Source organism: Camellia sinensis, chromosome 1 (genome assembly GCF_055761805.1).
Source record: "Camellia sinensis isolate YWXY chromosome 1, ASM5576180v1, whole genome shotgun sequence".
Lineage (NCBI taxonomy): Eukaryota > Viridiplantae > Streptophyta > Magnoliopsida > Ericales > Theaceae > Camellia > Camellia sinensis.
Genome location: NC_138961.1, coordinates 242,152,509 through 242,224,597, shown reverse-complemented (window position 1 = coordinate 242,224,597; position 72,089 = coordinate 242,152,509). Strand labels below are relative to the sequence as shown.

At 37.5% G+C, this 72,089-nt stretch overlaps 5 protein-coding genes and 1 long non-coding RNA gene across 6 annotated transcripts; 5 read left to right on the top strand and 1 right to left on the bottom strand.

Moving 5' to 3' along the window:
- Positions 1–3,773: 3,773 nt before the first annotated feature.
- On the top strand, positions 3,774–4,993 carry LOC114283098 (putative protein NAP1). The gene is made up of 3 exons (XM_028225931.2): positions 3,774–3,957; positions 4,444–4,569; positions 4,767–4,993. Exons 1-3 carry the CDS (start codon positions 3,835–3,837, stop codon positions 4,956–4,958), a joined length of 441 nt encoding a protein of 146 aa, XP_028081732.2. The 5' UTR covers positions 3,774–3,834; the 3' UTR covers positions 4,959–4,993.
- A 1,726-nt stretch (positions 4,994–6,719) lies between these two features.
- LOC114321531 (uncharacterized) lies at positions 6,720–9,588 on the top strand. The gene is made up of 3 exons (XR_014329837.1): positions 6,720–7,099; positions 7,190–7,634; positions 9,286–9,588. It is a non-coding gene; the product is annotated as an uncharacterized LOC114321531 (long non-coding RNA).
- Positions 9,589–22,930: 13,342 nt separating this feature from the next.
- LOC145822988 (uncharacterized) lies at positions 22,931–40,407 on the top strand. Its single transcript, XM_082921631.1, has 3 exons — positions 22,931–23,610; positions 23,698–23,796; positions 40,339–40,407. The coding sequence occupies exons 1-3, from the start codon at positions 23,233–23,235 to the stop codon at positions 40,405–40,407; spliced, it is 546 nt and encodes a 181-aa protein (XP_082777757.1). The 5' UTR covers positions 22,931–23,232.
- Positions 40,408–43,612: 3,205 nt separating this feature from the next.
- Positions 43,613–45,866, top strand: LOC114321517 (AAA-ATPase ASD, mitochondrial). Its single transcript, XM_028268688.2, has one exon. The coding sequence runs from the start codon at positions 43,883–43,885 to the stop codon at positions 45,449–45,451; it is 1,569 nt and encodes a 522-aa protein (XP_028124489.2). The 5' UTR covers positions 43,613–43,882; the 3' UTR covers positions 45,452–45,866.
- Positions 45,867–50,222: 4,356 nt separating this feature from the next.
- Positions 50,223–51,184, top strand: LOC114321519 (uncharacterized). Its single transcript, XM_028268690.2, has 2 exons — positions 50,223–50,580; positions 50,844–51,184. Exons 1-2 carry the CDS (start codon positions 50,223–50,225, stop codon positions 51,182–51,184), a joined length of 699 nt encoding a protein of 232 aa, XP_028124491.2.
- Positions 51,185–65,287: 14,103 nt separating this feature from the next.
- LOC114321516 (AAA-ATPase ASD, mitochondrial) lies at positions 65,288–67,251 on the bottom strand. The gene has a single exon (XM_028268687.2). It carries the CDS (start codon positions 67,031–67,033, stop codon positions 65,459–65,461), a length of 1,575 nt encoding a protein of 524 aa, XP_028124488.2. The 5' UTR covers positions 67,034–67,251; the 3' UTR covers positions 65,288–65,458.
- Positions 67,252–72,089: the final 4,838 nt, after the last annotated feature.

Here is a 72,089-nt window from a genome sequence, read left to right as displayed (position 1 = left end):
ATCATCCATACATTAACTCAAACCGATTCACAATCAAAGCTTATGAAAAATCCTATTACATGGCTAGGGTTTCATCAAAATCTTAGAAAAGAAAACTAGCCACTCATGGAGGAGTGGGAAGAGGAAGAAGATGATGAAGAAGCCCCCATGGAAGTTGTCCTTTAAGCTTGAGAAAACATCACCTTTTCAAAACCCTAGCCTCCTTTTCCTTAGAATAAATTTCAGAACCCTAATCTAGCCTCTTTTTTGCTTTTTTATACCTCTGCTGTCTTTTAACTAGATTTAAAACATTGGGCCCATTTTTCGAGAAAAGTCAACGCACATGCGAAAAAGTCAACGCATTTGCGGAAAAAGTCAACACACATACATGAAGCTCTTTTTTCTCAAAATTCTGTATCTTTGCCCATTTTATGCTCTGACTATGTGCAACCTGATTGACATTAAACAAACATAACATAAAATATATAATTTGACAAACAAATAAAGTTAAGAGATCATAATTAACAGCCTCAATGTTGTACAATTCGGCCTTAATCAGAACTTATAAAAATTGACCTAAATAGACTCTTAATCCAATTTCCATGAACTTAAATATTTAGATGCTAAATAGTGATGCCATATTAATATACACAAAATTTTAAATTTTATTGACGTGTCAAAATACTTTATTGTTGTATAGTTAGGGAGATTGATGCATTAGTTTTTAATCAATAGATCTTATCTTACTTGAGAATGCTATCTTATTTGTCAAATAAATTAATTTTTTTTTTTAAAGAAAACAAACTATTTTCATTAATAAAATTGACATTTAAATTACAATCAAATGAAATATAATTTTATAATCTATTTTATTTTAGAATTAGTTAAAAAGGTAGTTTTTGTTTTTTCACTACAACAAAAAGCATTTTTTGCGACGTTTTTTAGCAACAAAATTGAATTTGGTTGCCAATTGTATTTTTTTGGCGACAATATACGTGTTGGTCGCCAAAAAATACACCATTAGCAACAAATATCTCAATTCGTCGCGAAAAATGGTTGGCGCCAATTTAATTTTTCGCGCGGGAGCGCTAAAAAAGTTTTGGCGACGAAATTAATATATGGCGACGAAACTGTTTGTCGCCAATTTGCGACTTTTTGGCGACAGAATTAAACTAGTCGCTGAAAGGTGAGTGATATTTATGGCAACAAAATGATTTTCGTCGCCAATAAATTTCTTGTCAAAACGACGTCGTTTTGAATCTGTCTTTTTTTTTTCTTTTTTTTAAATGACTTTTAAGTGAATAAACAAAAGTGACCTAAAAGGAGACTTCTTCATCTTCTCATTTCAGAACCTGAAGCGGCACAAACAGGTATGTTTTCTCTCCCTCTTCTTCGTCTCTCTTTCCCTCTCCCTCTCATTCTCCCTCTCCCTCTCACTCTCACTCACTCACACTGTGAGAGTTTCTGACTGATATTGTGAGTTTCGGACTGATATTGTGATTTTCGGATTGATATATTCTAATTTTTGGACTGATTTTGAAACTAATTTTCGGGACTGGTATGTTCGGAATTTTTGGACTGATTTTTGTAAGAAACAAAATCTAGAGCTTTTTCAAGAGATGCAAGGATGGTTTATATAAGACTTTATAGAGAATTTATGGTGTCTGTCTCTGTTCTTGTGATTGATTTTGGAGCTGTGATAATCTCTGTTCTTGTGATTGATTTTGGAGCTGTGAGAATTTTGGTGTCTGTCTCTGTCTCTGTTCTTTTTTATTTTTTTATTTTTTTTTATTTCTTGGTGATGTATTATATAGCATTAGAAGGCAAAAAGGTTAATGGATGTTACCAAGAAAACAGAGATCAAACTTAAGCTCGTTTGTTTAAGTGAAAGTTATTTTTTATTTTCTGTATTTTCTATAGTTTTTTATGAAGGAAAACAAAAGTTAACAAAAAAATATATTTTTTATAGTCAATGAAAAATAATTTGTTTGGGTGAAAAATATTTTTCATTGTTAAAAAGTGAAAAAATATTGTTTGGATTAATATTTACCACCGCTGTCAGTGTGTCGATGAGGCCCATCGATTGTGAGCACACAGCATGACATGGCATTAAGAAGCATATGTTAATGGGATATTCAAGAGCATTGGCTGAGATCATCTTTGCCATTGGTTTAGATGGAGTATGCAAAATATGACTCTTGTTTTGTTTTGTTGGGTATGTGAATGAACCAGGGAACTTGCATTTGTTTTGTATTTTTATTCAAGTGGTGTGTCATGAGGGTGGACCACAGTTTTGTGTTGAATATTCTTACAAGTTACAACTATTCATTGCCCAAAAAATTATAGATATTTTGTGTATCGGTGACCCTTTTAATAATTTCATCATATAACATTCATTTCATGTCCACTCTCCGTTAATTTCATGTACAGTGCGATTTTAATTTAAACTTTGATTTACAATTCAAATGTTATAGGTTATTGGCTAATGCGAAGAGATAAAAAAGCTGCAATCATTCGTTGGGGGCAATTACTACATCAAGTAAGCTTTGACTATATTTTAGGGCATTTTAAATTTATTTATCAAGTTAGTCATTTTAGTTTCTACACCTATGATCTTGAAACTATAGATTTTGATTCTTTTGAAATCTGGTTTGAGTTTGGTAGTTTGATCATTTGTTGAACCAATGTTTTGTGCTAGGCATTAAGCTTTGATTTTTGTGAATATTTTGAAATTTTGATGATTTCAGAGACATCAGAGTAATTATAGGTGATCTTGGGTAATTGTTTTTTGGTGTGCATTTTGTAAATGGTTTTTTCACACCCACCACGTGTTTGTGTGTTGGTTTGAAAGAGACAAAAAGTTGCAGTGGACTAGAATTTGTATGAGCAATTTCTTTGACTATGTGACTAATTAGAGTCATTTTCATTGTTTTCTGTTTTTATATTTTCTGGGTTGTGGATGTGAACTAGAATTTGAATTTTTGTACTGGATTCTCGGTTTTTTTTTTTGGTTCTTTTGTTGTATTTAATGGTAAAATGCACTATATGTTTTCGGATGAGATATGAAGAATACTTATTTTATTTATCCACTTGAGCTGATGCATGAAAAAGTTGTGAATCCACTTCTTTTGCTATTAACATTAGAAATTCTGAGTGTGTTTGTGAGTTCCCTTAATAAACATGATAAATTAGAAGTCGATTGGGCAGGTTATACTTGAATATCATTCTCTAATTAAGCAGGACATATAGATCTCCTTTTCCCATGTTGAGATAGCAGTTAGGGGATTATATTCTGATTCACATTAATTTAGAAGTGTTACGCAGCCTGCTTGTATATGAAACTTTATGTTTTGTGATTATTCAGTGGTTGAAGTGTCACTGGAAATTATTTGAGACAAATTTGATGCTAATGTTACCAAATAATTACATTCTAGTTGTGTCATTATAAGGGGGAAAAATATAATGCTAGGCTGGACCGGTTGTCTTTCCTTGTATTTAGTTGATGGTGTTATAGTCTAATACCAACATGACAGATGCCTACTGGTTTGCGCTCATATAATCATGCTCTTAAATTTTGCAATGAATTTAGTACTTTAAGAAAGGGAGATATTTCAAGGAATGAACAGAAGTCCAGGGTGTTGAGGTATTATTGAAATACTTAAATGCTTTTGCAAACTTGATACATATGATACATGTTTTGCATCACAAGTCAGTCATCTTATTTATATATTATTTTTTGAAAAGTACTAATCAATCAGGTTAAATTTATAATAAAGTTACACTGTGGACCCAAATAAGTTCAGATAACATGGATATTATGATTTTCCCCTGATATGCTATGAACGACATTGTTACATGTTGCAGCTGATATATTTCATTTTATTGAATTACAGGCTGGTTCAATTCATTGACTCTTATGATCCGCCATTGAAAGGATTACATGAAGACTTGAATTTTGTCAGCCCTCGTATTGGAGAGGTTATATGTCTTTCCTCTTTCTGAAATAATCTCATAAAAAATTCAATTTTCTTCTAATGAAAAAATTGGCTTGGTCTTTTGCTCAACTGTTGGATTCATAATATACAGATTTTCTTTCAGGATCTTTTCACTATGAGTTTTATTAGTAGTTTGGGGTTTTCTGTACTCTGTTGTTTAGTTTCTTTCCGGTCATGGTATCTATTATTGTTTGCAGGTTACTGTTTGACTCTGTCTTAGTTAGAATGATGTGAATAAATTTGAACATATATACAGTTGCTGTGATAAAGGTGGAAGATCCCATGTCCTGGAATCATGTATGTGCCTGCAAGAAACAATGAAATGGACTTATTTACATATGTGACTATTATAGTTACTTCTTGCTTGCCATTGTTATCTTTTAGTTTTTAGTTTTTTCTTCCAAAAGCGTTAATTTCAACAGTTCTTCACAATTATCATTTTGATTAAACAGCCAATATGCTTTTCCAGGTTTTAGAGGCTGTGGGTCCTATAATATTTCTATCTACAGATACCAGGAAGCTGAGAAATGAAGGTTTTCTGAGTCCATTTCATCCTCGATATCCTGACATTCTTACAAATTCAGCACACCCAATGGTAAATATGTCATTTGCTTGATGCTGAAAAATGTTGGATGTCCTTAACTTATTGAAATCTCCTTGATATCTCTAGTACTGTTAACTAGGACTGTTCTGTCAAAGAAAAGGATTTTCGTTTATAGCCATACTGCAGTCTCATCACTCATCTCATCTTTACTTTTTTATTTTTCAAAACTTTTATTTTATTTTATGCAGAGAGCTCAAGACTTAGCAAATGTTACTTCTTATCAGGAATGGGTATTACTTGGATATCTTGTTTGTCCTGACGAGCTTCTTAGAGTCACCAGCATCGACATTGCTTTAGTAAACTTGAAGCAGTTTTTTTTGTTTCTCTTGTTATTACTCGAAAGAGTTTATTTAAAAGGGAAATTACAATATAGATCCTAGGGTTTGACCCTTGTCACAAGTTAAACCCTAAGTTTTTAATTTTTTTAATAGCAAACCTTGAATTTTTAAAGAATTTGCAATCTTAATCCGTCTATCGCCATTAATTATTCATAACAGAAAACTTTTCTGCTATGAATAATTATTCATAGCAAATGTTCCTTATTTTGTTTATGCTGTAGTTTTTTCCCTTTTGTTTTCGTTACACTTTTTTTGGGGTTGGTTTCAGGTTGTACTGAAGGAAAATTTAGTTCTTACATTGTTTAGAGATGAGGTGAATTCTACAAGTCACTTATTATAAACGTGGTATTTACTGAGTATTCACCCAAAAAAAAGAGAAGATATTTACTGACCTAGTTTATCATTGCTACATATTAAATGTGCTTACCGAGCAAGTTAAATCATTGTTATATACTAAATGTGCAGTATGTACTATTGCATGAGGATTATCAATTATATGTGTTGCCACGGATGTTGGAGTCAAAGAAGATGGCAAAATCTGGACGTACAAAGCAAAAAGAAGCAGATCTGGAGTATATTGTTGCAAAGCAAGTTAAGAAAATGATAAGGTATAACTCAAACAATAGATGTTATATTTGAAAAGCATTGCACTTGGCATAAGATTTACAGGACAATAAAGAAAATTACAATCTATGAAGGGATTTAACTAATTTGGGAGATGTTTTCTTTCTCTTTTTTCCCAAATTGTTGTTTAAGTGCATTTTATATCATACATGCACCAAAGCTCCAGTATTTCCCTTATGTTCTAGGAATGCAGAGATCGTTGCTAACTATCATTTTGAACTAGTACAAAAAGTGTTACTATCAATGATTCCATTTTTATGGATCATATCATTTGTATTTTCACCATAAAAAAATTTCTATAATTCTTGTTACAAAATTATATCAGATTAACTTCATTACATATTACCAATCTGCTTTGTTCCTTCTGATGCTTGTGGAACCATAGCTGTCAAATATTACATTGTTTAGTTTCTTTTGATAATTTCAGCGAAGTGCATGAACAAACATTATTCTCTTGTGATGCCATACACCGAGAAAGGAGAATATTATTAAAGCAAGAGATTGGAAGAATGGTGCTTTTTTTTTACTGATCAGCCAAGTTTGTTGGCTCCTAACATTCAGGTATATTTTATTTTAAAATCTTCAACTATGCGATGCAATTTAATCATTTAAAAGATGTTTCTTCATTATAACTTTCTAGGGTTATTTTTTTGGAAGCTAAATTTTGGCTAAATTTTATTCCATGAGCTCTCTTCTCTTGTTTAGTCAAAGATAAAATTTCCTCAATTTAAAAAAAGAAGAAAAATAATTTTTGAGTCTAAAAAGTTGGGAAGAGAGAAGTGCAAATATTTTGGCAAAGGAAGTGGTAGATGTTTATGAGATTATGGTTAGTGTGTCCTTTCCCCTTTTTAATCACCAAGCTTTGTGTTGCTTCCTGACTGCTGTCTCTAATGTGTGATGTCATTCACTTTTTTACATCAATGACTATTTTTCATGCTGGATGAGGAAAGATGAAAAATCCTGTTGCAGTGAGTCACAATGTTGGAATGACTATTAAATTGCCATCAAATGAGCTAAAAATATATTTCAGGAAGTTTGTCCTAGTTATTTAATGTTCTGAATCAATTAAGATACTAGTTTGATGTTATTTGGTGAATATGATTACTCTTTAAATTATGTATGATGTTTAAGAACCCTATGAATTATTTCTGTACTGACGTGGACACTTCTAGAACAATAATCCTTTCTGTTTTCAGTGATTTATTTCACAAAATTTATATTAACAAATACCTGCTACATCTTGATTGAATTTATCATAATTGATGCTCTGCATTGCATATCTTCATCTAGAATACCAGGACTCTGAGTGGTCTACAGAATGACAGTTGCTTTAATGAGTACAGGTTACTAAAATTGGTCGAGATGCAGTCCTGTATGTCGAGTCTCTTTTCTTGTATAAAAAGCTCAATGCCAATGTATAAGCTAGACAAGATGCAAGGGGAACAACAAAGTAAGGGTTGCAGGTCACTGGAATTGGCGTTTTGCATTCTTTGGGGAGGCAATTGTGATGGTTCCATTTGCTATTCTAGGTTTTGTTATAAAACCTTTACAGTTGAAAGGTATATGTTGTGTTAGTTTTAATTTTTTTTTTTTTTTTTTATGTAATCTATTACCATTTCCTAGCTATTCTTAACAACTTGTGGATACAGGTTTTTACCCTGCTGGATCAAAAAAAGCATTGACTGGTACAGAGATAGCTGTCATAGAACTTAAAGGTGTGACACGTTATGATTACTGTGCATGGGATCTTTTCAGTATAATTGCACTTTTTTCTTCTCTCTTTTCAGTTTACTACATCACTATTATGTAAGAACCAATGTGCAAAAGCCAAGATAATGGGTGCTATTGAGAACATCTACAGTAATCCAATATACATCAAGCACCTGTCACTGAATAGCTTTGACAATCTTGTTCCCACAAAATAATGCCTCAATTTGCCCAGTTTAAATATTTTTATTGATTTCATTTGAATCCATAATAATCAACTTGATTTGAAGAGATTGAGAAGTTTATGAGGAAGACCAAGGATCAAGCAGGCATGCAGGTTGATGAAAATGATTATTCATCAGAGGAATCTTATTGACAAACACTTTTGTAAGTATATTTTTCATAATTTACTTTTCAAATCACTACAAGCATTTCATTTAATATGTTTGGTTGTGTTGAACAAACGGGACCTCGATTGGATCTCCGGTTAGAAAATTAGAAGGAAAATTGTAAAACACAAGACTTAAAAGGCCCGTTAAGGGGGCAAAATTGCGAAATGACCACCGAAACCACGGAAACTTGGCACGGACAGCTTGTTCAAGCCTAAATAGACTTGTAGGAAAAAATGGGACCTCTATTGGATCTCCGGTTAGAAAATTAGAAGGAAAATTGTAAAACACAATACTTAAAAGGCCCGTTCGGAGGTCGAAATTGTGAAATGACCACCGAAACCACTGAAACTTGGCACGGACAGTTTGTTCAAGCCTAAATAGACTTGTAGGAACAAACGGGATCTCGATTGGATCTCCGGTTAGAAAATTAAATGGAAAATTGTAAAATACAAGACTTAAAAGGCCCGTTCGGGGGCCGAAATTGCGAAATGACCACTGAAACCACCGAAACTTGGCACGGACAGCTTGTTCAAGCCTAAATAGACTTGTAGGAACAAACGGGACCTCGATTGGATCTCCGGTTAAAAAATTAGAAGGAAAATTGTAAAACACAAGACTTAAAAGGCCCGTTCGGGGGCCAAAATTGCGACATGACCACCGGAACCACCAAAACTTGGCATGGACGGATTTTTCAAGCCTAAATAGACTTGTAGGAAAAAACGGGACCTCGATTGGATTTCCGGTTAAAAAATTAGAAGGAAAAATGTAAAACACAAGACTTAAAACGCCCGTTCGAGGGCCGAAATTTCGAAATGACTACCGAAACCACCGAAACTTGGCACGGACAGCTTGTTCAAGCCTAAGTAGACTTGTAGGAACAAACGGGACCTCAATTGGATCTCCGGTTAGAAAGTTAGAAGGAAAATTGTAAAACACAAGACTTAAAAGGCCCGTTCGGGGGCTGAAATTGCGAAATGACCACTGAAACCACCGAAACTTGGCACGGACAGCTTGTTCAAGCCTAAATAGACTTGTTGGAACAAACGGGACATCGATTGGATTTCCGGTTAAAAAATTAGAAGGAAAAATGTAAAACACAAGACTTAAAAGGCCCGTTCGGGGGCCGAAATTTCAAAATGACCACCGAAACCACCAAAACTTGGCACGGATAGCCTTTTCAAGCCTAAATAGACTTGTAGGAACAAACGGGACCTCTATTGGATCTTCGGTTAGAAAATTAGAAGGAAAATTGTAATACACAAAACTTAAAAGGCTCGTTCAGGAGCCGAAATTGCAAAATGACCACCGAAACCACCAAAACTTGGCACGGACAGCTTGCTCAAACCTAAATAGACTTGTAGGAACAAACGGGACCTCGATTGGATTTCTGGTTAGAAAATTAGAAGGAAAAATGTAAAACACAAGACTTAAAAGGCCCGTTCGGATGCCAAAATTGCAAAATGACCACTGAAACCACCGAAACTTGGCACGGGTAGCTTGTTCAAGCCTAAATAGAGTTGTATGAGCAAATAGCACCCGATTAGACTTCCTGTTACAAAATTAAAATCAAAATTGTGAAGTTCATATCGAGTTTTTTTTTTTTTTTTTGTCAATCTAGTATTGTTTTTTCTTTTTTCATGTGACAGATTAGCAATGGTGGAAAATAGTTTGGGCTGCATCAGAAGATTTGATTTTGTGTTTTTGGAAATATTTTGACATAGGATTTTGGTAAATGATTTATGGATTAAATGTTTAGGATCAAAATATTTGGTGTTGTGTTTTTGCAAATATTTTGATATAGGATTTTAGTAAATGACTTGTTGGTTAGATGTTTAACATCAAAATATTTGGTTGTAATTTTGAAAATATTTTGACATAGGATTTGGTAATGTATTTATGGGTTTGATATTAGTAGTTTGTAAGTACTTTGGTATGCATGTTTTAGATTGTCAGAGAATTATAATTATGTTTATTGGGATTTTTCATAGTTATTAATTTTGAATTAGTATGAATGTCTTGTACAGGTGTATTATTATTTACATTACATTTGTGTATATATTGTGCATAGGAAAATAGGTGTTTTGGATTATTTTGAACAGAAAAATTATTAAAATTAAAAATTTGTGTAGTGAATTTTTAGTAGCAGGTGGTGTTTTTGTCGCTGTTAATATATTTGGCGACAACATATTGTTTTTGTCGCTAAAAGTTGGTGGTTATTCCAGGAACTTTTAGCAACCAAAACTTACTCGTCACTAAAAACGTGATTTTTAGCGACCAAATTAATTTTGTCGTTAAATAGTACTTTTGGCGACGCATTTATTTGTCGCTAAAAGTACATAGCCTATCCAAATTTTAACCTTTTAGCAACAAATTGTAATTTTATAGCGACAAAATATATGATTTTTGGCGACCAATTTTGCTTGTCGCTAAATGTCTACATACGGTGACAATTTCTGATTTCGTCGCCAATACTTTTAGTGACAGGGCTTTGGTGACAAGTTGTGTATTGTAACGCCCTCAAAATAATAACATTAAACCCATCAATATAAACATACATTTATATACAAAAGATCCACATTTCCTCAATTCATCAGAGTACTTCATTACAAAAGTATTACACGTTAACAACAAAAGTAAATGCCCTACGGGCTTACAGCTTTCCAAGTTAACACTTGGTTACAAAAGAGAGTATTGACTCGGTTACACATTAAGCCCTTGGCTTGAATTTTACATGTAATACATCAAAAGGAAAATAAGGCAACAAAAGTATGTTTGCCCCTAGCCTCCCAAGCTATGTCCTCAGAGGTGGCATGCTACCTGTACCTGAAATGATGTTCCCATATAGGGTGAGCCACAGCCCAGCAGAGATATACTAAACCAATTATAAACAATGCCTAAAAGATTAGCAACTGAAAGATGGTCGATACTTACACCTCCATTTACATCTTATTTCAATTCCATGACAACCAAGCCTACGTTACAATTCACTTTTCATTTCTTATTCAACTTTGAGTTTGAAAAAAAAACAGGGCTCAGTACTCTGGCCAAAACATTTTGATGAGATTATAGTTCATCACTAGAACACTTTCAAAATTCACGGTGGATGCACATTTTGGTGTTGTATTAATAACACATAAACTACTTCCATACTTCACAAACGATGATGATATACATTTTAGCGCTATATCAAATCAAACAAACTTTTCAATAGATAAGCATATGAGCTACATCACTACTACAACAGATAAGCATATAAGCTACATCAATACTACAATCCGATAAGCATATGAGCTACATCACTACTACAACAGATAAGCATATAAGCTACATCAATACTACAATCCGATAAGCATATTACACATCAACAGATGGGCATATTAGCTATATCCACACTTCACTAGACAAGCATATGAGCTGTATCTACACTTCACTAGACAAGCATATGAGCTGTATCTACACTTCACAAAGATAAGCATATGAGCTGTATCTTCACTTCTCTAGACAAGCATATGAGCTGTGTCTACGGAGTTCATCCCCCATCTCCTCCCAATCCTATCCGGTTTAGAGGTACATCCCCCATCTTCCCCTAAACCGCGGAGTACATCCCCCATCTCCTCCTCTATACACAATGCATATAAACACAAAGGTTCTATACACAATCAATCAATACATAAGATTAATGTATTCTACCAACCGTCTACACATAATGCATATAAACACATTGGTCATATACACAATCACTCAATACATAAAGTTAATGTATTCTATCAACCGTCATACTCTATGACACATCCGATTGATTAGTTTTAGTTTGCCTAATCATCATGCATTGTCTACAACAATCAACACTACCCTCCACCGGTAGCCCAAAGCAATTATTTCTAAACAGGAAATAAATGCACAAATGGATAATATATCAACATTCTAATTAGGTGAGCAACAAATGATTTGTCAACACTCTTTAATCCCATACATTCCCAATTTCAACATTCTCAATTCAATTCCTCGCTTTCTTCAATTAATTATATGCATTAATTAATTAAACCAATTAGGGCAAATTACCATAATTTACAAAACAACCCTAAGGTTCCATTTCCATCAATGTCCCAACATTAATCTCATTTCTCTATGCCTAACATGCATATAGGTTTATATATTTAAAATCCCAACTTTTGTGAAATTATACAAAGGCCTAAACTTTCTCAAAAATTACTCAACAACCACCAACATAACAAAATGCTAAAATTTAAAGACAAAGCTCATAAGATGGAGTAGGTTATCCCTACCTCGAATGATGGGGCTCAACGAAGGAGATGAAGAAACTGAAATGCTCCAAATCCCGAAATTTTCAGATTAAAAGATAGCCCTCTACGATCAACACAACTTTTGTAAAGGCCCAAGGTGAGAAAACAACTCCTACTAGATCAATCCTAAGAGAGAAGTTAGGGTTTTAGAGTGAGGTGCTCTCCAATGGAGGTTTTGAAAAAGTAAGAGAGAGAAAGGAAATCAAAAAGTGATCAAAAAAGTGATTTCACGGATTGATATAAAAACAGGTCCGCTCGAGCGTAAAACACCCCGCTCGAGCGTCAGACACAGGTTCACGCTCGAGCGTCCCAAGATCCGCTCGAGCGCCGGATGCACTCTCCCAGAATTTTCTGCAGATGTCCAAAATGCTGAGAGAAGGAAATTCACGCTCGAGCGTCCAAACTGCCGCTCGAGCGGAAAGACAGCAACAAAATCCCGCTCGAGCGTCAAATCGCCGCTCGAGCGGAGAGACCAAAACCTGGGCAAAATTTCTAAGTTTTAGAACACGACCAACTTATTCCCAACTTGCCCAACACAACCCAAAACTCTAATTAAAAGAGAAGGGGATAGAAATGAGGATAAGACAACAACGAATCTACGGAACCGAGTCCGGATTACAGTTAAACAACAACAGGAAAACCGGGATCGCTATATGTATTTTGTCGTCGATTCTTTTGGCGACGAAATTTGTACTTTTGGCGACGAAATTTGTGGGTCGCCAAATGTGTTTTTTGTTGTAGTGTTTAGGATAAAAATTAACTAATAAAAACACTAATGTTAAAAAAAAAAGTTGGTTTTTTTCTTCTTTTTTTCTTTGGGATATATTTAACTTTTTGGCCTTTTTAAAGACATTTTCAAGTGATTAAAAACATTAATAAATGTATAAAACAATGACCTAAATAGATTCTTGATCCAGTTTACATGAGCTTAAATATTTAGATGTTAAATAATGATGGCATACTAATAAATACAAAATTTGAAATTTTATTGACCCGGCAAAGTGCTTTATTGTTGTATATTTATACGTATAAGTCTTAATAAATGAATTTATTGTCTAATAAGTTTTGTGATAATTGATGGCATTTTTTATCAAATAATATTAAAAATGTCATTAATTGTTAATTTTAAGTGATAGTTTGAAAATTTGTCACAAAAATGTGATTAATTCTAAGTTTTACCGACAATTAAAAATAAATCACAAAAAAGGTTATTAATTTTTAACTTTCAATGATAGTTTAAAAAATTTGTCACAAAAAATGTTACAAATTGTAAATTTTAGCAACAATTTATAAAAATTGTGACAAAAAAAAATACTGATTGTCAAGTTTTAGCAACACATGTAAAAAAATCGTCACAGGAAAACATCACTAATTATAAGTTTTATTGACAATTTATAGAAAATCGTGACAAAAAAATTACTAATTGTCAAATTTTGGTGACATATACAAAAAATAGTCACAAAAAATTATTTTTAGTGACGATTTTATGAGAATTTTTATTTTTAATAAAACTTGATGAGAATTAAATCGAATATTAAGATATATATTGGTAGTTCAAACCTAGTTTTTAATCAATAGATCTTATCCTTCCTAAGAATGCATTGATAAGATAATTATGTGATAATCAACTGGCCCATTACTTGTTATTATCATAATTGGTAAGAGAGTTTGCTTATCTTCTTATTGATTAGGGTTAGAATCCCTTATTACTTAAGTGAAAATTTGACGGTTTAGAGGGAAATTCTATTTCCACACACTTAATTAGCTCGAGACACATCTTTTCTCAATGCACATACTTATTAATTTGATTATCAATTAATTTTCTCAATCCACATACTTATAATTACAATTACACTCTTCATTTATAACCATTGTATACACACCACTTATCCTCTTTCCACACACTTTTGATTGACTCTCCTTCCATATCGACCCATCTACGCCCTTGAAAAAGACTTTGGTCTAAAGTGAAATTTCTTTCATTGAAGACTTGCATGGAAGACCTCCATTAAAGATTATTGTAAATCTTCTAAAATAGTGTTGAAGGTAAGACTGTATATGTTAATTTATTCTTGAGTGTGTTGGTGTAGACGCGCCCGCGGAGGGGGGGGGGCTGGGGGGCTCATGCTTCTACAGTTCGGACTCGCGATTTTGTTGTCGCGGTTCTTAATCTGAACCAAAGAGTCCAAATCTGGCAAATCGTTTTGAGAAACAAATTTTTTTTAAAAAAAGTAGTGCCAAACATGGACTGCTTTGCCAGATACAGAGTCGCCACCTAAATATTTTTAAAATGGGGAAATTTAGGAAACCCTGACCCGGTGCCGAAGGCCACATGTCCGTCATCATCGGAGTTGTCTCGGCTCGGGAGCTTGGGTACGATCGGGGAAGGTCAGCTATGAGCACCCCCTTTCGCCCGGTCCGAAGACCGGCCTCTACTAACCATGATATCCGATTTTGAAAACATTACATGTTTTTATTCCATTTATTAGCCTAGAATTACTATGTTATGCGCGCAGCAAACAAGTATAAACTAGATTGCCTAACTTGGAAATAAGCATTGCATATCCGTTTGTTTTGGAAAATGTTTTGGATTTGCTACTCGCAAGTAGGCTAAAATGCAGATTTCAACGAGTCTTTCCAACTCAAACAATCCAACCTTCACCCACAGGCATTCAAACAATTTAACACATAAGCACTTAGCCGCATGGAAGGCATACTGTCATGGCAACACTCACACGCATGCGGGATGCTAAAGCATAAATACTTACATCGTACTCCGTGCCAAAACAGTAAACTAGTTAGCAAACATGCATGTCCTAGTTCATGTTAAAAATGGCTAATGCATCACATGCAAAAATGCAATCTAGGCAGGCTCGGCTAACCCTAAACATGGCATGTGAAATGCGATCAACTACCACATATTCAATTTGGGAATTGAAGTACAGATGCAGTTAGCGTGATGTACCGAGCCTAATGTATATAATACAAATGTATGAATGCACACATGCATAGCATAAGGTATGCTAAATTAAACGTGCCCTAATACTAACCATCAAAGCAGGTAAGTAAAAGGGAAGAAAGAAGTGGGGATTGGAAGACATACACACCACTCACACACACTTATTACAGATTTGCCCTCACTCGGAGGGACCGAATAAATATTACAAATTAATTAACTACGCAAGCTAATTAAATATTACAAATTGCTTAATCAACTAAGTAAATTTAATTAAACTAAGAAAACAGTAAATCGCCTCAGGAAATGCGCTGCCATGCATGAACTGCCTCTGTTTTCCTTCCTTCACCCCTCTGGAGGTTGCCAAAACCTCAGGACTGCTTCCTTGGATGCTGGGAGACATCACCGGCTGCATGGAATTGCCACCGGCAGTGGGATGTGGCCACCGGCACAAAGTTAAGCTATCGGCAGAGAAATTATTGCCGGTCGGCACTTTACACTGCCGGTCGGCAGAGTGTTCCTGCAGAATCTGCAAATGACAGCAACATAGGGCAAGGCAAAGCATGGCAGCACAATTCAAGGCATATATGCACCAACCATGTCCCTTATCATGGTAATGACTCAAAGGGGCATGTGTCTCGATTCTCGGACCACCAATCACACATTCTCATGCATGATGGCCCAAGTGATCAAGTATGCAACTTTGATTTCAAATGCATGCAAACCAAATCAAACCAAAGTCCTAATCCCTTTCACCAAATCAAGGGGCAAGGAATGCATGTTGATGCAATGCAACCTAAGCATGTTATCATGCATGCAACATGAACAATGCAATGTACTTATGCAAAGCATACAAGCAAACATGCAAGGCAAGCATGCAAACCAAATAGAGGATGGACTAAAGCATGAATTAGGCAGCCCTAAATGGTCCTAAAACAGTGGCCAAAATGCCCAAAAATGGAGGCTAAACACACATGCACACATACACATGTTATGGTCCAAACCTCAAGCATTAAGCAAGCAACATTCAAGCGCACTTGACAAGGGATTTCATGGACAATTAGCATGCAACATGAGCCCTAAAATCATGCTAAAACATGATGCCAAACCAAACAATAAATCAAGCCAAGCATGCAACAAATGGCCTAAGTGCTCAAAACAAACCAATGGAGTATTGAACTACACTTAGTAAGACCAAACATGGCATGAACTTATTGACCAAAAACAGAGTTTTGGGACATTAATACAAGGCCTAAAAATCACTTAGATGGCATCCAAATGACTCAAAAACAAAGGCATGCATAATCACCAAAACATGGAGCATTGCTACACAAGCATATGAGGCATTAAAGATGCATCCAAGGTAAACATATAGGCATGCAAATAGGACTGAAATGACATGGTGGATGATTCCAAAACACCAAATCAATGCAAAAATGTCATGCTATACATGCACATACTTAAGGCCAACAAGCCAAAATGCAAAGAGGCTATATGATGCATGCCAAAATCAACCCAAACACCTATGGACAGACCTAAAACATGTCAAGATAAGCACAAAATCTTCACAAATGTAAGCCTAAAACATGCTAGAAACAAAGGCACACGACCTAAGACATGTTAAGGAATCACAAGGCATTACATGGCAACTATGCTAAGCATGCATGGAGTACCAAAACCAATTTAAAATCATGTTATATTATGGAAAAATAAGCATGAAAAACAGCCTATACATGCTCAACACACACTCAAACATAGGCTCCCTTTAGAGGCCAAAACATGACCTTTTCAAGGACAACAAGGAGAGGGGGTGGCCCTCTCCTTTTAGAGACTTCAAGGCACCATCTCCACCACTGAAATCCCTCAAGATTTCAGTGGTGAAGAGGCCCAAACACCAAAGTCCCGAAACTAGCACAAAATAGCACAAAATAAGGCCTTTCAAGGCCTAAGAAGGGGTCAAACACCCTCAAATCACAAAACACCCTTAATAAACAATCAAGAGGGTCTAAAAACAGAACTTTTTTGTATTATACACCAAGCTCAAAAACGAATTTAAGACAGGTAGAAATTAGGTGCAAAAATGGGGAATAAAGGGGTGAGATTCTTACCCTTGAAGCCTTCTTCAACAATGATGCTCCAATGACCCTCCTTGGCTTGAATCCAACACCAAAACTTCAAAATCAGTCCTTTAGAACCTCAGTTCCAAGAGGAAGGTGAAACACTAGGTGCTTGTGTGCAATAGTATGGACTAAAACACACACAAGAGCACAAAAGAGAGGGAAAGAGAGATAGGATGTGTATCTAACCCTAACCCTAGAACTCAAACCCTAACAATGGCTGTCTAAACTCTCAAAATATCTCAAGTCTCTAACCTCTCCAGCCAAGAGACCAACCCCTCCCTTTATGGAACTTCTTGTCTTGTAAAGCTTACAAGACAAGCTTCATAAGAGGGAGATCCCTCCATACACGTGTATGGAGGGGAGCAAAAAGCAAGACAGCTGTCTTAAAATATCTGCAAAAGCAGATGCACAGTAGTCGGCCGGCCAAAAATGCCATCTTGGCAAAAAAGAGTGCCGGCCGGCACTAAATAGTGCTGACCGGCAACAAATAATGCCGGTCGGCAATATACATTGCCGGTGGCAGCAAAAACCAGCCGGTGGCCTCTAGCCACTGCCGGTGGTGGGTTGGGATGGTCTACAAGCCCTACCCTGCCTCTCAAAGGCAAGATGTCAGTGTTTGGTGCAAAACCAGACACTAAACGGTCAGGTTCGGAGATCCTGAGGCAAGGCGCGTGAGCCGAGGCCTCCGGGAACTCCAAACGAACACAAACATGCATAATCACCGAGTGTTCAAATGGTGACGTCCAAGTCTTGAGGACGGTCAAAAATGGGGTGTCTACAGTTGCCCCTCTTTGACAGAACTCGTAAGTCATAACAATGACGGGAGTGAATGTCAAAACCCAGAGACGACCCATTTTTGACAAGGCCGAAGACTTAGACAAACATGCAAGACAATCAAGATATGCGCCCGAAGGCAGGGGCAAAATGCAAGACAATGCACGAAGCCGAGCATAACTTATGATCATGCAAAGAAAGCTGTAACGAAGCATACATGCGACAGTTTTAAGCTAGCATACATCAAACTACACTACAATGCAGAAAGGATGTAAGAGAATTATGCAATTCTCAATACGTCTCACTCGGAGGATACAATACCTGTGCGGCTCGTCTGGTCGCACCAACCTCAAATGAACCGTACATACAATATCGTGCCTGAAAAGAAAACAAACTTAACAGGTACAATATCGTTAGCAACATGCATAGTAGTATACTCGAAATGCGTGACAGCGCAAAGCAAGTGGGGAGCATAACAATGCTGTGGAAATACAAACATGTAAGTGGAGCATGCGGTCTACGGCGGTAACGAAATTGATCATAAGCATGCGGTCTATGCAGGTAATGAAATCAACAAATTATGCGGTCTACGCAAGCAAAACGTGCGGTCTACGCAAGCAATGAAATTAATATGGGGTCTACCCAAACAAAACATGCGGTCTACGCAAGTAATGATATTAAACAATCATGCGGTCTACGCAAGCAAAACATGCGGTCTACGCAAGTAATGAAATTGAACAATGATGCGGTCTACGCAATCAAAGCATGCGGTCTACGCAGGTAAAGAAATAATGTGGTCTACGCAATCAAAACATGCGGTCTACGCAGGTAATGAAAATAATAATGCGGTGTACGCAAGCAATACATGCGGTCTACGCAAGTAAAGAAATTGAACAATGATGCGGTCTACGCAATCAAAGCATGCGGTCTACGCAGGTAAAGAAATAATGCGGTCTACGCAATCAAAACATGCGGTCTACGCAGGTAATGAAAATAATAATGCGGTCTACGCAAGCAATACATGCGGTCTACGCAAGTAAAGAAATTGATCAATTATGCGGTCTACGCAAGCAATACATGCGGTCTACGCAGGTAATAAAAATAGTAATGCGGTCTACGCAATCAAAACATGCGGTCTACGCAGGTAATGAAATTGAACAATTATGCGGTCTACACAAGCAATACATGCGGTCTACGCAGGTAAAGAAATTAATATGCGGTCTACGCAATCAAAACATGCGGTCTACGCAAGGAAAGAAATTGAGCAATTATGCGGTCTACGCAAGCAATACATGCGGTCTACGCAGGTAAAGAAATTGAACAATAAATATGCGGTCTACGCAAGGAAAGAAATTGAACAATTATGCGGTCTACGCAAGCAATACATGCGGTCTACGTAGGTAAAGAAATTGAACAATAAATATGCGGTCTACGCAAGGAAAGAAATTGAACAATTATGCGGTCTACGCAAGTAATACATGCGGTCTACGCAGGTAAAGAAATTGAACAATAAATATGCGGTCTACGCAAGGAAAGAAATGATTACAAACATGCGGTCTACGCAGGTAATGTAATGAACATGCGGTCTACGCAAGTAAAGAAATGATTACAAACATGCGGTCTACGCAGGTAATGTAATTAACATGCGGTCTACGCAAGTAATAGAAGTGATTACAAACATGCGGTCTACGCAGGTAATGTAATTAACATGCGGTCTACGCAAGTAAAGAATGATTACAAACATGCGGTCTACGCAGGCAATGTAATTAACATGCGGTCTACGCAAGTAATAAAATGATTACAAACATGCGGTCTACGCAGGTAATGTAATTAACATGCGGTCTACGCAAGTAATAAAATGATTACAAACATGCGGTCTACGCAGGTAATGTAATTAACATGCGGTCTACGCAAGTAAAGAATGATTACAAACATGCGGTCTACGCAGGTAATGTAATGAACATGCGGTCTACGCAAGTAAAGAAATGATTACAAACATGCGGTCTACGCAGGTAATGTAATGAACATGCGGTCTACGCAAGTAAAGAAATGATTACAAACATGCGGTCTACACAGGTAATGTAATTAACATGCGGTCTACGCAAGTAAAGAAATGATTACAAACATGCGGTCTACGCAGGTAATGTAATTAACATGCGGTCTACGCAAGTAAAGAAATGATTACAAACATGCGGTCTACGCAGGTAATGTAATTAACATGCGGTCTACGCAAGTAAAGAATGATTACAAATATGTGGTCTACGCAGGTAATGTAATTAACATGCGGTCTACGCAAGTAAAGAAATGATTACAAACATGCGGTCTACGCAGGTAATGTAATTAACATGCGGTCTACGCAAGTAATAAAATGATTACAAACATGCGGTCTACGTAGGTAATGTAATGAGATGCGCAAAACCGCGCAACGGAATGCAATGCATAAAACAGCGTGACGGTTTGAAATGCACAAAACAGTGCGACGGTTTGAAATGCACAAAACAGTGCGACGATTTGAAATGCACAAAACAGTGCGACGGTTTGAAATGCACAAAACAGTGCAACGATTTGAAATGCACAAAACAGTGCGATTGATATGCGATATACATGGGGCAACTCTTGGATCTTGTAAAAGTCAAAAGGATACGAAAAGGATACACCTTGTATGAATTGGAGTGCCACGCACGGAAGCCGCAATCCGAGGTCAAAACGGAGGCCGGTTGAGCATCGGAGATGCACTTTCTTGCACTTTCTTGAGCTATGAAGGCCAAAAACTTCTCACATGGCCTAAACAAGGCTGTGGGAACACCACCGGCCGGAAGGGGAGGCCACCGGCTGTCCACCGGCTGCAAAATAACTCCATCGGCACAAAATACTGCCGGCTGGCACAAAATATTGCCGACCGGCAGTTGCTGATTCGGGGCAGTTTCGACTTTTCACTTCGGGTGTTTTAAAATAGGGCTTCAAACCCTATTTCCTCACTTCCCCACCGCCGAAAACTCTAACCCTCTCTCTCTAGAGTGTTTTTCTCTCATTTTTCGCCCGTTTCTTCGCGTTCTACGCCCGTTTCGTCGTCGGATTCGCGATTTTCTTCGCGTTTCGGACATTTTCAACCGATCACATTTTTGTTTCGGTGCCTCGTTTGGCGTTCTCGCCTTTTCGGGGTTTGTTCCCCTCGTTTTCCTCTTCATTCCCGTGCCTTTTCACATTCCGGCCTTCCCGGCCATTTTTTACCTTCTCGGGAGTTGACTTTTCGGTTGACTCTTCGTATTCCGGCCCGGTTTTCCTTCCTTCGGCCATTTTCTCATCATTTTCGATATGGCGGACGACATTCCACGTGGTAGGACTCCCCCGGACCACGAGATGGATCCCAGGGTCGAGCTCTTACCGTTGAGCGAGCGCCCGTTCGACCCGGCGACCTACCGACCGGCGATCCATGTTCTGCCCCCCGAAGGCCTGCGTTAGTTCCGGAGCTTCGAGAGGCACGTGGCACCTGAGCTACTACTGCGCGAGTCTACCTCCCACCTTTCCTTCAGCGTTTCCGAGGTAACTTTCTTTCTTCTGCTTTACTTTCCGCAATGTAGGATACAAAACTGTCATAGTTAGCTGTACTCTTTAACTGCTTGAATCTGATATACCGTAGACTGTAGTTGACTGTAAACATACATACAACTGACATCTACTCGAGACTGACACGTGCACACACACTGCACTAGCCCTGAATCACTCAAACACACTGCACTCACTGTATTTCACTGCATACACACTGGCACCCAGTATTTGTCTGAATTTGTTAAATTTGCACGCATACTATATCTGTTCTGAAACACCCAAGCACGCTGACACATCACACGTTGTAGTTCACTGTAAACACACCGGCGCCCGGTATTTGTCTGAATCTGACAAACTTGCACACATGCTTTATCTGCTCGGAACCACCCAAACACGCTAACACATCACACGTTGTAGTTCACTGTAAACACAACGGCACCCGGTATTTGTCTGAATCTAACAAACTTGCACACATGCTTTATCTTCTTTTTCAAAACTGCATTTTGAATGTTGTCTTGCAATTGTTATTTTCTGTTTACAGGAGGGTTCCCATACCATTCGTGGGTATGGGAATACTGGCGCTCGAGAGTGGTACGATGAGCTCCCTGACGCGGTTCGACGCATCGTGGATCGAGCGGGTTTCGGCGCCTTCTGCCGAGGACTCTCCAGGCTCTCCACATGCAGACCTCTCCTTGCTGCTCTGGCGAAGAGGTGGTGGGACACTACGGATTCTTTTCACTTTTCCGCTGCAGGGGACATGACGATGACCCCTTACGATTTCTCGATGCTCACTGGCATCGGGGTAGGGGGTGATCCGATCCCATTCGATATCGACATAGATGAGTGGACCGCTGCTCAGGTCCATCTACTGGGGGAGGCCCCACCTCTTGCTCGTCCAGGCTTCATGCGGTACTCCTAGTTCGAGGTACAGTTTCGGGTTCAGCCCGTGTTGGAGGAGGAGGCGCAGATGACCTAGGAGGACGTGGAGAGGTATGCTCGCGGCTTCCTCATGTTCCTGTTCGGGACTACCATCTTCGCCGATCGGGCGAACACCGTGCCTCTCTGTCTTCTCAGCGCACTGGTGGACGTCCGGGACATCCTGCATTATGATTGGGGTGGCGCTGCTCTAGCCACCCTTTATGGATATATGAGCTCGGCTTCGCGCGGCAGCGGCCAGTTGCTCGGAGGCTATTGGAGGGCTTGGGAGGTACACTTCTTCTCCGCTTTTCACTTCTGTCCGATATTTTCTGTACTCTGTACACTGCACACACGGTAGTCTGCTCTATACTTGCTGTATACTGTACACATGGCACACACATACATTTTGCTTCACACTGACTGCTCACACTGTACACTGCACACAATACACTGCACAACACACGGCTCTGCCATTTCTGCTTTATTTTGTATATTCTGCTTTTTCTGGTAGTCATACTGACATCTGTTTTGCAGTTGTGGGTTTACGCCTACTTTCCTAGGCTTGCCCCCGTACCGGTCACAGAGACTCCCCTGGTCATCCCCTTCTCACGGCGCTTTGACGGGAGATGCACCCGGCGGCCGCGAGAGACTTTCGGCTTTTTCCGCCGATACTTCGACACCATTACCCCGACCGAGGTATGTTTTACTTGCAGTTCATTTAAGCTTCGCTTTCCCACTGCATATTTCAATAACAGTAGATAACAAACTGTCTGTCACTTTCAGATCACTTGGCGGCCGTGGGCTCCGTTGCCAGCTGTGACTCGAGATCGGTTTGCCGGTGCCGATGAGACCTCACGTTTCCGGATCTTGGTAGAGGGCCCGGTCTGCCGGGCTTGGTACCTGGGTGAGCGTTTCCTACGCCAGACCCTGGGGTTACCTGAGCAGATAGTCCCGGTTCACCCTCCTGCAGATATGAGGGAGACCGAGAGGCTCACCAGCGAGCAGATGGACGACTACACCATTGGCTGGGAGGAGGCCGGCTTCAGAGGTATCGGAGACTATCGGGAGTACGTGCAGACGTACCTGATGCGACCTCTGAGCGGCGGCCGTCGAGCAGAGGGGGCCAGGCCTGTGGCATCGGCGGCTGGGGCCGGAGCGGGAGTTGGAGTAGGGGCTGCGAGGAGGGCCCGAGTCCGTGGCAGGGGCGGAGCTCAGGGAGGACGGGGGACTGGCTGGCCTGCCCTGCCTGCTGTACTGACTTTCCAGGGGCAGGGTGGGGCGACCTATCAGATCCCCTTCGCCCCTCCGCCAGCTGATCACGAGTTCGTCGGTGTCCCCGACTTACCTCCGGTATGTATTACTGTATTTCTGTACAGCCATTTCATTTTAGTTTATTTGATATTCCACAGAATACTGATGCATCTAATACTTTTGCAGGCTTCTTCTGAGTACACCCGTCAGTCGTTGGCGATGAATGCCTCGATGATGGGGATGCTTCAGCGGACATTTGACCTCCTAGCCCTCTACAGCATACTGGTATGTTCTTCTGACACTGGCCTCAACCATTCATACACTGTTTCACATAATCTGATGCACGGCACAACACCTGATACACTGATCTCACAGTATCTGATACACTGCATACACTGCATTCTGCATCGTACTCTGCGATAATAAACTGCTCACGGCATTCTCATACTGTACTCATACACTACATTCTGCACTGATAGACTGCTCATGGCATTCATACACTGTACTCTGCATTGCATTCTGCACTGATAAACTGCTCACGGCATTCATACACTGTACTCTGCATTGCATTGCATTCTGCATTGATAAACTGCTCACGGCATTCATACACTGTACTCTGCATTGCATTCTGCACTGATAAATTGTCTACAGTATACTGATGCACTTCCCTTTTATGTACTTTTTCAGCCTCCTTTCCAAATTCCCATGGCAGGAGGTGCTCCAGCTGGACCTTCCGTCCCTGCCCGGGGGAGAGATGAGGAGGGCCGAGTATTCCCCCGCTCCAAGGCGGGGCGCGTTCATGTCGGGAGCAGCTCGCGAGCTCCAGTCCCGGATGATGATGATGACGAGGAGTCAGAGGCAGAGGCAGAGGCGGAGTCCGAGTCATCGGAGGAGGAGACCGGAGGCGGTTCTAGCTCGGGCTCTGACGACGATGCTGATGATGCTCCTGGACCCTCGTCCAGGAAGAGGACCAGGACAGACTGACGGCCCTTGGAGTGCTCGACATAGATGCGGACTTTTGTTATTTTTCTTCTTTCTTGTACTTTTCCTTTTTTCTTTGGTAGTTAGATTACCTTGTACTGCCGCAGGCAGATTTTGTTTTCTTCGAAACTTTGTACTCGAGAAAAATTATGAAATGAACAGATTTTTGCTTAAAAAGTGTTACATTTACATATCTCATGCATCGCATCGCATTCCATCATGTTACATCTCAATGTAAATGAAATTGATTGGTTGTCTGAAAATTGAACACTTGCACTGTAATAACCAGATAATTAAATAGCCAACAGCAAAATAACCCAAGCAGCCCATTGCCTGATTCCGGATACACAGCCCTTACTCTGTTGGGGATTAATCTGCATACAGCCCATAACGCAGCATTCGGTTCATCCTGCATACAGCAAATTCTGAACAAACGGCCCAATCTGACAAGACGGACCGCAGCGGTGAAACCAGCCGGAGTCGAAATACAATCGGATATAGAGAATGGCACAACATTCTGAGCATAAACGATTAACTTTCGGAAAAGGGGTTTTCTTAACCGGGGTATCGAGCCTACAACTGAACACAGCGGGGAGGACTCAAACAAAGAGGTACACGACCTAAACACAACGAGACACGCTCGGGAAAGACTAAAAACAAAAGACGAGACCGTCAAATGAAAGAGACACGACACACAGACGCGTTAGCGAAGATGGGGGACCTCGGACCACGAGGAGCCAGTTCAATCTGGGTGTTGTTTCCCACCTCCTTCTGATTTGTGATTCTCACATCACTCGACTCTCGAGCTCGGATTTTCTCTCAAAACCCTTTTCCTCACTTTTCTCTCAACTTACACCTCTCTATTCTTCATTCTCTCATTTTTCATCCCTCCCCGGGGTGATTGATGGATAAATAGAAAGATGTGGGTTCATGCTCAATACCGTTAGCTCACAGCTATTTCTTCTGACGGGTAGAGAGCTCTTCTGGCAAGTATGTTGATAACGGGGGAAAGACAGAACGCCTGGCTCAACTGTGCCCCTAGTTCATCATTTTAACCATTTTTTGTTTTTGCTTTCTACTAAAACAGTTTTGATCAAAATGGGAGTCGGATTAACGTACTTGTTCGATTTTTGATTTGAAAACCATGCGAGTCAGGCTGTAAGCACTGAAAATTTTCCTTTTTGGGTCCAAGACAATGGTCCAGTTTTGGAAAATGAAATAGTTTTCGAGAAAATAGTCAACCTCAGTAAAAAAATTTCAAAAACTAATCTTCAAACAGTCAATGCTTAACGAGCATGGAACTTACTCTTTGAGATGCGCAACCTTGGATCGGAGGCAATGGAAAATTGCCCCTGGTTTGAATGGCGTCTCATGGCAACGGAAAGTTGCCCCTTGTTTGGATGGTGCCGCAGCAGTCTGTAAACAGTCTTCATTGGCGGTGGTCGAGCTCTTGGACACAGCGATAACGAAGACGGTCACAACAAATATATGGACACAGTCGCCTTGGAAGCGTTGGCGACTAGACTTTGGGATGAAATCGAAACCATTGCATGGACTGAGACGCTATGAAAGCGTTGGGGGCTGGACTTCATGATGAAGTTGCCTACGTATCCCAAACATGGGAATCAAGCCTCACGTAGTTCCGGTTAAGGTACACTCGGGTATTTTAACCTTCACTTTTTTAGGCTCTCACTTTTGCCAAGGTGCCCGATGCGGGTTTTCGACCTTGCGAGCTTCTTTTCATTTTCTATTTCTTTTTCATTTCTTTTTCTTTTCTTTTTTTCTCTTCTTTTTTCATCTTTTCTTTTTTTCATTTCATTTCTTTTCTTCTTTTTTTTTGTATTTTTGCTTCTTTTTTTTTCTTTTTCTTGTATTTTTCTCTTGCTCTAACTTTTGCCTGGGTCGCCTTCTTGAGTTTTCGGCCCAGCGAGCCTCTCAAAGGGTAAAAGTGTAACAAGTCCATGCCGAATGATTTTTGAAGTTGAAGCTTCTCTGTGTCTAGGAGAACGGCTGTTGCAATGATTTATAGGAGAATCCATCATGGCTGCCCCACGAGCTTCTTCCGGCGAGATCTACTCCTTCTGATTCGGCTTTGGTGCCTCTTGCTCGAGGGCTGTTTCGAAACTGGCCATACAGACCTTTCATGGCGTTTGTCCGTTGAACTTTCTGAACGGATTCAAGGTTTGAAACGGATGGGTCGAATTTTGAGGCTGAGAGCGATCCTAGGCTGCGCAATCTCAATAGCGGTTCCACACAGGTCTTCACAGGGTCGTGTAAAATATTTGTTTTTGAAAGTTTTTAAGAAAGCGACGAATCGCTCGTGTCGAAGATAGTTTGGAACCAATCTGGATCAAGCCAGGATCCTCCTCAGTACTCACGCCGACAAGCATGATTTCATTCATTAAAAGGCTTAGCACGCCTCTCTTTCTCTCAAAATGATCAAAATTTTGCAAAACCCGAGGAATTTCTTCCTCTTCGTTTTTATCACCGCAGTGTTCAAAAGGGTTTGTTTTTTTTGAAAAACTTAGGTTAATACAATGAGTTTGGCGCGCAGGAGGACAGGCGAGATGTACTGTCAACCCAATCAAATTCTCTGGCACTTATGCTGAAAGCAAGCATGAAGTTGAGATAGCAACAGCTGTTTCATTCGGATTTGTTGGTGCAACTGGCCCCTCGGCAGAAACAGACTCAAAACAAAAACAGATAATTACAAGACAAAACGGTGTTCGGGACAACAACCCCAGAATCACCTGGTATTATATACAAAGGGGACTGACTCGATACAACAAGACAAACCCTTAAGCAAAAAGACTGACTCAAGACAAAGAGACAGACTCAAAACAAAAGACTGACTCGACACCCAAGCCAGGATTTACAAAACTCGGTTTCACCGATGCTCAAAAATGCGTGCCAGACGCTACATCCAAAATATACCAAATGTCGCCCACAGGCGGTTCACTTTACATACTCGCAGTATCTGAGCCCTCGAAATCCAACAACTGAGTGGTAACGGACTTGGCTGAGGTGGGTGGGAGGATAACCTTGTTGTCGATCAAATCTTGCACTTCATGACGAAGGCGGAAACAACCATCGGTACTGTGGCTGGACTGTTGGTGGTACGCGCAGTACAAGGTAGCATCATGCGTGGCGGGGAGATTCTTCGGGAGTGGCCGAGGCTCCAAAGGTTTAAGATGCCCATTCTTCGCCAATATTAGTAATGCCCTAGACAAAGGCATGTAGAGGTCGTGAAAGACCCTGCGCCCTCGGGGCAGGTACTTTGAAGTTTGAGGATTCTTGCCAGATGCGCTAGCAAAAGGGTCGGCTGACACTGCTTTGGCTTTTTGACCCTTTCCCGGTGCAGGGTTGGGAACGACAGGAATTGTCTGGGCATGACGAGGCCCATCCCGATTTTCTGCCTGGCTTGAACTGCCTTTGATTGGAGTGGGGAAAGCATCATCCACAGCCTTGGTCACGATCGCAGATGTTTGTTGCTTGTTCATCCCTCTGACTTTCAGAGCCTCGACTGCCCACAGCAGTTGTTCGATAGGATCGGCATCTGCCTTCATTTTGTCTTTTCCTCCGGCCTCAGCCTGGTCAAGGGTTTGGGTTGCTACTTCAGAGCGAAGCCCAGTTGTTGCTGACATGTCGCGGTTGTAGCTGGAAGCCACCTCTGGCTGGCTGAGCTCTATCACAATCCACCCCAGTAGCGGGGGTTCCTGTGGTGTGAAATTCCCGGCATATGGCGCCGCTGGCGGTGAAGCCGACATTCCATAGGCCAGATCGGCCACGGACCTCTAGAGGTCACCTATCATCCCCATCAATTCAAAGGTAGTGGGCTCACGAGCCTGGTATAACTGGGGAGCCCAGACCGGGTGCACAACGGGCGACCTGGGTGGATGCGACATATCGATGCTGGCCTCACTCTGCGGAGCGGTCCCCTGCTCCAATGCAGCCGTCATAACCACAATTTCTTCTGAATTTTGTGCCGCCATAAATCCTGCCTCGGCAAGGGGAGACACTGGCTATTCTGTATCAACTCTGCGACTCTCTGAACTGAAAGGAAAAACAGCAACATTTCAGCCCAAACTGATCAAACACGGGTGTAGCCAAACAACTGTACCCTACTGCTAATCACTGTTCCCAGAAATCACTGTTCCCGAAAACTGAACCCTGATACCCGCAGATAACTGATTCTCATAACTGATACTGATACTGGTGTCCTCAGGTCTGATACTCAAACTTGCAAACTGACATGTACTTTCCCTGTAGAAATACATTCTAGAAGCACATAGCAAGTAAAGAGAACAAAAACACCCCTATGTTGGGGTAGGGTTTCCCTGTCCTATTTTTTCAGGAGCTAGGGTTTCACTACGCACACAGCGGTTCTCAAACAACCTAACATCGGGTAAGCAACCTGTCCTAACTTGGAATGGTCACTATGGATCCGAATATGCACTAGGTCGAATGGTCGAAAAGGGTGCCTCGGTAAAAATCGGGGTTTGTGTTCCCATACTGTCAGAGCCCATAACCGGTCAGCCTTACGGACATACCTTGACAAGACAAGCCTCCGGCAAACCATTCAGGAATGGCAGATGGCAAACATTGTGTTCCTAGGCGCACCAATGCACATGCAATGCAAAGAAACACATAAATGAAATCAAAACAGGATATCATGAGTTCGAGTCAAGCTCTCTAAAGTCCCCAGCGGAGTCGCCAGAAACTGTAGACGCGCCCGCGGAGGCGGGGGCTGGGGGGCTCATGCTTCTACAGTTCGGACTCGCGATTTTGTTGTCGCGGTTCTTAATCTGAACCAAAGAGTCCAAATCTGGCAAATCGTTTTGAGAAACAGATTTTTTTAAAAAAAGTAGTGCCAAACATGGACTGCTTTGCCAGATACAGAGTCGCCACCTAAATATTTTTAAAATGGGGAAATTTAGGAAACCCTGACTCGGTGTCGAAGGCCACATGTCCGTCATCACCGGAGTTGTCTCGGCTCGGGAGCTTGGGTACGATCGGGGAAGGTCAGCTATGAGCACCCCCTTTCGCCCGGTCCGAAGACCGGCCTCTACTAACCATGATATCCGATTTTGAAAACATTACATGTTCTTATTCCATTTATTAGCCTAGAATTACTATGTTATGCGCGCAGCAAACAAGTATAGACTAGATTGCCTAACTTGGAAATAAGCATTGCATATCCGTTTGTTTTGGAAAATGTTTTGGATTTGCTACTCGCAAGTAGGCTAAAATGCGGATTTCAACGAGTCTTTCCAACTCAAACAATCCAACCTTCACCCACAGGCATTCAAACAATTTAACACATAAGCACTTAGCCGCATGGCAGGCATACTGTCATGGCAACACTCACACGCATGCGGGATGCTAAAGCATAAATACTTACATCGTACTCCGTGCCAAAACAGTAAACTAGTTAGCAAACATGCATGTCCTAGTTCATGTTAAAAATGGCTAATGCATCACATGCAAAAATGCAATCTAGGCAGGCTCGGCTAACCCTAAACATGGCATGTGAAATGCGATCAACTACCACATATTCAATTTGGGAATTGAAGTACAGATGCAGTTAGCGTGATGTACCGAGACTAATGTATATAATACAAATGTATGAATGCACACATGCATAGCATAAGGTATGCTAAATTAAACGTGCCCTAATACTAACCATCAAAGCAGGTAAGTAAAAGGGAAGAAAGAAGTGGGGATTGGAAGACATACACACCACTCACACACACTTATTACAGATTTGCCCTCACTCGGAGGGACCGAATAAATATTACAAATTAATTAACTACGCAAGCTAATTAAATATTACAAATTGTTTAATCAACTAAGTAAATTTAATTAAACTAAGAAAACAGTAAATCGCCTCGGGAAATGCGCCGCCATGCATGAACTGCCTCTGTTTTCCTTCCTTCACCCCTCTGGAGGTTGCCAAAACCTCAGGACTGCTTCCTTGGATGCTGGGAGACATCACCGGCTGCATGGAATTGCCACCGGCAGTGGAATGTGGCCACCGGCACAAAGTTAAGCTATCGGCAGAGAAATTATTGTCGGTCGGCACTTTACACTGCCGGTCGGCAGAGTGTTCCTGCAGAATCTGCAAATGACAGCAACAGAGGGCAAGGCAAAGCATGGCAGCACAATTCAAGGCATATATGCACCAACCATGTCCCTTATCATGGTAATGACTCAAAGGGGCATGTGTCTCGATTCTCGGACCACCAATCACACATTCTCATGCATGATGGCCCAAGTGATCAAGTATGCAACTTTGATTTCAAATGCATGCAAACCAAATCAAACCAAAGTCCTAATCCCTTTCACCAAATCAAGGGGCAAGGAATGCATGTTGATGCAATGCAACCTAAGCATGTTATCATGCATGCAACATGAACAATGCAATGTACTTATGCAAAGCATACAAGGAAACATGCAAGGCAAGCATGCAAACCAAATAGAGGATGGACTAAAGCATGAATTAGGCAGCCCTAAATGGTCCTAAAACAGTGGCCAAAATGCCCAAAAATGGAGGCTAAACACAACATGCACACATACACATGTTATGGTCCAAACCTCAAGCATTAAGCAAGCAACATTCAAGCGCACTTGACAAGGGATTTCATGGACAATTAGCATGCAACATGAGCCCTAAAATCATGCTAAAACATGATGCCAAACCAAACAATAAATCAAGCCAAGCATGCAACAAATGGCCTAAGTGCTCAAAACAAACCAATGGAGTATTGAACTACACTTAGTAAGACCAAACATGGCATGAACTTATTGACCAAAAACAGAGTTTTGGGACATTAATACAAGGCCTAAGAATCACTTAGATGGCATCCAAATGACTCAAAAACAAAGGCATACATAATCACCAAAACATGGAGCATTGCTACACAAGCATATGAGGCATTAAAGATGCATCCAAGGTAAACATATAGGCATGCAAATAGGACTGAAATGACATGGTGGATGATTCCAAAACACCAAATCAATGCAAAAATGTCATGCTATACATGCACATACTTAAGGCCAACAAGCCAAAATGCAAAGAGGCTATATGATGCATGCCAAAATCAACCCAAACACCTATGGACAGACCTAAAACATGTCAAGATAAGCACAAAATCTTCACAAATGTAAGCCTAAAACATGCTAGAAACAAAGGCACACGACCTAAGACATGTTAAGGAATCACAAGGCATTACATGGCAACTATGCTAAGCATGCATGGAGTACCAAAACCAATTTAAAATCATGTTATATTATGGAAAAATAAGCATGAAAAATAGCCTATACATGCTCAACACAAACTCAAACATAGGCTCCCTTTAGAGGCCAAAACATGACCTTTTCAAGGACAACAAGGAGAGGGGGTGGCCCTCTCCTTTTAGAGACTTCAAGGCACCATCTCCACCACTGAAATCCCTCAAGATTTCAGTGGTGAAGAGGCCGAAACACCAAAGTCCCGAAACTAGCACAAAATAGCACAAAATAAGGCCTTTCAAGGCCTAAGAAGGGGTCAAACACCCTCAAATCACAAAACACCCTTAATAAACAATCAAGAGGGTCTAAAAACAGAACTTTTTTGTATTATACACCAAGCTCAAAAACGAATTTAAGACAGGTAGAAATTAGGTGCAAAAATGGGGAATAAAGGGGTGAGATTCTTACCCTTGAAGCCTTCTTCAACAATGATGCTCCAATGACCCTCCTTGGCTTGAATCCAACACCAAAACTTCAAAATCAGTCCTTTAGAACCTCAGTTCCAAGAGGAAGGTGAAACACTAGGTGCTTGTGTGCAATAGTATGGACTAAAACACACACAAGAGCACAAAAGAGAGGGAAAGAGAGATAGGATGTGTATCTAACCCTAACCCTAGAACTCAAACCCTAACAATGGCTGTCTAAACTCTCAAAATATCTCAAGTCTCTAACCTCTCCAACCAAGAGACCAACCCCTCCCTTTATGGAACTTCTTGTCTTGTAAAGCTTACAAGACAAGCTTCATAAGAGGGAGATCCCTCCATACACGTGTATGGAGGGGAGCAAAAAGCAAGACAGCTGTCTTAAAATATCTGCAAGAGCAGATGCACAGTAGTCGGCCGGCCAAAAATGCCATCTTGGCAAAAAAGAGTGCCGGCCGGCACTAAATAGTGCTGACCGGCAACAAATAGTGCCAGTCGGCAATATACATTGCCGGTGGCAGCAAAAACCAGCCGGTGGCCTCCAGCCACTGCCGGTGGTGGGTGGGGATGGTCTACAAGCCCTACCCTGCCTCTCAAAGGCAAGATGTCAGTGTTTGGTGCAAAACCAGACACTAAACGGTCGGGTTCGGAGATCTTGAGGCAAGGTGCGTGAGCCGAGGCCTCCGGGAACTCCAAACGAACACAAACATGGATAATCACCGAGTGTTCAAATGGTGACGTCCAAGTCTTGAGGACGGTCAAAAATGGGGTGTCTACAGTTGGCAAGGTTTTGGTACGTAACCAATCAGTTTCCACTGCTCTACGTGATGACACAGATGGTTATTCCCCGCATTGCTATCTGGTTAGAGAAGTACAACAAAACGATCGGGGAATTGTCTTCCAAGATTATACTGGCTTCAGCTACTTTTCTCAAGCTCCTGTAGATGAGATAGCCAAGGCATATAAGCAAGTTGAAGCAAAGAAAAGTCTAGCTTGTGCACCATGTGCTGGCATAAAAGAAACAGATATGGAATAGAGAGCAAGTGAACTATATTTGGTTTGGTTGGCTTTGAATGGTAGTAGCTTGGTATGAGAGTTTCCTAGTAATGTGATGTGTGGAAAAAGTTTGCCCGGTGGTAATTATGTGATATCGACTATTGTTGGACCTTGAAGAGGACAAATGGAGCATGATTTTCAACTAGATTGCTTGTTCATGTAAAGTGATAACAATAAAAAAATTAAAATTTAATTTTTTTAAAAATCAACAGGTGTATATTAAAAAAAATTTATTCTTAAAAGATCTGTATATATAGAGAATTTTTTCATATTATATTATTGGTGTTGCTGAATGTTTATTATGATCATTTTCATTTAAGATATAATTGTTATTAAATTAATGTTTCATTAAGTATGTGTCTTGAGTTAATTGGGTGTGTGGAAATAAAGGCCTTGTTTGGTTTGTTTTTGAGAAACAAATTGTGGAGAGATTTTTTCAAAATCTTGTTTGGTTTAGTGATTTTGGGAAAAAATTTCCAAAATCACATTCTCTCTCTCCTACAAATCAATCAATTACTTTTTCTCCCTTCTCTTTCCTTCTCAATCACTTTTTTCTCTCTCACACATCTACTCAATTACAATAAAATATCAAATCATCTCAAACTCTCATACTCCAAAACTATTTTCAAAATATACAACCAAACAAACCAAAAAAATTTCTAAACTCTCTTCCCAAAATCTTTTTTGAAAACTTATCTCTCAAAATCAAACCAAATACACCCAGAATTTTTTCAGTTTAAATGGATTGACTAGCTTATCCTAGTTTGACTCTTAAGAGAATCTTAAGGATCCTGTCTTTGAGTTATTTTGAACATAAAAAATAAAAAAAGAAAAAGAAAAATAGTCGAGAGTACTAAAAATGGTGTTATAATAGTATCACTAATGATGTAGTAATAGGTCCCGATGCCCTTTTTTTTTTTTTTTTTTTGACATTTTCAATATATTAGCATTATTAATGATTTTTTTTTTTTTTTTTTTTTTTATGATATGAATAATTGTTGAAATAAAAAACTCACCATCATTCCGTGGACGGAGTACACGGTCAAACCTGGCTGCCAAATGGGCCCCGCCCACCACCTTCATGGTAACATCAACGTCAGTCAATGTCGTAACACACTTGTTAACAAATTTAATACACACCACTCAATAAAACAGTTTCATTGGATAAAAATAAAATAATTTTATATTTTTTTAGGAGAAAATATAAAAATACTTTTAAAAATTTTACTTAAAACACGATTTGTTTTATATAGTATTAGAAATTATATTTTGTCTTTTTAGATTTTAAAGGTAAATTATACTGACACCTCTTGAGATTTATGTTTATTACAGTTTCTTTCTAATTTTTTAGAAATCACATCTCCTCCCTGAGGTTTAAAATTTCATTACAGATTTCTGTCCTCAGCAATTTAATTTTTTAAATACAAATTTTGCCCTCACTAGGTAAATTACATTGACATCCCGCACATTTTAAAAATTACAATCTCCTCCCTAAGATTTAAAGTAGAATTACTAATTGCCTACTTGGTTGGTATTAGTTGGAAAAAAAATTCATTGAAAAAAAAAATTAATTGCAAAAAAAATTATTTGAAAAACAAAATTAATTGAGAAAAAATTTTGTTAGTAAAATTTTTAAATTTCTGTTTAAAAATCAACGTAAGCACATTTTTTGAATTTACATTTTTTTCTCAAATTTACAAACTGAGACAATCATTTATAAATCAAAAAAATTATCAAACAAGTTTTTATGACAATTTTTAAAATTTTTGTAAATATAAATTAAAATCTGAAAATGAAATGGTTACGAAACAGGCTTCAGATGGTAAAAATGTCGTAAAATTAATAATTAATTAAATAAGTTACCAACGTAAAAAATGACTTATCAAAAGATTCTTAGGCTATGTATGGTATGATTTTTAGAATTTTTTTTTAAAATTAAAAATTAATTTGGTTAGGAAATAAAAAATAAAAAAATAATTATCATTTTTATATAATTTTTATCTATCGAGTGGTTAGAAATAATTTTTTACAAATTAAATTAAAACAGTCATACGTATGTATATAACCTGCCCAAAAGTTAAAATGATAATTATTTTTTACCCTTAAAATATAATTATTTTTTATTTTTTTATTTCTTAACCAAATTAATTTTTAATTTTTAAAAAAAAATTCTAAAAATCAAACCATACATAGCCAAAGAATCTTTTGATAAGTCATTTCTTACGTTGATAACTTATTTAATTATTTGTTAATTTTACGACATTTTTACCATCTGAGACCTGTTTGGTAACTATTTCATTTTCAGTTTTCAATTTATATTTAGAAAAATTTTAAAAATTATTATAAAAACTTGTTTGATAATTTTTTTAGTTTATAAATGATTGTCTCAGTTTGTAAATTTGAGGAAAAAACGTAAATTCAAAAAATGAGATTACGTTGATTTTTAAGCAAAAAATTAAAAATTTTACTAACAATTTTTTTTTTTCAATTAATTTTTTTTCCAATTAATTTTTTTTTTCAATAAATTTTTTTTCCAACTAATACTAATCGAGGGGGCAATTGGTAATACTAATTTAAACCTTAGGGAGGGGATTGTAATTTCTAAAACGTGAGGGGTGTTAATGTAATTTACCTAATGAGAGTAAAATTGGTATTTAAAATGAAACTTTAAACCTCAGGGGAAAGATGTAATTTTCAAAAAGTGAGGGGGAACTGTAATAAACATAAACCTCAAGAGGTGTCAGTGTAATTTACCCTAAATTGAAACTGTCATACATATGTATATAAGCTGCCCAAAAGTTAAAATGATAATTATTTTTTATCCCTAAATGATAATTATTTTTTATTTTTTTTATTTCTTAATCAAATTAATTTTTAAATTTTAAAAAAAAAAATTCTAAAAATCAAACTATACATAGCCTAAGAATCTTTTGATAAGTCATTTCTTACATTGGTAACTTATTTAATTATTTGTTAATTTTACGATATTTTTACCATCTGAAACTTGTTTTGTCACGACCCGCTCCCTGTAACCAAGTGTTAAGCATCGTGATGGCCAGTAACTAAGGTTACCTCCGGCCAATTCTTAAACAAATTAATAAACGTGAGCGGAAGTAATATTTAAGTAAGGATACTAGAATAATCATCAGAGTTTCTATTTTTATTACAAAATTTGCTAACCAAAAAGGCCGATATTTATTTATAAACATATCATAAAAATGTTGTGTGTGTCTATTCCACAGCCCCGCGTCTAAGACTTTCTAAAAGCTATTTCCGAATTGCATTGTTTCCTAAAAATTGGTAAACAGTTATAAGCACATGGTAGAGTGATAAATATTATACCAAGAGTATAAGGAACACAAAATAACCATGGATAGTTATGTACTAAAATATTTAAGATCACTTAGTTTGAACAAATAATCATTAAAGTAGCAAACTGAAATTATGTAAATAAATAACCATAACCACGGTACCGTACAAAACAGAACAGAGGTCACAGGAGTAACAGTCAGAACAGATGTACGGATTCAAGAGGTGGCTCCCACAACAGTGTATCACTTAGCTCCGTACACCACTATGCGCCGCACAGAACAGAGGTCAATGGATCCATGACAATAGAGGGCCACAAAGTGACCAAACAGAAGTCGATGGTTATTTAAGTCACCAAAGGCGTGAGACTCCGTGGTGGTACTTACAAAACATAATTGTATATAAAGTCATAGTCAAATATTCTTTAAAATATAAACAAACGTATCCACGAGTTTCATTTTAACAAATAGGGTTCAAAAAATAATCCACGTAATTGAAATATTAATATAATTAATAATAATTTATAAAACATAATTTATATAAATAAATGTGGTAAGTCAAAACTTACATAAAATATATTACGGTAATTCAAGACATAATATAACTCATCTTAAAAATAATACCTTATTTTTTCTTTCTACTAGCAAAGACCCTCTCACCTCCCATTATTTTTTTCTTGATTTTCTTCAGTTCTTTCCTTCCTTTCTCTCTTCTTTATTTCCTTTTCTTTCTTTCCTTCCTTCCCTAGGTGAACACCAAGGATCTTCTAGAGTAAAATTTCTCTAAAATTTCTTAAAGTGTTACATTATGTGGTTGAGATTTACTGGCAAGTCACATCAGAAAAACTGATGTGACTTGCCAGTAAATCTCAACCACACAATGTAGCACTCTAGGAAACTTTAGGAAAAAATCACTCTAGAGGATCCTTGCTCCTAGGTGAAAGCCTCTGAATCCAACGTGGCAGTTCAATTCCCTCTCATATTTGATTACAGATTCGCTCTTATCCTTAATAAATATCTAAAATAATTATATTTTGACCTAATTTTTTAATGGGTGGTGATTCATCCCACTAATTTTTGGACCACTAATAGCTCTAATGAGCTTAAAAAAAAAAAAAAAAAACAAACTCAAGCCAAAACATCACATCACTTTGGTGGGGGCCACTGTGCCACATCATTAGTGATGCTCTAGAGCTCCCAATTTAGTGCTCTAAAACATTATTCTTTTTTAATATAATTAAATAAATTAATTAATTTCTAATTAAATTATATTTTATTATATACCAATAGTAAATTAATTATTTATTTTACTACCACACCTATTATTATTATTATTATTATTATTATTATTAATATTATTTATTTACTCTTACTTTTATATTTATTTATTTATTATCTTTAACTTTAATTTGACCCAACTAATATTATAATTTCATATTTCTATTAATTTGATCCCAAATAATAATCCCTAATTAATCTCATATTTGATAATCTAATGCCAAATTAGATTTTATATTTATTATTATTTATTAAATAATATATTATCACATACAACCATAATACTAGTATAAAATTTAAGGAATGACTTAAATTTTCGGGTTGTTACAATCTTCCCTCCTTTTAAAAATTTTGTCCTCGAAATTTGTCATAAATATAAATTAACCGCTGCGCACTCTGATAAATATATATTAGATGATTAATCTGATAGGAAAAATGTTACCTCAAAAAAAAATTTTTACCAAAAACAACTCACTGTCTAGTTATCAAAAATTAGTTTGGGTCAAAATGAGAAATAATGGGTGATTTTAAAAACTTTTCATTAGTTTTATTTCCAAAATAAAATAAAATAAAATAAAATGATAATGCAATTAAACAAGCGACTGGAAATGAAATGACAGAATCACATGCAAGAGTTGAAGGAATTTGAGATGAGCTTTCATTCCTTTTATCCGTGAATAGTTTCAAAATTAATATTTTTAAAATTTGAACCCATTTTTAAAAAGTCGAAATGAATTTTTTTTTTGAATACCGAACTGAAAATTATATGCATTTAATTATATTATAATTTTGGTGGGTGCTTGAGCCTGACACCCTCTATTTCTTTTTCTTCTTTTGCTATAACAAATATAAATTATATCTATTATCCTTCACACATTATGCACACACACAAAAAAAAAATAATATATATATATATATAAAATAATATAAAATTATAATATAATTAAATAGACTAACAAAATATAATATTTAGGTACTAATTACTCGCTATCCTACTTCTTAAATGTGCGTGTGTCATATACTCCAATGATAATTTGTTTTATTATTTTATTTATTATTTTGTAAACCATTGATCTGATACCATTTGTCACGACCCACTCCCCGTACCCAAGGGTTAAGTATCGTGATGGCCAGTAACCGAGGTTACCTCCAGCCAATTCTTAAACAAATTAATAAACGTGAGCGGAAGTAATATTTAAGTAAGGGTACCAAAATAATCATCGGAACTTCTATTTTTATTACAAAATTTACTAACCAAAAATGCCGATATTTACATATAAACATATCATAAAAGTGTTGTGTATATCTATTCCACAACCCCGCGTTTAAGACTTTCCAAAAGCTATTTCTGAATTGCATTGTTTCTTGAAAATTGGTAAACAGTTATAAGCACATGGAAGAGTAAAAAATATTATACCAAGAGTATAAGGGGCACAAAATAACTAAAATATATAAGTAGCAAAACTAAAATATTTAAGATTAGGGAGATTTTTTTTAAGGTCCCTGATATTAAGAATTTATAGCATAAAGGACACTCGATATTTTCATAATGTCCAAGGTCCCTCAACATCAATCCAGAGAAAATTCGATCCAGAGAATTTCTCTGGACTTTCCAGAGAAATTCTCTCCAAACATCCAGAGAAATTCTCTTTATCCAGAGAAAATTCAGATAGTCCAGAGAAAATTTAAACATCCAGAGAAAATTCAGATAGTTCAGAGAAAATTCATACAATCCAGGAAACTCTGCATTATCGTGCATTTTATATGTTCTCTTACAAATATCTTTTCATGAAGGGTTGCTATCAAAATTTTGTTTGCTAATCCTAGTGCTCTTTGTAGATCAAGTCCAATAAGATGAGGTGGTTGACAGTAAGATCTTGCCATACCTTAGCATAGACAAGAAAGAGAAGAAGTCATTCCCTAGACTTCTAGAGAAAATTCAACTTCAAAGATAAAATTAGTCCAGAAAAATTCTGGAAAGAATTTCTCTGGACTTTCCAATTTCTCTAACATTCCCTAGAATTCCCACTGTAAATTTCTTTGGCCTTCCATTCTCTCCAGAGAAATTTCCCTTATCTCTAGAGAAATTGTAATGTGCTTCATCTTGTTTGAATATGCTATATTGTTGATATTGATTCAGAATTTCTACAATTGTTTGGGAAATTCCTATAATTTTCTTTGAATGAATTCAATAAATTTTTGTTGTACTTATCTACAAATTTTCCAGGGTATATTTATCCTTACCTAATTCCAAATTTCTCTGGACTTCTTTTCAAATTTATCTGGACTTCCCACTGTCCAGAGAAATTCTCGCCAAATTTCTCTGGACTTCTCTCCAAATTTCTCTGGACTTCCCACTGTCCAGAGAAATTCTCGCCAAATTTCTCTGGATTTCCCACTCTAATTTCTTTGGACAAAGTAAGTTCAAGTCTCATCTTAGCCTAAGCTCTCTCTCACTCTCTAATATTTTTTCTTTGGATATATGGTTGCAGAAGAAGCTTCTGATTCTTCAAATTTCTCATAGCCATTATTGGTCATTCAAAATCAAAGAATTTCTCTAGTTACCTACCAGGAAATATTTCTTAGTTATCTAAACTTCTTTATTATTGGTCATTCAAAATCAAACCAAACCAGAGAAATTTGGGCTACCTAGAAACAAAAAAATAATCATAATTTTTTCTGTGTTTTGAACAAACTAGAGAAAATTGTAATTGTTTTTTTCTATGATTATTTTTCTAAGAAACATTTTATCAAACAAGTTAGCTTCAAAGCTCATAGCTATATGTTTTACAGTTCTAAAAAGAGTTTTGTCAAACCAAATCTCACAGTTATGTGTTTTGGAGTTCTAAAAAGCATTTTGTCAAACAGTTTAACTTCATACTATATACATGGATGTTTATATGTGTATGAGTTGTGAGAGAGAGAGAGAGAGAGAGAGAAAGAGAGAGAGAGAGAGAGAGCAATCTCCTCTTGACCAGTCAAGAAGAGGAGGATATCACGCTCAGATTCTGTCAAGTGGATCTTTATAACAGTGATTAGAGATATATCTAGGTAGTCACTTTCTGGCTATTTGGTGCAGAGTATCTCCATCAGATAAGTTCTTCCAAGAATTGTAAGGATATTGTAGTTAAAGGAATAACTTGAAAATTTCTCTACATCTAATGTGACAGATGTGACAATCAATCGAAGGTCAAGTCTCCTCTTTACAAGCTGCTTCAACAATCCAAAAAGGACATCAATGTGGATTGTCCTCTCATGAGCTTCATCAAGCATTATAACTGAATACTGAGATAAATTCTCGTCAATCAAAATCTCTCTCAGAAGCATACCATCTGTCATATACTTGATTACTGTATCCGGTCCGGTCCAGTACAAATGACGACGATGAACTCCGATGATGGAGGTAGAGTTCGTCGGAGAGAGAAGAGCAAAGAGAAAAGAAGAGAGGGAGAGGCAGTTTGATTTAAGGGAATCAAATTTCTCTGTGATATATGGGTGTTGGGGATTGAGGGACCTTAGACATCATAAAATAATATTGTGGATCTCTTCCATTATTAAAAATAGGAGAGGGACCTTAAACTAATTTTTCCTTAGGATTACTTAGTTTGAACAAATAATCATTTAAGTAACAAAACTGAGATTATGTAAATAAATAACCATAACCACGGTACCGAATAGAACAGAACAGAGGTCATAGGAGTGACAGTCAGAATAGAGGTACGGATTCAAGAGGTGGCTCGTACGAACTCTAGAAGTGGCTTCCACAACAGTGTAACACTTAGCTCCGTACAGCACTTTGCTCCGCACCGAACAGAAGTCAATGGATCCATGACAATAGAGAGCCACAAAGTGACCAAACAGAAGCCAATGATTATTTAAGTCACCCAAGGCGTGGGACTCCCGTGGAGGTACTTACAAAACATAATTGTATATAAGGTCATAGTCAAATATTCTTTAAAATATAAACAAACATATCCATGGGTTTCATTTTAACAAATAGAGTTCAGAAAATAATCCACGTAATTGAAATATTAATATAATTAATAATAATTTATAAAACATAACTTGTATAAAACAAATATAGTAAATCAAAACATACGTAAAATATATTATGGTAATTCAAGATATAATATAACTCACCTTAAAAGTAATACCTTACTCTTTCTTTCTACTACTAAAAACCTTCTCAATACCATTATTTTTTTCTTCATTTTCTTCTTTTCTCTCCTTCCTTTCTCTTTTCTTTGTTTCCTTCCTTCCTTCCTTCTTTCCCTCACAGCACCTCCTCCTTATTTATAACGAGGTGAAAGCCGTTAAATCCAACGTCGCAGTTCAAATCCCTCTCCCATTTGATCACAGATTCGTTCTTATTTTTAATAAATATTTAAAATAATTACATTTTAATTTAATTTTTTAATATAATTATATAAATAAATTAATCATTAATTAAATTATACTTTATCGTATACTAACAGTAAATTCATTATTTATTTTACTATCACACCTATTATTATTATTATTTATTTACTATCTTTAACTTTAATTTGGCCCAACTAGTATTATAATTTCATATTTTTGTTGATTTGGCCCGAAATAATAATCCCTAATTAATCTCATATTTGATAATTCAATGGCAAATTAGATTCTGTATTTATTATTGTTTATTTAATAATATATTATCACATACAACCATAATACTAGTATAAAATTTAAGGGACGACTTAAATTTTCAGGTTATTACATGTTTGGTAACCATTTCGTTTTCAGTTTCAATTTATATTTACAAAATTTTAAAAATTATTATAAAAACTTGTTTGATAATTTTTTTGGTTTATAAATGATAGTCTCAATTTGTAAATTTGAGGAAAAAACGTAAATTCAAAAAATGAATTTACGTTGGTTTTTAAACAAAAATTTAAAAATTTTACTAACAATTTTTTTTTTCAATTAATTTTTTTTCAATGAATTTTTTTTCCAACTAATACTAACCGCGGAGATAATTGGTAATGCTACTTTAATCCTTAGGGAGGGGATTGTAATTTCTAAAATGTAAGGGGTGTCAATGTAATTAACCCAATGAGGGCAAAATTGGTATTTAAAAAAATTAAATTCTTGAGAGGGAAATTTGTAGTGAAATTTTAAACCTCACGGAGGAGATGTAATTTTCAAAAAATGAGAGGAGAACTATAATAAACATAAATTTTAGGGAGTGTCAGTATAATTTACCCAAATTTTAAATTTCAAAATAAATTACTCATTTTATTAATATATTATCAAATCAATTAACAATTTTTAATGATAGCAGAAATGTATTTTAATTAATAATTTAGATGATTTTATTATTGAATGCAAGAACAGTTAGGAATTTTACTTTTTAGTTAATTTTGTTAAATAAAAAATTTTTATAATGAGACATTTGTAATTTTTTAAACTATAGAGGGTAATCCAAGGGTGTATTTGTAATTTATCTACTTTTTTTTTTTATAATTATGATAAAAAGATGTCATAAAAAATTTACAATAATCTTAACAACATTATTATGATGTGATTTATATATATTTATTTTAAATTTTATATCAAGCGTTGGGTACAATATTTTATTATAGAAATAAATAACTTAAAATTTTTTTAAAAAAATCTAATTATTAAGAAATAGTGAAGTGTTTTTTAACTTTTAATTTTTTATTATAAATTTTCAACTTAGAAGTTGTACCAAATAAATTTGAAGTCCCAACTATAATTGTTAAATGAGATTCAATTCATTAACATTAAATATATAAATTTTATTTGTTTTTATGAGATTAATTTCACATTTTGTATTGAGAAAAAAACGAAGGAAAACAGAGTGTATGTTAAATTGGGAAATTCACACTCTCACTGTCTTGATGAGCAAGGAAAACACTCCATTCCATTTTTCTCTTCTCACCTCTATATAAGCACCATTCCATTCCATCCAATTCTAACAAAATCATTTCAACCTATACTGCCTACATACACCACTGGTTCCTCTCTTGTAAGAAGAAAAAGAAGACAAAAATGGCGGGTGGAGAGATGTTGACTCAACTGGGGTCGACCATGGCTGGCCTAATGTTTATCTGCGCCATGTTCAAGCAGTACTTCCCCTTTGATCTCCAAAACCATATTGAACAATATGCTCACAAATTGATCGGCCTTGTCTACCCATACATCCAAATCACTTTCCATGAGTACTCTGGCGATGGGTTCGAGCGCAGCAAAGCCTATGCCGCCATTGAAAGGTACCTCAGCACCAACTCCTCATCCCGAGCTAAGCGGCTCAAAGCAGATATGGTGAGAGATTCCAAATCTCTTATCCTGAGCATGGACGATCACGAGGAGATCACTGATGAGTTCAGAGGGATCAAACTCAAGTGGGCTTCAAGGAAAAACACCCCCAACAGACAAGTAATCTCTTTCTACGGAGACAACGACGAGAAGTTGTACTACAAGCTCACTTTCCATCGGCGGCACAGAGAAATCGTCACCGGGACTTACTTGAATCACGTAATGGAAGAAGGGAAAGCGATTGGGGTGAAGTCTCGGCAGAGGAAGATCTTCACCAACAACAGAGGCGAGCAATGGGTCGGGTCTAGAAGAACGATGTGGAGCCATGTGGTGTTCGAGCATCCAGCGACATTCGATACTCTTGCTATGGAGCCCAAAAAGAAGCAGGAAATTATCAACGATCTGATCACCTTCACGAAGTCGAAGGATTACTATAAAAAGATCGGCAAGGCGTGGAAGCGAGGGTATCTCCTCTTCGGTCCACCGGGGACTGGGAAATCTACCATGATCGCGGCCATGGCTAATCTGATAGAGTACGATATTTACGATCTTGAATTGACAGCGGTGAAGGACAACTCGGAGCTGAGGAAGTTGTTGATCGACACATCAGGCAAGTCGATTATAGTGATTGAGGACATTGATTGTTCGCTGGATCTAACGGGGCAGAGGAAGAAGAAGGAAAAGGAGAAGGGTGAGAAGAAAGATGGAGATAAAGCTAATCCAATTGAGGAGGAGAAGAAGAAGAAGGATGCTGAAGATAGCAAGGATAGTAAGGTTACTCTGTCTGGGCTTTTGAACTTCATCGATGGGTTGTGGTCGGCTTGTGGCGGCGAAAAAATCATCGTCTTCACTACAAACTACGTGGAGAAACTCGATCCTGCTCTGATTCGAAGAGGAAGAATGGATAAACATATAGAAATGTCGTATTGTAGTTTCGAAGCATTCAAGGTGCTCGCGAGGAATTACTTGGATCTTGAATCGCACGATTCGTTTGAGACGATTCGTGGGTTGTTGGAGGAAAACAAAATCACTCCGGCTGATGTTGCTGAGAATTTGATGCCTAAGTCGTCTGAAGAGGATGCCGACACATGTTTGAAGAATCTGATGGAAGCGATTGAGAGATTGAAGGAGGAAGCGAGGTTGAAAGCAGAGGAGGAAGAGAAGGCCAAGGCAGAGGAAGAAGAAGAGAGACTCAAGGCTGAGAAAGAGAAAGAGAAAGAGAAAGAACAAAAATCTGCTGAAGAAGAGAAAGAGAAGAAAACATCAGTTGCAGAAGTGAAAGAAAATGGAGTAATCACTTAAAAAAAACACAGGATGTTTGGGCAAGAAAAGAATAAACGTAGTTACTAGTTAGGGTGCTGCTGGGGACTCCATTCACGGCGGGTATCGTTCAAGTCAATCATGCTGTTTGGTGTAGCTTAAAAGCTGCTTATTTTAGCTTTTAACTTAATTTAAGTTATTTTGATGTGTTTGATTTAGCTTAACAATGCAACTTATAACTTTTTGTAAGTCAGAAATCAACTTATTCTTTAAGTGAGGCAGGAGATGCTTAATTTATAAGTTAGAAATCAGCTTATATTCATAGTTATAAAATATAAGTTATTAAGCCATAAGCCATACGCTATAAGCACTTTCCCACAGCTCTACCAAACAGGGCCAATATTGTGTCAATTAGGTTCCTTTTGGCTGAAATTTCAATTATGACCTATTTTGAAAAGAGAAATGTTAGAGATCATGAAAAATTTGTCATGAAAAGGATCATGAAAAATTTGTGACCCTTAGATTACCTTAATTAGTGTGTGGTGCTTTATTATAAGTGTAATCCAAAGGTCACAAATCTTTCATGACCATTTTCATGAAAGACTTTTCATGATACCTACAATTACTGTTTTGAAAATTATGTGCTTGTTTGGTTTTGATTTTTAGACGACAGTTTTTAAAAAAAATTATTTTTTTTATTTTTTGTATTTTAATATTTTTAATGAATTTTTTTAATATTATAAGTAATTTTTTTTTTAAATTAGTAGACACGGTTAACTTAAATACATTTAAAAAAAATATTATTTGTAATTTTTTTTTAAAAATGCACTAAATACAAAAAAAAAAAACCAAAATTCATTATATTTTTTGTATTTTGTGTATTTATTAATTTTAAATTTTTTTAAAAAATATTTTACTATTTAGATATATCTAAGTAAGCTATATTTAAAAAAGTAAAAAAATTACTTAAAATTTTAAAAAAAATCATTAAAAATAAAAAATACGAAAAATAAAAAATTTAATTTTTAAAAAATTAAAATCAAACACATTGATATATATATATATATATTGAAAGAATATGAAAAAAAAATAAAAAGATAATATGGCAAAAAAAAATTAAAAAAATAATTTTTAATTATGTTATCAAAATAAGCCTAGGTGTATGTTATAAAAATGAGTAAGATTTCTGAGTGATGTATAGAGCTCTAACAGTAAAATTTTAAAGAAAGTTCTACTTAATTATGTTATCAAAATAAGCCTAGGTGTATGTTATAAAAATGAGTAAGATTTCTGAGTGATGTATAGAGCTCTAACAGTAAAATTTTAAAGAAAGTTCTACTTGCGTTAAAAAAAAAAAAAAAAAAAAAAAAAAAAAAAAAAAAAAAAACACAAACATCACATCACAACACAATTAGAACTTCCTAAAACTCTTTTTTTTTGGAACTCTCAATTATTTTTGAAGATTCCTCCAACCTACAATGAAGAAGCTCTTGTAACCCAAACCATGTGACAGTCTAGTAATCCGGATCACCCGTCGCCTTCCCCTGTCGCCCCCAAAACGACGTCGTTTTGGGGGCAATTTTCAGAAAAAAAAAAACGCAGAGAAGAGGGAGGAAGGAGAGGGAGAGGGAGAGGGAGAGGGAGGGTAGGGAGGAGGAGGAGGCTGCGAGCTCGTCGTCCGTCCTCGTCCCTCGCCGCCGTCGCAGCCGCCGTCGCTGCCGTCGCAGCAGCTCCACCTCGTCGCAGCCGCCGTCGCTGCCGTCCGTCCTCGTCCCTCGCTGCCGTCCGTCCTCGTCCCTCGCCGCCGTCGCCTCCTCCTCCTCCTCCTCCTCCCCTGTATTTAAGGCCCCCTCCCCCTCCCTCTCCCTCTCCCTCTCCCTCTCCCTCTCCCTCTCCTTCCTCCCTCTCCCTCTTCCTCTTCCTCTCCTTCCTCCCTCTTCTCTGCGTTTTTTTTTTTTGAAAATTCGTCCCCAAAACGACGTCGTTTTGGGGGCGACAGGGGATGGCTACAGGGAATGGCGACCGAAGATCCGGATTCAGTAACCCAAACCATGTGACAGTCTATAATTGGTCCTTATGACAAAAGCTAAAATCTATTCAATTTCTAATAACATTTTTTTTTTTCTTTTTCCCCGTCAACCTCAAATATCAATGTACTCTTTTGGCAACTGGCCTCGTTTGAGAAATGTTATTTTAGTAATTTTTTAATTTTTTAGTTAAAATATAAAATAAAAAAATTAATATATTTGAGGTGATTTTTTAATTTTTTATAAAAAGATGTGTAAAAAATAAAGAGAAAAGAAAATCTTTGATTTTTTGATATAAATTATAAGTTTTTTTTATTTTTTTAATAATTTTTTTGACTTTTTAACTAAGATGTTAACATGCCAAACGAATAGTAAAAAGATACGTTTGTAACTTATTTACTTTTTTAACAAGGAGTCATTTGACAAGTCCAAAAAAGCCATATATAAAATACAATTATAACATTTATGTTTTTTTATATTTACATGAGTGAAAATATAAATTTTCTACATTGAGTGGGGGTAATTTAATTATTTTATTGTGATGTGACATCTTAAACAAATATTAATTAAAAAAGTCAAAATAATTTTTTATTAACTTTTCAAATCACTTTTATAAAAAAGTTAAAAGCTTGATTAAAAGTAAAATTGACTTCTAATCATCTTCCTAAAACTAATAAGAAATATATCTACAATAATCTAATATAATTTAGGAAAGTTTTTTTTTTTAACGTAATTAAATTTTCAATAAACTAATTTACTTTAATATTGGCTCAAGATACTTTGAAGTTCAAAGTGAAAATTTTAAATGAAACTTTTTATTTTTTTTAATATTGTTGTAATTATGTGTTTTCAAGTTTATTTTCTTTATTTTTGCGATGCAAAATAACAAATAATTAAAATCTTATATTCAAATTTGTTAACATATATTGTACACTTAATAATATGATTAATTCACTAAAATTTTTCTTCTGCTAAGAAATATGCAATGTAAAGACTCAAAATTGCAGATTTTTCAATCATTGTTAAAATAAAAGATTAAAAGGGAGCACATTTAAATAGTATTTTGTTCATTAAAATAAACTTAAAATAGAACATAATAGTCATTCCTTAATTTTTCTATAGAATAACCATTCACTTGCAATGGGGATTGATAATTTTATTGGTAATTCAATTTTCACAATATTTTTAGTGAACTAAACATGAGAATAGACATTACTTCAATTCTAAAAAACCAAACACCATCTAAGGTTAAGAATATTTGGGGCCTTCAGGGTGAATTTAATGCTATTGATATCAGCTGTAATTACTTTCTTTTAAAATTCTCTGAACAAAAAGACTGTACCCGAGTCTTCACAGGAGGCCATGGACCATTATCTTACTGTGCGAAGATAGGAACCAAATTTTAAACCATTGGAAGCTTTTGAAACCACAACTGCTGTCTAGGTTTGGTTTCTCGAGCTTCCGATTGAATACTATCAAGAAAAAGTCCTCTTTGTGATTGCTAAATCCATTGGCCAACCTCTCAAAATTGATTGGACCACGGCTATGGTGACGAGGGGAAAATTTGCAAGAGTATGTATAGAAATGGATCTCAGCAAACCCCTTACACCAAAGTTCATTTTGGAGGATAAGGTTTATAATATAGAGTATGAGTCTCTCCATTCCTTTTGTTTCCTTTATGGACGCATTGATCATAGAAAGGAGGCTTGCAGATTCCAAACATCAAGAGCCCCACCGGCGACGGAAACACTAGCCGTTTCCGACAACAGAAGCACTGGAAATCAAACAGTTGAACATAACGGTAACCTGCATTCAGAGAACAAAGAGGATGAAGCATTTGGCCTATGGATGCTTGTAACCAAGAGGTTCAGAAGAATAGACCAGCCCAAAAGGGCACGAGATACAAATGGCCCAAATCCCAAACCCAACTCTTTTAAATATTTGGAAGAGAACCCAGCCAACCAAGGTTATATTCTTCAAGGTAAGGAAAATATAAGAACGGGAGAGGATAAGGCCCAAAATGAGCCCAGTCTACCAGCAGGCCCTACTCAAGCTCAAATCACCAAAGGAAAATACAAAATAGGTCCACAACCCAAAGCTACGAATACAGCTCCCTAGGTGCAGATGCAATCAAGTTGGAAAAAAGTAGGAGAAAGTTCTTCTGTTCAAGGCAAGGATCCTTACTCAGGGAATCTAGTCTGTGTGCAAGCAACAGAGGGAACTCCCTCAAATGGCAATCCAGTGTCCCAGATTTCATCTGACATGATCTTTTCAATAGAAAATAACCCAGGCCAAGCAGACTCAACCATGGTTAAGGTTAACCCACCTCCTACCTCTGGCAGTATAGCAACAACCAACCCCATTCCCAAAGCCCTAGAACTACGCTTCCTAGATAAAGAACCACCAGATCCTGGCGAAGGCAACAATGGCGGAAGGAGACAACTAGAGTCCAGAGGATCTGATGAATGAAGTGATAGAGCATTGCAATCAGACCAGCAATGTGAGCTTATTGTTAGAACCAGGGAAAGAAGTAACTCACCTAGTCACTTTTGCCTGGTGGATAGAACAACTCCGAATGATGATCGTGCCAAATTGAGGGGGATCCTCATCTGAAGCCTCTCCACTCATTCCAGCTTGCTTCCATGAGATCCAAGGAGGACAACCTTCGGAGGACACGAGGCATTGTTAAAGATTTGGTAACTGATTCGCCCTTTCATTACCCTTCTATGGATTTGCTACGACTTCTATTTTGAAATTGCCGCGGTGCCAATAATAACATTTTTAAAATGAATCTTGTGGAAATTATCAGGACTCATAAACCTGAAATACTTATCCTCATGGAGACTAAAGTTCCACTCAGTAGAATGAGTAATTTCTTCAATAGGTTGGGCTTCACAGCTTTATCCATAGTCGACCCCATTGTTAGAGTAGGTGGGATATGGATCATTTGGGACACAAGCCAGGTTAATGTTAGGGTCTCCTCTGTCAGCTCTCAGGCTATCCATGCTACTATCCATAAAGAAGACTATGAAGAGTGGGTTCTTGCCGCTGTGTATGCAAGCCCAAATCCAGCCTTGAGGGACTCTCTGTGGAATGATCTAGAGGGAGTGACAGAGAACATGGATAAACCTTGGCTTGTAGCAGGTGATTTCAATGACCACGCAAATCAGGGAGAAAGAAGAAGCTTTACCACAAGTTAGCGATTCACTCGAACTCAGAAACTTTGGGACAGAATCAACAATTGTAACTTAATTGACTTGGGGAGCTCTGGACCCAAGATGACCTGGACCAACAATCGGCAAGGCTTGGCGAATACAATGAAAAGACTCGACAGAGCTTTGTGCAATGCAAAATGGGGAACCAGGTTTCCTGAAGCTGCTGTGAAAACTCTGCTCGCACTTATTCAGATCATTCACCTCTTGTTGTTTTCACTCAAGGTATGCACACTCTTACTCCTTCTAAAAGACCTTTTAGGTTTGAGGCAGCCTTGATGACCCATCTTGGTCTCATTGACATTATTAAGTCCACCTGGGCTGACATGCATAACAATCTCCTTGAGGCTACTGCTGTTTTCACTATTAGAGTTAAAGAATGGAAAAAAGAAGTTTTTGGTAATATCTTTAAGAGAAAGAGATATCTTCTTGCTAGGATAGAGAGGACTCAAAGGAATTTAGTAGTCAGGTTCACTTATAATCTTCACCTCCTTGAAAAAGACCTTATCAAACAATATAATGCTGTTTTGGCTTAGGAGAAGATTCTATGGTTCCAAAAATCTAGGGCTAACCAGATTACTCTTGGTGATAGGAACACTAAATACTTCCATGTTTCCACTATTACTAAGAGAAAGAAAATTAAAATTAATGCCATCAAAGATAATGCTGGTTTTTGGATCACTGACACTGACAATATTAAGGCTGTTATCCTTGATTACTTTCAAAATCTTTTTAATAGTGAAGATATCATTCACCTTGACCATTGGTCTCATCTGAATCCAATCCATTTTACTTAGGAAGATAATCATGAGTTCTTCAAACCCATCTCCAATGCTGAAATTCTTAGAGCTGTAAAAGACATTGGGCCTTTTAAAGCCCTTGGTAAGGATGGTGTTTAGGCCATTTTCTATCAGAACTATTGGCATTCTATAGGTCACTTCGTGTGCGATTTTGTCAAAAATCGTTTCCACAACTTCTATGTGCCTCCTAAGATTAATGAAACTCTTATTGTTTTGATGCCCAAAGTAGATCATCCTGAAACCATTAAACAGTTTCATCCCATAAGTTTGTGTAATGTCACTTATAAGATTATATCTAAGATCATTATGGGAAGACTCAGACCTTTGTTAGATAGCCTTATTTCCCCAAATCAGAGCAGCTTTATCCCTGGAAGAACCACTACTGACAACATTATCATTACCTAAGAGATTCTGCACACCTTAAGATATAAAAAAGGTAAATGGGATGGTATGATTTTTAAGATTGACCTTGAAAAAGCCTATGACAGAGTTTCCTGGGACATCATTAAAGAAACACTTAGAGAATTCAATCTGAATGATGCTTGGATTGATTTGATCATGAGCTGTGTCACTAATAAACTTTCTTCTATCCTGTGGAATGGAGAAATCATTAATGGAATTCATAACAAGAGAGGCCTTAGACAAGGGGACCCCCTTTCTCCTTATCTTTTTGTGCTTTGCATGGAAAGATTATTTAATATGATCAATAGAAAAGTGTAGGAGGGCTGTTGGAAAGGGATTAAAGTATCTAGAAATAGTCCATCCTTATCTCATTGTTCTTTGCAGATGATTTTATCCTTTTTGCCCAAGCCAATCATACCAATTGTGATATAGTTATGGAGGTCCTCTCGGAGTTTTGTGAAGTGTCTGGCCAAAAAGTCAATCTCCAGAAATCAAAACTTTTTGTTTCTCCCAATCTCTCCACTAGATTTGCCAAATCTCTCCACTAGATTTGCCAAATCTCTCCACTAGATTTGCCAAATCTCTTAGCTTACAAAGTGGTATTCCCCTTACTCATAACCTTGGAAAATACCTAGGTTCCCTCTTACTCCATCATAAAGTTAATAAGAACCTATTCTCTGATATTCTCGAGAAGTTGAAATCTAGACTCTCCAGTTGGAAAGCTAAAACCCTTAATTTGGCTAAAAGAACCACTCTTATCCAATCTGCCACTGCTGTAATTCCCTCCTACAACATGCAAACCATGGAGCTTCCTAGAACACTTTCTGACGAAATTGATAAAATCAATAGTAATTTTCTGTGAGGTGACACTGATACTCAGAAAAAGGTGCATTTAGTTAATTGGGATAATGTCTGTAAAAGAAAAATTGAGGGAGGTCTTGGAATCAGAAAGGCGAGGGATCAAAACACTGCCCTCCTCACCAAACTAGGCTGGAAAATAATTAGTGATAAGGACAAACTCTGGTGTAAAGTGTTACATTCTAAATATTTGCAACATCATACTTTGTACACTTGGCCTATGAAGAAAAAATCTTCTCACTGCTTGAGGAGTATTTGTAAAAACAAGGATATTCTTAGAAAGGGTATTAAATGGACTGTTGGAGATAGGGATCCCTTTGGCATGACTGGTGGTATAGCACACAACCACTAGCCCAATTAAATAACTGCTATCAATCTAATGCTCTTGATAAGTTCAGCTCCATTATTGATGATGAGGGTAAATGGGACATTGATTTGCTATCCACTATTGTTAACCAGTAAGACCTCACTGAGATTCTAAAAGTGTATAGGCCCAGATATGTTACATTCACTGATGCTTCAACCTAGGTCCCCTCTTCTTCTGGTAACTACATTACAGCTTCTGCTTTTAATTTCATTACTAATTTTGAGCTGAATAACAGGGACTAGAAGTGGGTCTGGAAACTCAAGATCCCTCAAAAGTTGAAATACTTTCTTTGGTTGGTCTTAAAGGGTTGTTTGTTGACCAATCAATTGCGGGTTATTAGGCACTTAACTGATACTGATACATGCCCCAGATGTGGCCAATATATTGAAGATATGGCACATTTACTTAGAGGCTGTGCTACCTCCAGAGAGATCTGGTTTTCCATCCAAAGCCAGTCGTGGTGGGAAGAAGGAAATGAACAACCCTTTACTGATTGAGTTACTCTTAATATGAAAAATAAATCACTTTGTTATGATAAAAACTGGTTCCTTCTTTTCATTGTCACTCTCTGGCAAATCTGGAAAGACCGTAACAAATTGGTTTTTGATAATTCTATAAACCCAACTCACATCAGTCTTCAGAACATCTTCAATTATGTTCAAGAGATTGATGAGGCTTATCATTCCCCTCTCTGTCCACAATCTGCACTACCAAGATTAATTCATTGGCATTGTCCATCTGCAGGTACGCTAAAAATGAACACTGATGGCTGCTCAAAGGGAGACCCAGGCCAAGTTGGTTATGGGGGTTTGCTGAGAAATGAGACAGGAGCTTGGATATGGGGTTACTTTGGAAAGCTAGGCCATTGCACCAGCTTGGAGGCCGAGCTATGGGGCATCTACAGAGGGCTCACCATCCTCTTCCAAAAAGGCACTAAAGATGTAGTTATTGAATCAGACTCCGTACAGGCGATCGATCACCTTCTTCATGGTCCAAACCAAAATTCACCATACAAGGCCCTCATTGAAGATGCCAAGTTTTTACTTAGAAGGTGTAGCTGTTCTGTGGTTCACACCTTGAGAGAGGAAAACAAAGTTGCTGATCAACTTACTAATCTAGGAGTGGCGCAAACAGAACATGTTGTATTTCTTGAAGACCCTCCAGATGAAGTTAGAGCTTCACTGGTAGACGACATAACTGGTGTGAGATTTGAGAGGGACTAACCCTCTGGTTTGTAATTTGTATTTTGAGCTCATTTTTAACTTCTTCTGAATATAAAAAAAAAAAGAAAAGATTCCATTGTTCAAGAAAAACAAGGGAGAAAAATTTGAGGGGGAAAAAAAAAACACTTCGCCTCCGTTTGGGAAGTGGGTTGGCTTTTTGGCTTTTTGGCTTTTTTGACTATTTTAGCCTGGGCTTAAAAGCTTGGTTTGGGAAGGGCTTTTTGGCTTTTTGGTTTTTTTGAGTTTTTTTGTGAGAGAAGAATGTAATGATTATGGGTTGGATGTGATGTTTTGTTTGTTATGGCTAAAATAGCCTATTTTGTTTTTTGTGGCTAAAATAGCTAAAAAAGCCCAAATCATGACCCGAACCCGCCCCTATGGGTTAAGGACATAACCGGCCAGTAATCCTGAGATTACCTACGGCCTCAGACCAAAACAGACATAATTTGTCAGAGTAAAGGGGCCAAATGGAAGCAACAAATAAAAACTTTGTCCATAGAGCCGTGCTTATATGCACATCAACAGACCATATTCAGTTACGTTAATAACCCACAGTTCAAAAGTACAGTTTTCACAAAATTCATTACAGACAGGATCATCCAAAACAAGTCAACCTATGACCACTATTTACATAGATACATAAAGTCCCCGCCGGCAAGACAAAATGTAATTACATAGCAAAGGCGAGGATAGGTCTCCAGAGTGAGACGCAAGGCTGACTTCCTCAAAACTCAGATTTTTCCTAGCAGACTTCACTGGGGCTGGGTTTGGACTTCCCTTGGCTCACCTACAAATACATGAATGAGCGTGAGTGATAGCCCAGTGAATAATATCAAATATGACAGTTGCATAACAATATGTAGATCAACATGCTCCAAACGGCCTTGGGCCCAATTCATACTTCTATTTAACGAATATATATAACTATACAAAATTCAGATCAAGTAGTTCCAAACATTCTGGCCTTTGGCCCATTCGGGTTTCCATTCATGGCAAAACGGCCTTCGGCCCATTCACTTATGTCGAAACGGCCTTCGGCCCAATGATTCATGTCAAAACGGCCTTTGGCCCACTCTTTCATGTCAAAACGGCCTTCGGCCCACTCTTTCATGTCAAAACGGCCTTTGGCCCGCTCTTTCATGTCAAAACGGCCTTCGGCCCACTCTTTCATGTCAAAACGGCCTTCGGCCCACTTATTTATTCCTGTCAGACTTTTGTCCACAATCCCAATTAACAACTCGTAAAGTTTATAAGGGAGTAACAATTGGACATTGACAAGCTTTCAAATATTGATATTACTCACAGTGATCGGTTTGTGGATGCGCCCTGGTGCTTGACCCTAGACATTTCACGAATACAAAAGGGTCATTAACAGTTCAATCCGTTCTTTAATGCACATATTCCTCTTTAGGCTTTATTTCTATCTCATTAACTCATTTACAACATTTAGCATATGCCTAAGAGTGCTTACAAGTGAAAGAGAACGGAAAACGAAACACAGAACGCATGAACAAAATTCCAGGAAACAGGGTCCCCGCTCGAGCGTAAATTTCTCCGCTCGAGCGGACCCTTAAGGCCTGCGAAAGTACTGGTTGCACGAAAGATGCGCTCAAGCGTGGAATAGAGCGCTCGAGCTGAAGGCCTGTCTACAAAACTCCACGCTCGAGCGTGATGTGTCCCGCTCGAGCGGGTCTACAAAACTCCACGCTCGAGCGTGATGTGTCCCGCTCGAGCGGACATCCAACTCTGCAAAAATGTTGGGAGCACGATTTTCCCGCTCGAGCGGCCATTACCCCGCTCGAGCGGACCTCAAAAATCTGGGTTTCCCAGATCGTGTTCTTGAGCTCCAAATCGGTTTTCCATCTACATTTCTTGCATGCAATGGCTCAAATTACACATTTACACATACTAACATGCTACTAATACAAGATTACAACATTAGGAAGCTCAATTTCATGATTTATCTACATGCATGTCCCAAAATATCTCAAACCCGTCATCAACATGCTCAAATTCAAACATTCAAGACTCATACTCCCATGATTTGTACATGCATGTGGGAGATGCTCATCATTCTCAACTTAGATGGTACAAATGGTGATTACAACATGAGCTTCAACCAAAACTCTACATGAATCATGTGTTTCAAGCTCAAACATGCAAATTCAAAGTAATTTCTTACATGCATGAGTTCTAAGACTTCAAACTCAACAAAAATCAACTTATTACATGCTCTTGATCACAAACAACTCTTGAACTCACAATATTACAAGTTCAATTCATAATTTCAAGAGTCAATGGCTTACCTAGAAGTCCAATTCTTCAATCTATGGTCCAATTTGAGTTGGACTTCAAGATTCCAAGCCCTCAAGATCAAACACAGATTTTTCTCTCTTCTCTCTCTCTAATGGTCGGCCCTCTCCTCTCCTTAGAGTGTATATCAGCCAAGTGAGAATTAGAGAGGGAGTTTAATTGAGTAGTGCTCATCTACAACAAGCCCCACTAAGTCACAATATAATAATAGAGAGTAATTGGGCACCTATTTTACCAGCTTAATCAACTTAATCTGGTCCAAATCAATTTTTCAATTAGATTTCATCGTAGGCTCTAAAAATTATGCCAAACACAATGGCATAATAAATTTCGGGTTCTGTGGCCGATAAGGCCCTCAATTTAATTTCCAAAGCAGGCTATTCAAACAGATATTCCTATGATGAACAGATAAAACTTCAAAATCATATATATATATATTCACATAATGGCACACAAAACCATGCTAAACACACACCCATAAACAAATTAAGGGCCAATTAGCATAATACAGAACAGGGGTATCACAGTCTCCCCCCCTTTAGGAAGTTTGGTCCTCCAAACTTAGGTTACCTTCGTCGGGAAACAAATGTGGATAGCGTAGACGCATTTCCTCCTCTTTTTCCCATGTAGCCTCTGTCCCATAGTGTTCCTTCCATTCCACTTTCACCATTGGAATGGATTTGTTTCTCAATTCTCTCACTTGTCGGTCAACAATTCTTTCTGGCCATTCCGCATATTCCATATTCTCACCAATAGCTACCCGATGATAATCAATCACATGTAACGGGTCTCGGAGGTAACCCCTCAGCATCGACACATGAAACACGTTATGGATTTGCTCGAATCCCGGTGGCAAAGCAACTCTATAAGCAACTGGACCAAGTTTCTCCAAAATTTGAAACGGCCCAATGTAACGGGGCGACAACTTGCCCTTTTTCCCAAACCTGACTTGGCCTTTCATCGGAGAAACACGGATGAACACATGGTTGCCGACCTCATATTCAAGAGGTCTTCTCCGAACATCTGCATAATTCTTCTGTTGGTCTTGAGCTGTTCTGAGCCTTTGTCGAATAGTTTTGATCTTTTCAGAGGTGTCTTGTACAATTTCAGGCCCAAGCAAAGCTCTGTCTCCGACCTCTGTCCAACAAATAGGTGATCTACACCTCCTACCATACAAAGCCTCGTATGGTGCCATACCGATGCGGGAGTGGAAGCTGTTATTATAAGCAAACTCTGCAAGTGATAAGTAATCTTCCCAACTCCCCTGGAAATCCAAGGCACACATGCGAAGCATATCTTCCAAAGTTTGTATCGTTCGTTCTGACTGCCCATCTGTCTGTGGGTGGAATGCAGTGCTGAACCTTAGTTCTGTTCCCATAGCTTCCTGTAAACTTTTCCACAATCTGGATACAAATTTCGGATCCCTATCCGACACAATGGACACCGGGACTCCGTGTAATCGGACAATTTCGTCAACATAAATAGTAGCCAATATGTAAGCAGTAAATGTAGTTTTAACAGGCAAAAAATGTGCAGATTTAGTCAGTCTATCAACTACAACCCAAACAGAATCCATACTTCGGGAAGTCCGAGGTAGGCCAACAACAAAATCCATAGTCACATGTTCCCACTTCCATTCAGGAATAGGGAGAGGTTGAAGTAGACCGCCTGGTTTCTGATGTTCAGCCTTAACTTGCTGACACTGAAGACACTTGGACACATATTCTGCAATCTCTTTCTTCATTTTAGGCCACCAATAGGTTTGTTTCAAATCCCGATACATTTTATTGTTACCCGGATGCATAGCAAATACGGATCTGTGGGCTTCATCTAAAACCCTCTTTTTTAGCTCCGGAATATCAGGAACACATATTCGGTTTCGAAATTTCAACATTCCATTCTCGACACTGTACTCTGCTTTTGGGCTTACTTCAAATTCATCAATTACCTTTCTGAGGAGCTCATCTTCTTTCTGTTTCTGCTTGATCTCATCAACAATTGCCGGTTCGGCTGTAATAGCGGCTATCAATCCGCCCTGTTCACATACCACCACTTCAATTTCAGACTTTTCAAAGTCTCGCAAAATCTCCCTTTGTTCAGTAAGCAAACAAGCCATACTCCCTGTTGATTTTCTGCTCAAAGCATCAGCCACTGTATTAGCTTTCCCGGGATGGTACTGAATTTCTAGGTCATAGTCTTTTATCAGCTCTAGCCATTTTCTCTGATGCATATTCAACTCTTTCTGCGTGAAGAAGTATTTCAGGCTCTTATGATCCGTGTAAACTTCACACTTTGCCCCATATAAGTAATGCCGCCAGATTTTCAAAGCAAAGACAACTGCAGCCAATTCTAGGTCATGTGTTGGATAATTCTTCTCATGTGGCCTCAACTGTCGGGAGGCGTAAGCAATAACCTTTCCGTTCTGCATTAACACACAACCCAAACCCTTATAAGATGCGTCACTGAAAATCACAAAGTTTTCCGTACCTGAAGGTAGTGTTAAAATTGGTGCGGTGGTCAATCTTGTCTTCAATTCATGAAAGGCTGATTCTCTTTCACTATTCCACTCAAATGGTTGTCCCTTACGCGTCAATTGGGTGAGAGGCACAGCTAATTTCGAAAAGTCCTTTACAAATCTCCTGTAGTACCCAGCCAAGCCCATGAAACTGCGAACTTCTGTCACGTTAGTTGGTGTAGGCCAATTCACAATTGCTTCTATTTTCTGCGGGTCCACTGAAATTCCTTCCTTGTTGATTACATGCCCTAAGAAAACGACCTCGTCCAACCAAAACTCACATTTCTTTAGTTTAGCAAATAATTTCCTTTCCCGAAGTATTTGTAAAACGGTTCTCAAATGATGTTCATGTTCAAGTTTATCTTTAGAGTATATCAAAATATCATCGATGAAGACTACAACAAACTCATCAAGGTAGGTTTTAAAAATTCTATTCATTAGGTCCATAAATGCTGCCGGAGCATTAGTCACTCCAAATGGCATAACAAGAAATTCAAAATGACCATACCTCGTTCTGAATGCGGTTTTCTCAACATCCTCTGCTTTAACCTTCAGCTGATGATACCCAGATCTCAAATCAATCTTAGAAAACACCTGTGATCCCTGCAACTGATCAAATAAGTCATCAATACGGGGTAAGGGATATTTGTTCTTTATCGTTACCTTGTTCAATTCCCGGTAATCAATGCACAGGCATAAGGTACCATCATTTTTCTTTACAAATAACACTGGTGCGCCCCAAGGCGAAGTGCTAGGCCGGATAAACCCTTTATCAAGAAGGTCTTGCAACTGTTCTTTTAATTCTTTCATTTCGGCGGTAGCCATCCTGTAGGGAGTTTTAGAAATAGGCTGGGTGCCTGGCACAGTTTCAATAGTAAACTCTATCTCCCTGTCTACCAATTCCCCTGGTAATTCATTTGGAAACACATCTGGGAATTCTCTAACAATGGGAATATCATTCAATTCAACATTCACGGATTGTTCAGTCAATACATAACACAAATAACCCTGGCATCCCTTCCTGATCAGTTTACATGCTTTCATTGCAGATATCAAATATGGTGGAGGCACTACCCCATTTCCCACAAACACAATTTCTTTCTGTTCCGGTGGTTTAAACACAACCCTCTTTGTCACACAATCTATAGTGGCACAATATTTGGTCAACCAATCCATGCCCAAAATTACATCGAAGTGTCTAAAGTTTAAGGGTAACAAATCTACATATAGGGTAGCATCCTCAATATGCATGTCACAAAACCGATATATATAGTCACATAACACAGATTCCCCCGATGGAGCAGACACACATAACAAATATGACAACAATTCTAGGGGTCTTTTCAATCTAGATGCAAATGCATATGTCACAAATGAGTGCGTCGATCCAGAATCAATTAATACAAAGGCATCCTGATTACATATTGAAATAGTACCTGAGACAACGGCATTGGCATTCCGTGTATCACCCGGAACGAGTGCAAAGACTCTCCCTTGTCTCACTGTATCCCCAGTAGTAGCAGATCTCAAAGTGTTTCCCGGCTTGGGGATCGATGCAGTGGAGCTAGCAGCTATCTTCCCACTGTTCTGATTACAATCTCGGGCTATATGCCCTTGTTTCCCACACTTAAAACAGGCTCCTGATGTACGGTAACAGACTCCACGGTGCTTTTTGCCACAAGTGTTGCACATGGGAGCTGGGTCTCGGGAAGAACTGGAAGTAGTTGAGGAGCCCGTGTTTTGCTTTTTCAAAAATTTCTTCTTCGAAAAGAAGCCTTGTCTTTTGTTGCTTTTCCATTCGGTTGTTGGCTTAGCTTGTCTAGCTATGTTAGCCTCTGATATGATGGCCCGGTCAAGCACCCCGATGTAGGTCTCCAACTTCAGGACATTCACTCGCTCTAGGATGTCACTTCGGAGCCCACCTTCAAAATGCCTTGCCTTCTTATAATCAGTGTCAATTACGTGTGGTGCAAACCTGGCCAATTCAGTAAATTTGGCCTCATACTCAGCTACAGTCATGCTGTCTTGCTTGAGTTCCATGAACTCTGCCACTTTCCTGTCCCGGACACACTGCAGGAAGTACTTGTCATAGAAGATTTCCAAAAATTTCACCCAGTCAACATCCCTGTGGTTTTCTCGCATCAACATCCACCATCTTCTCGCTTCGTCTTCTAGCATGAAAGTGGCTAGAAGTACCTTCTGTGTATCCGAGCACGGAAATACTTCAAACAGTTTTTCGATCCCAAGAACCCAAGCTTCCGCTTTCAAAGGATCCAGTCCACCATGAAACTGTGGTGGTTTCATTTTCTTGAACTCCTTGGTGAGAGCGATTATCCGATCATCATTTTGATTATCTGGTACGAGCGGTGCCGGAGGTGGAGGTGGCGGGTGTGGTTGCTGCCACTGTTGTTGCCACTCCTGTTGCTGTCTCAAAGCTTCTGCCATTTCCTGAATCAGTCTTTCCATTCTGTCCAGTCTGGCAGTAGAGGATTCCTCTAACTCATCACCTCTGGTTCTCACCATCTGATTGAACTTGCATTATATTCCATACCATAGGTACACAAGTACACATACACTAAGGAGCACATATTTCCAAATAATTTGTAATGCAAGTAGTTCACAACTTACACATATAATTATTCATAACAAAGCATTTAAGCATATAATCAATGCTTCCAAACTCGTACTTATCACATGAATGCATCCTAGATCTTATCTAGACGCTTATTGCTCTTTTTGGACAAGTGTGTGAGTTATTAACTCGTGCTCTGATACCACTCTGTCATGACCCGAGCCCGCCCCTATGGGTTAAGGACATAACCGGCCAGTAATCCTGAGATTACCTACGGCCTCAGACCAAAACAGACATAATTTGTCAGAGTAAAGGGGCCAAATGGAAGCAACAAATAAAAACTTTGTCCATAGAGCCGTGCTTATATGCACATCAACAGACCATATTCAGTTACGTTAATAACCCACAGTTCAAAAGTACTGTTTTCACAAAATTCATTACAGACAGGATCATCCAAAACAAGTCAACCTATGACCACTATTTACATAGATACATAAAGTCCCCGCCGGCAAGACAAAATGTAATTACATAGCAAAGGCGAGGATAGGTCTCCAGAGTGAGACGCAAGGCTGACTTCCTCAAAACTCGGATTTTTCCTAGCAGACTTCACTGGGGCTGGGTTTGGACTTCCCTTGGCTCACCTACAAATACATGAATGAGCGTGAGCGATAGCCCAGTGAATAATATCAAATATGACAGTTGCATAACAATATGTAGATCAACATGCTCCAAACGGCCTTGGGCCCAATTCATACTTCTATTTAACGAATATATATAACTATACAAAATTCAGATCAAGTAGTTCCAAACATTCTGGCCTTTGGCCCATTCGGGTTTCCATTCATGGCAAAACGGCCTTCGGCCCATTCACTTATGTCGAAACGGCCTTCGGCCCAATGATTCATGTCAAAACGGCCTTCGGCCCACTCTTTCATGTCAAAACAGCCTTTGGCCCGCTCTTTCATGTCAAAACGGCCTTCGGCCCACTCTTTCATGTCAAAACGGCCTTCGGCCCACTTATTTATTCCTGTCAGACTTTTGTCCACAATCCCAATTAACAACTCGTAAAGTTTATAAGGGAGTAACAATTGGACATTGACAAGCTTTCAAATATTGATATTACTCACAGTGATCGGTTTGTGGATGCGCCCTGGTGCTTGACCCTAGACATTTCACGAATACAAAAGGGTCATTAACAGTTCAATCCGTTCTTTAATGCACATATTCCTCTTTAGGCTTTATTTCTATCTCATTAACTCATTTACAACATTTAGCATATGCCTAAGAGTGCTTACAAGTGAAAGAGAACGGAAAACGAAACATAGAACGCATGAACAAAATTCCAGGAAACAGGGTCCCCGCTCGAGCGTAAATTTCTCCGCTCGAGCAGACCCTTAAGGCCTGCGAAAGTACTGGTTGCACGAAAGATGCGCTCAAGCGTGGAATAGAGCGCTCGAGCTGAAGGCCTGTCTACAAAACTCCACGCTCGAGCGTGATGTGTCCCGCTCGAGCGGGTCTACAAAACTCCACGCTCGAGCGTGATGTGTCCCGCTCGAGCGGACATCCAACTCTGCAAAAATGCTGGGAGCACGATTTTCCCGCTCGAGCGGCCATTACCCCGCTCGAGCGGACCTAAAAAATCTGGGTTTCCCAGATCGTGTTCTTGAGCTCCAAATCGGTTTTCCATCTACATTTCTTGCATGCAATGGCTCAAATTACACATTTACACATGCTAACATGCTACTAATACAAGATTACAACATTATGAAGCTCAATTTCATGATTTATCTACATGCATGTCCCAAAATATCTCAAACCCGTCATCAACATGCTCAAATTCAAACATTCAAGACTCATACTCCCATGATTTGTACGTGCATGTGGGAGATGCTCATCATTCTCAACTTAGATGGTACAAATGGTGATTACAACATGAGCTTCAACCAAAACTCTACATGAATCATGTGTTTCAAGCTCAAACATGCAAATTCAAAGTAATTTCTTACATGCATGAGTTCTAAGACTTCAAACTCAACAAAAATCAACTTATTACATGCTCTTGATCACAAACAACTCTTGAACTCACAATATTACAAGTTCAATTCATAATTTCAAGAGTCAATGGCTTACCTAGAAGTCCAATTCTTCAATCTATGGTCCAATTTGAGTTGGACTTCAAGATTCCAAGCTCTCAAGATCAAACACAGATTTTTCTCTCTTCTCTCTCTCTAATGGTCGCCCCTCTCCTCTCCTTAGAGTGTATATCAGCCAAGTGAGAATTAGAGAGGGAGTTTAATTGAGTAGTGCTCATCTACAACAAGCCCCACTAAGTCACAATATAATAATAGAGAGTAATTGGGCACCCATTTTACCAACTTAATCAACTTAATCTGGTCCAAATCAATTTTTCAATTAGATTTCATCGTAGGCTCTAAAAATTATGCCAAACACAATGGCGTAATAAATTTCGGGTTCTGTGGCCGATAAGGCCCTCAATTTAATTTCCAAAGCAGGCTATTCAAACAGATATTCCTATGATGAACAGATAAAACTTCAAAATCATATATATATATATATATATATATATTCACATAATGGCACACAAAACCATGCTAAACACACACCCATAAACAAATTAAGGGCCAATTAGCATAATACAGAACAGGGGTATCACATGTAATGAATCACGGGTAAGTTCTTCAAGATCAAGATCAAACAACTGATAAATATTGTTGATACACTGCTCTAATTTTGTAAGAGACATTACGGTTTTTAGAGACCCAAATATAATAGAATTCTTTTAGAAAGTTAGAAAATATATTTTTGGATAAAAATTTGATTTTAAGAAAAAACATAAAGTTACCTAAATAACTAAGATTCCTAAATGCTTGTTTCCTAGTATTTGAGAAAATCTTAACGGTTAGACATTTGAGCAAGAATTAGTGAATTTTTTAATTGTTTAATTTATGTAATAAGTGACCAATTATAGGCTGTTACATCACTTGAGATGGAGGAGCTTCTATTGGAGGAAAATCTTGTCCTTTTTGATTTATATTACGAAATAATTATGATTAATTCATGTAATGCCTACAATTATCAGAGTACAATGATTTCTTTATGTACAAAATAAATCAAGTTGGTTGAATTAATTGTTGGTTTCAATTTTTTTATAAATTGAATTTTTTAATTTTTGTGTTTTTTATTTTTAGTGAATATTTTTAAAATTTTAAATATTTTTTATTTTTTATTTTTTAGATGCACCTCACGTAGATATATCTAAAAAATAAATATTTATAAAATAATATTTTAAAAAATCAATAAATACACAAGAATACGAAAATATATTGAATTTTCATTTTTTTTTTGTATTTTTCATATTTAGTGAATTTTTAAATTTTTTTTTACAAATATTATATTTTTTAAGTGTATTTACGTTAGATATATCTAATTTTTTTTTTAACAAAAAGCTTAAACTATTAAAAAAAAATTAGCGAAAAAAAAATCTAATTTTCTGAAAATTGATTCTAAAAAATTGAAATCAAACAAAATATTTTGTCACAGGGAAAAATGTTATATGGCCTGACCAGAATAGAAGAAACAATTCTTATTGAAAGATTAAAACTAAAACCTTAAAAACAGTACAAATAGGTAGATAACCAACATAATAAAACCATACAATAATCTTGGCCACCATTAATGGAGTGTCTATTCTTCTCTAGCCCAAAACTTCCTCTTTTTTATTTTTTATTTTTTTATTTCTTCAAGTGATTACTCCATTTTCTTTCACTTCTGCAACTGATGATTTCTTCTCTTTCTCTTCTTCAGCAGATTTTTGTTCTTTCTCTTTCTCTTTCTCTTTCTCAGCCTTGAGTCTCTCTTCTTGTTCCTCAGACTTGGCCTTCTCTTCCTCCTCTGCTTTCAACCTCGCTTCCTCCTTCAATCTCTCAATCGCTTCCATCAGATTCTTCAAACATGTGTCGGCATCCTCTTCAGACGACTTAGGCATCAAATTCTCAGCAACATCAGCCGGAGTGATTTTGTTTTCCTCCAACAACCCTCGAATCGTCTCAAACGAATCGTTCGATTCTACATCCAAGTAATTCCTCGCGAGCACCTTGAATGCTTCGAAACTACAATACGACATTTCTATATGTTTATCCATTCTTCCTCTTCGAATCAGAGCAGGATCGAGTTTCTCCACGTAGTTTGTAGTGAAGACGATGATTCTTTCGCCGCCACAAGCCGACCACAACCCATCAATGAAGTTCAAAAGCCCAGACAGAGTAACCTTGCTATCTTCAGTATCTTTCTTCTTCTTCTCCTCCTCCTCAATTGGATTAGCTTTATCTCCTTCTTTCTTTTCACCCTTCTCCTTTTCCTTCTTCTTCCTCTGCCCCGTTAGATCCAGCGAACAATCAATGTCCTCAATCACTATAATCGACTTGCCTGATGTGTCGATCAACAACTTCCTCAGCTCCGAGTTGTCCTTCACCGCTGTCAATTCAAGATCGTAAATATCGTACTCTATCAGATTAGCCATGGCTGCGATCATAGTAGATTTCCCAGTACCCGGTGGACCGAAGAGGAGATACCCTCGCTTCCACGCCTTGCCGATCTTTTTATAGTAATCCTTCGACTTTGTGAAAGTGATTAGATCGTTGACAATTTCCTGCTTCTTTTTGGGATCCATAGCCAAAGTATCGAATGTCGCCGGGTGCTCGAACACCACATGGCTCCATATCTTCCTTCTGTACCCGACCCATTGCTCACTCTTGTTGTTGGTGTAGAGCTTCCTCTGCCGAGTCCTCACCTCAATCGCCTTCCCTTCCTCCATCACATGATTCAAGTAAGTATTGGTGACGATGTCCCTGTGCCGCCTGTGGAAGGTGAGCTTGTAGAACATCCTCTCGTCGTTGTCTCTATAGAAAGAGATTACTTGTCTGTTGGGGGTTGTTTTCCTTGAAGCCCACTTGAGTTTGATCCCTCTGAACTCATCAATGATCTCCTCGTGATCGTCCATGCTCAGGATAAGAGATTGGGAATCGCTCACCATATCTGCTTTGAGCCGCTTAGCTCGGGTTGAAGAGTTGGTGCTGAGGTACCGTTCAATGGCAGTGTAGGCTTTGCTGCGCTCGAACCACCCATCGGTAGAGTATTCATGGAAAGTGATTTGGATGTATGGGTAGACAAGGGCAATCAATTTGTGAGTGTATTTTTCAATATGGGTTTGGACATCAAAGGGGACGTATTGCTTAAACATGGCCCAGATAAACATAAGGCCAGCCATCGCAGACCCCAATTGAGTCAACATCTCTCCACCCGGCATCATCGTCATCTTCTTCTTTTTCAAAGAGAGCAATGTTTTGAAATGATTTTATAAGAACTGGTTGAAATGGTATGGTGTTTATAGAGGTGAAGAGAAATGGAATGTAGTGCTTTCCTTGCTGATCAAGTTTGTGAGTATGACATGCTGTATTTCTACCAAGTTTCCAATTAAAAATTCTACAGTAACAGGCACGCCTACTGACAACATTAGAGTTTGTTTTCCAATGACAAATGAGAAACAGTAATCGTACACCCCCAGTTTAGACCCTAATTTTGAATTTTCAATGACACGACAAATATTTATGAAATAATTTTTTTGCTTTAGTAAAATTTTCAAGTGATGTGACTTATGACATATCACGTGAGGTTGATTTGAAAGTCTAAAATTAGAGGTGTAAAACATTTACTTACAAAAAGAGGTAAGACTGAGTCTTGATCTAGTCATTGTGAGAAGGACACATAACAAGTTGAGTCTTAAATGACGAATTTTTTTTTATCTCGAAAGAGTTAATTTTGTCACTATAGATATTTGTGACGAAATATTTTCGTCACCAGCTTTGTCATTGAATATTTGTCAATAAAAACTACCATGACGAAAAATAATTTCGTCACTAATGAAACTGGTTCAGTGACGAAATTTTTTGTCACCAATAAAACAAGATTTTGTCGCAAAAAATTCTCATTTTTGTCACCAAATAATTATTCAATACCATATTTATAATTTTAGTTGACGAATAAATTTTTCACAAATGTTGATCATTGATGAGGAAATAATTTCGTCACAGTAAGATGTAAAGGTGACGAAATTTTTCGTTTCCAAAAGTCATATATGGATGACGAAATATATTTCGCCGCAAATATATTTATATAAACTTATATACGTGACGAAATATATTTCGTCGCCAAACAACAAAACCAATGAAAACTTCCATATTTGCGCTGCAATAAATTTTGTTACAAAAAATGTTTATTAATGACGAATAATCACTTTGTCATAATAACAAGTACAAATGACGAAACAAATTCGTCACTAAACCTGTTTCATATTTTATATTTCAATTTCAATTTCAATTATTATTTCACAAATATCCCTACTCATATCCCAATAGTCTTTTAATTGTACTAAGAAATCACTAGCTATTATACATCACTCCACAAAAAAAATCAATAAACAATTTATATTATAAATCAAAATATATCCATCAAACAACTTTAATAATATAAACCATTAAGTATAACAAAAAAACCACCAAAGCAAATCCCAAAATGAACTAACGTGGAATCCACAAAAAAAATCAACACTCAATCTTAATTTTCAACTACAACTAAGTATCAGTTCACGAAACAAAATTCAACAGTTGATCTTCATTTGCAAGTATACTTCCAAACGTCATCAAAAACCAATCTGCAAAGAAAATAGACAAAGAAAACATTAATATATTATCAATTACATCTAAACTCATATATAAATAATTTTGTTTTATAAACCAATTTAGTAGAAATGCATCTAACAAATCAGAACTTCAAAGAGTTGAGGCGATCCTTGATGATAAAGCAACATGAATAACATAAGATGCCAAAAGATTGCAAGAATACCATATATCACTATCACTAATGGCAGAATATATATATATATATATAATAGCACCAAAATATAACGTAGCATTGAGGTACATTTGATCCACCACAATGGGTTTTTCTTGCATGTTGGGTTCTAATCTTTGAAAACAACCACCAAATCTAATTCTCTCTCACAAGTTAAAAATCAACAATCAAACTTTTGCATGCCAATCATAATAAATCATAGTCAAAAAATAAATTATGCATATTTTTCTTAAAGTGTAAAGTGGCCTTTCCTATAAAGCAAAAGCCTCTTAACAATTGATCCAACAAAAATCTCTAACTTATCAGATCAAATTAACAACTTTTCTGCACAATGTGTCAACCATAAAATTCCCTTCGCTCTTATTTACATTGTTCGAAACCAGTGATCAATATATTGCACCAAAAGCAACAATTCGGTCGAGAGTAATTGCAAAATTTCTGCAAAAATAGGTGTATCTTCACAAAATAAGTCAAAACACATATTTCATTTAGTGAAAAAAAAAAAATGTTTCCTATAGTTGCTCACTCCCAGAAGAATCTATAAATAGTTTGTCAGCAATTTACATACAAAAACTTACAACTTCTCTCAAAATATTTTGATCAGTGGAATTCAACACAAGAACCTTGTAAGACTTTTGGGTTGTACCATTGAAGCCCCTCAATGCCTTCTTGTTTATGAATTTGTACCCAACAAAAGCATTGATCAAATCGTCTTTGGTAAGGAATCATTGTGATTTTTTATTTTTTATTTATAAACATGCTCATGATTTTTTTGACTCTTTGGTTTTTAATTTTGGCTGCTTTTGGCTAATATTATTTATATATTTCTTTGTATACATTTTAAAGAACAGGAATCTTACACAAATGAGGTGCAAATAAATTTATCTGAGGCAAAATGACAACAGCAAGTCCTGGAAACTGAATTACAAAGATTAGTTCTTTTCTGATAGAGTGGCTCCTATCAGTGAGTTGAATTCTGCACCACCCTTTTTGTGGGTGTCAGGATATGCAACTCTAGCTAACACCAGGTAAAAATAAAGTTTGCTAAATATTCCTCCTTTGCTTCTTATATAGTCCAATAGAGCACAATGAAGACAATATATGATTGGTTGGCTAACACGAATTGAATGTTTGTGTCAAATAACAAGGACAACAAAAAGTTGAGAATTAGAAGGTGAAGCGATAAATAATCAATCGTAAAAAAATAGAGGCAAAAAGTTATTTTTCTAGTAGTGATATATATATATATATATATATATATATATTTTAACAGATGAAGCTTACCTTCCTACAGAATTATCTCCATTTGGATGAAGCTTCCTTAGTCACTGTCTCTAAAGTATACTCAATTTGTCATTGTTCTGAATTGGAAATTCGTCAAACACCTCTCATCTGAAATAAAAGAGAAAACACTATGCTTCTCTGAGTAATGGCTTAATGAAAAACAAAAAGAAAATAATTAATTAGTTCAAGCATCTAGAGAATGCCTAAGAAATTACTTAGAACCCTAAAGACATTAACCTGCTAATGCCGAAATAGATGTTTTTCATGGTGATCACCTGCTAGCCATTAATGCAAAATGGACAAACCTTTGAAAAGAAGTTGAGTTCTTTCACAAAAATCATAAACTAAACTATGTAGCAAGCTGAATACCTTGATGTAACGCAACTACATGCCAACTTCATTTTATTCCCTTTTCTCCACATTTTCCCCATCCCTTTATATAATATAGACTTTTTTTCTTCTCTTTTTTGGATCGTTTTTTGATTGGAAACAAAGAAAATTTCATTAAAAAGGGGAAAAAAAAGAAAAAAAAGAAAGAAAAGAGGATCAAGTACAAGAGGAGGGGGACAAGAAGTACATTGAGAAAAAAGAAAAGGAAAAGAAAATAGACCTTTGCCATTATCACAATACTGATTGCTCAAAAGACAAAGGTTTTCTTCATTTCTTCCAATATATCCCCACTTCCTCTTTCCTGAAAAATTAGTTGAAAAAGCTGTCACCATCAGGCAAAGGTATTCAATTGATTACCGAGAATGGAATTAATCCCACTAGGCACATCTAGAAGTAAACAAAGTGCCTCCATTGATGTCGGAATTGATCAATTGATTACCGAGAATGGAATTAATCCCACTAGCAGCGATCTTGAGCTCATTGATGTCGAAATTGATCAATTTGGCCGTGGTCAGATCAGTCTTCATGGCCAAATACCCCATCATCATCCTCTCCATTTTCATCTCCCACAGATATATCCTATCAAAAAAATAAAAACCAAACAAAGTAGAACAAGCATAGAGAGAAGACAAAAACAAAAGCATTAGAGATGAGAAACATTATAAATGAGAAGGCAAAAGCATGAATGAGAATTCAATCCAGTTACCAATATCAGAAACATTATATATGAGAAAACTATTTTTTTCTGAAAACAAAAAATAAGAGCATACAAAACAAAGAGCACAAAGTTGATTGATAGCTTGAAATCAATAAGGAAAAAAAAAAGAAAAGGAAATAGCTGAGAAAAAGCTAACTTGAGGAGATGATTTCTAGATTGCTTGGACTCAATTCAACGTCGACAAGAATTGGCTAAGAACAAAGCATATAACAAAAGAGACATCTCAAATCAGTTATCCTGCTAATGCTGCACAAAGAGATTGACATGTTGTACATACAAAAGCAACTAGATCTAGAGAGCTGTATATATATATCCATATGTTAATAAAAGATGAATTGCACATGTTAATAAGTGGAGGTCCTATCCACAAACTAGCCTTCAAGATTTTTGAGACATTTTAAGTGCATCTACAATGTAAAGACACACTTTTGTGTCTTTTTTATAAACCTTGAGCAATGACTTTCAGACCAATTAAAAGGTACTATGACAAAGAAGGCCCTATGAGTGACATGGAATAATTGTCTAATAGGCAACTAAATAATCTTCTATAGCTATTTTAAATTTTAGAGTGGAAAAAAAAAAAAAAACAGAAATTGAGATTTCAAAAAAGAAAAACAAGATTTAGATGAATTTGCTAAACTGAAATCTTGATGACATTTAAAAAAAGACGCAATAAGGAGAGGGCTCCACTGGGATGGCAGCAACCTGAAACCACCTCCATGATTGTTAATTATTTCAGCTCCCAGCCTCCCTTAGTGAACAGAAAGTTTTCCTTCACCTCCAGGATCCATGATAACCAATTTCTTTTCAGTTCCTTTACATGCTCCTTTGCCATCTGATTTCCCAGTTTCAGTAGAGTTTCCTTAATTCTCAATTTTTTTGTGTGCATCAATTGTGAATTCATGCCTGATTGTAATTCATTTCTTATAATGCTATATTTTTTTAATTAAATTTGATTTATTCATTTCTAATAGTTAGCTGAAGAAAATAAATGCAAGTAGCAGACCCAAAATAACTGACACAAAGGCTTGTTGTATTGTGTATATATATATTGTTTCTAGAATTATAT

Excerpts from the sequence above, each read along its gene's own strand:
- LOC114283098 (XM_028225931.2), top strand. The coding sequence starts at position 3,835 with ATGTTGCAGCTGATATATTTCATTTTATTGAATTACAGGCTGGTTCAA. Across the intron at positions 3,958-4,443 it reads TCAGCCCTCGTATTGGAGAG|GTTTTAGAGGCTGTGGGTCC; the intron begins GTTATATGTCTT and ends ATGCTTTTCCAG. Across the intron at positions 4,570-4,766 it reads CAAATTCAGCACACCCAATG|AGAGCTCAAGACTTAGCAAA; the intron begins GTAAATATGTCA and ends TATTTTATGCAG.
- LOC145822988 (XM_082921631.1), top strand. The coding sequence starts at position 23,233 with ATGAGGGAGACCGAGAGGCTCACCAGCGAGCAGATGGACGACTACACC. Across the intron at positions 23,611-23,697 it reads GTGTCCCCGACTTACCTCCG|GCTTCTTCTGAGTACACCCG; the intron begins GTATGTATTACT and ends ATACTTTTGCAG. Across the intron at positions 23,797-40,338 it reads TAGCCCTCTACAGCATACTG|AAGAAGCTTCTGATTCTTCA; the intron begins GTATGTTCTTCT and ends ATATGGTTGCAG.
- LOC114321517 (XM_028268688.2), top strand. The coding sequence starts at position 43,883 with ATGGCGGGTGGAGAGATGTTGACTCAACTGGGGTCGACCATGGCTGGC.
- LOC114321519 (XM_028268690.2), top strand. The coding sequence starts at position 50,223 with ATGAATCTTGTGGAAATTATCAGGACTCATAAACCTGAAATACTTATC. Across the intron at positions 50,581-50,843 it reads TAAACCTTGGCTTGTAGCAG|ATCATTCACCTCTTGTTGTT; the intron begins GTGATTTCAATG and ends GCACTTATTCAG.
- LOC114321516 (XM_028268687.2), bottom strand. The coding sequence starts at position 67,033 with ATGACGATGATGCCGGGTGGAGAGATGTTGACTCAATTGGGGTCTGCG.